This window comes from Sorghum bicolor, chromosome 9, assembly GCF_000003195.3.
Source record: "Sorghum bicolor cultivar BTx623 chromosome 9, Sorghum_bicolor_NCBIv3, whole genome shotgun sequence".
In the NCBI taxonomy this organism is placed as follows: domain Eukaryota; kingdom Viridiplantae; phylum Streptophyta; class Magnoliopsida; order Poales; family Poaceae; genus Sorghum; species Sorghum bicolor.
Window position 1 is genome coordinate 18,605,816 of NC_012878.2, and position 72,089 is coordinate 18,677,904.

Consider the following 72,089-nt stretch of genomic DNA (forward strand, 5'->3'; position numbering starts at 1 on the left):
GATGTATAATCGACCAGTCCCCGAGCATACTGTGCTCGGTGGTCGATACAGTCCCCAAGACTTCAAATTGGTGGGCTGGTCGACCAGTCCCCGAGCACACTATGCTCGGTGGTCGGTACAGTCCCCAAGACTTCAAATTGGTGGGCTGGTCGACCAGTCCCCGAGCACACTGTGCTCGGTGGTCGGTACAGTCCCCAGGTATGTTACGCATAATCCACCACCAATTATATTTGTCTCTTGGAAAAAGTATCCTGTCACATTAATATGTGATGTGACAAGACACCCTGACGTATTGTCAGACGGTTGCATCAAAAGGTGCACCGGTAACTGTGCAGCCGCTCTTTGCGTGGTTCAAGAAAAGGAAACCCTCAATTATACAGAAAAACCACCGTATTAACTACCGGTAATTATTGAAAACCGAAACGCCGCATCCGCCGCCGGGCCCGCCCACTTCCCAAGAATGCGGAAGTGGAAGAGGTGGAACCGTTGCCTATAAAGACTCAACACCACGCCCGTAATTTTTACCCTGCCTTTGCCTTCAAGCCTTCTGTTCTTGCCATTCCTGCCCTCTGCAACCTCCATCCTTGTTCGTTCAGCTTGCAATCGCTTCTGCAGCGTCAATGGCGAAGAGTGACTCGAAGAAAAGGAGTGAACTGATGGCGAAGGAGTAGAAGAAGTCCCGGAGCAGCACGAGGTCCCTCAACGACCTCGTCGGAATGGGGCTACTTCACAACCAAGAGCTCGGTGGCTCGAGGGCGCCTGAAGGGGAAAGCTACCCCGACCCCTGTGTCGGTGAGATCGTAGTCTTTGAAGATTTTTTCAAGAGGGACTTTGGGATTCCTGTCCACCCTTTTCTCCAGGGCCTTCTTCTTTACTATGAGATCGGGATCTGCAATCTGCACCCGAACTCAATTCTTCTTATCACCACCATTATCCATCTGTGCGAGGCCTATGTTGGAATAGAGCCGCACTTCGACCTTTTCCGCTACCTTTTTTGCCTGAGGAAGAAGGGAGTAGTTGGAGGCTCCAAGATTGGAGGTGGAGTATACCTCAATCTGCGTGATGGGTGTTGATATTTGGGAACGCAAAAAGAAATTGATCCGCAAGCGCACGGATATCGGAGAGCACTTCACCCGGGAGGTTATGCAGAGTATCGTATTTATTTTTTTACCACTAGGAGAAAGAGTGCATCTGACTAACCCGGTCTATTACTACTAACCCTTTAGGCAACAAAGAATGTTTCTCGATGTGAGTGATAAATAGAGAATACTGCAACCGTAGTCTCCTTCTAACCTTGGTGAGGATGATCTACTGTTCTATTGGGGAGGCTAACGGAATCTAGACACCACAAAGGATGTTCAACCCGCACCTATAAAACCTATCCTTCCTGCTAACGAGATATGGTCTGCAAAGGTAACTCGGAATTGTCACGTTCCTCACTACTACCACGGTCTAGCTAGTCAGGGAATATCTATGAGTACCCCAGACTAAACACCACGTTTACGCTAGCAATGATTACTCTAAACTCTACGCGAAGAGATCAAAGTAAACTCATAAACCAAAAGAACAATAAAACAAGAACTTAATAGAATTTAGAAGTCGAAATACTGAAGAATCCTAGGAGCAAGCCTCGGGTTAGGAGAACTTGATCCCGCAGGTACAGGCTCGGAGTAGACACCGACAGGCCGGGCTTCCTCCAATCTACACCTCCACTCTATCTCTCTCAATCTAGTAGAAACTAGAAGATCTATTTCTACTTACATTGGTTGCTAAGCCTAAAAAAGAAATTTTATTTAGAGAAGAGGTTTTCCTTCGAGGGCACCACTCAACTCTATGATAACTTCTTGTCTCCTCCAGGGGCCAGGGGGGTCTCCTTATATAGTCCTCCTCCTCTATGCATTTTTGGGTCGGTACGCGATGTGGTACTATGTTATCCTTGATCCTTTAGGTCGGTGGAATATCGTGTGCGAAGAGAGTCCTGATTGGCATCCAGAGGGGGGCGGGCGCCCTGGGCCTGGCCCCTTTCGGCCTCTACTTTCTTCCCGTGGCTTCTAGAGTCTTCTAGATGGTAGAAAATTACGTGGTGCGTTGATATCTCTATGTAATCCTGACATGTGGGCCTTTCTTCCTTATTTCCTGATAACCCCCTGCAGAAACAGATAAACAACAAAACTCGTGGAATTCTATCAGTTCAAACCCTAATTCTTGGTGTTGGTTTCATATTGGTCCTTTCTCTTGTTTATTTGATAATTAAAATTGATACTTAAGAACCGTCAACAAATACCCCCATACTTAGGCTTTTACTCGTCCTCGAGAAAAGGATGGTTAAGAACAATATTTGGGGTAAAACATTTTAAAACATTCTTTTAATAACTGCAGGGTGTTAAAATTCCACTGTGTACTATAGTCAGGGAAGTATATAGTTTAGAGTAAAGATCCTTTCTTCTCAATCCTGTCACTTGGAGTTTTTGTATATTTTTGTTTATCCTGTTAGCATACCTTTTTATCCTCATAGGTTCTCTCAGATCACTCATTATCTTTTATATATCTCACTGAGGTTGTTTTAATTTGCAAAAATTCTCAAACATACTTTCTTTGTATTTATTGCCTGATCAAAACGGGATCCGAGGAGGGGAATGTCATACTCTTAGATCAAAGACTTTGGAAATTAAAATCTTTGTCAACTCTTGCTGGCATATTGCATATTAGAGGGACCATGGGCTATCATTTTCTTTTTCTCTCTTTTTTTAAGTGGATACCGAGGTACCACTAATTCTACTGCCGGACACTTGTCCATTTTTTTCTGCGAGGTTGTCGAGCACTTGCTCCTTTTTATTTCCTCGAAATATCTTTATTTTTGCATAGCCCATGCCTCTAATGCAATAATACTTCGAAAGAGTGAATCTTTCTGTATAAATGTCTTGATCTTAGGAGCATGATAAATCTCTCAACAGGGGTCTAACTCATTTTGAACAAACTTAATACAGAGTAGATAGCTTTTATAATCATAATTAATATTTTCAGTTTTATCAGGCATATAAAACACTGAGGATGGTAGCTAGAATTAATTTTGAAATAAATTCTCCAAGCAACAATGATATGAAGAATAAGAAACTCATACTCTACCATCTCACATTCCATACTGTCTTAAGTAACACAGGTTTTTTTTTTAAAAAATGATTTTATAATAGTTACAAGTTTCAGGAAATATCACAGAATGAGATTAATCATGATTAGAAATATTTAAATCTTTTTAATTTATCATGTCGGAAACAGTATTCTGCATAATCCAAGATATGTGTATGTGTAAAGTAAAGTGTGCAGAGTGTGTACCTGAATCGTGGAGTGGTGTAGTCGAAGTGTGTTTGGCGTGTCGAGGGATCTCCCCCATACTTGTTTTCTGCTTTCTTGCACAAAAATAAAGTAGAGACACACAAGACATAATAATAGTAATACTCTTTATTAACCTTGAGGCATTTATTACAAAAGACTAGTAGTAAACTGATAGCAAACTGATGATAATAGTAAACCTAAACCGAATTTAAAGATAGATAACTAAGATGCATTTGCCTCAAGGTCTAATCTAGATAACTTAGCGGCGCTCTAATTCCTTAATCTTCTTGTTGGCACTGGCAAGATCATGCCTAAGGCCTAGTATAACAGTATTGTGGTTAGAGACTGCCTAGCGAGGGAATTAATCGAGGAATGGAGGTCTATGATAACTCTGTCTAGCTTGGCGGGCACCGGGACTGGCGCTCCTACGACCGGCCTCTCCTTTCTCGGAGGCCGCAGCGCGACCGCGAGTCAGTGGCCCCGTTGCCTGGGGCCTAGCATGGCCACCCCCCTGGGCGCGGGGGGAGGGCGCGGCGCGACCTGGCCAGTCGAGGGCGCAGGAGGCATGTCGGCCCGAGGGCGGTGGGATCCGCTCGGGCCCTCCTTCGGAGTCTCTGTCCGGGGGACGTCGACGTCACCTCGAGGTGGGCCCTCGAGGATCCGGTCAAGACGTGACGCCATCCCCTCAGAGTCATCGCTGTCCTCGTCGTCCTCGTCATCGTCGCTGGGGGATTCTTCCTCAGGCTCCCCCCTCTGCCTGGATTTGGCTCGACGCGCCTGCAATGCTTGGCGGTCAAGGTTCTTCTTCTTCTCCCCTTTCTTTGCGGAGTCCTTGGCGGACTTCAGCTTTTCGGCGGACTGGCGCCGCCTGTCACGATCGACCTCGTCCTCCTTCACAGGGGGCCTCGAGGACTGGACATCAATACGTCCCTGCCAGAATAAAGGAAGGTTTAAAAAGGATCGAGGAAAATCCAGAATCGGAGCTATGTGCGAGAAAAGAACATACCAGGTCGACCGAACCTTCGTCAGGCCTCATAGGGAAGCCGTTGACGTGCTTCGACTTAAAGTCACCGGCGATGGCTGCCCTAACCCGGGGAGCGATCTCATCGTCCGCCAGAGCCACGTTGGACATCCGGCAAGCCTCGAGATCCCGGGACGAGACGCCCGGCCCCATCTTGTCCATCCTCAATGGCCGAGACATCAAAGGGAGGACCCTTCGACGATGGACGGCCGAGAGGATGAGAGCGGCGGACAGGCCCTCCAGGCGCAGCTTCTTCATGGCGTTGAGGAGGGGGTCGAGCCGCGACTGGTGCTCTTGGACGACGCCGTACGTCCAGTTGTCCGGGCGCTCTGTAATCAGACGGCCCGTGTAAGCGGGGAAGAGACCGTCATCGTTCCTCAAGTAGAACCACTCGGAGTCCCACCCAGCGTGGTTCGACGACAGACCCACCGGGATATACTCGCGCGGCCTCTCCGTCTTCTTCGTCTTCAGCACCAGGTTGAGGCACCCGGCCCGCACGTGCTTCCTCACGCCGGTGGTTCCGGTGGGGGCGTTGAAAAGCTCGCTCCTGTAGAGGTGGAGCCACAGATCCCAGTGGGGCATCATCCCCAGATAGCCCTCACACACCGCGGCAAAGACCGCCGCGACGGTGATGGCGTTCGGGGAGAAATGCTGAAGCTCCACCCCATAGTGGAAGCAGAGGGCCCGCATGAAGTGGCTCGGGGGAGCGCCCAGGCCGTGGCGGTGGAACTTGGCGAACGACACCACGTAGCCCTCGGGCGGCTGGGGCTCCCTGTGACTCGCCGGCAGCGCGATCCACTCTGGCGACGACAGCGAGGTGCGGCGGCGCCAGAGTCCCTCACTCTCAAGCTCTAGCAACCGGCGCTCCGTCATCAACGACGGGCGCCAGTCGTCGACGGCGACGAGTGTCACAGGCATCTTGGTTCGAAGGACGATGGATCCGCTGCCGCTCGAGGGGGTGCACGCGCGCGTAAGGCAGCGAGAGGGCAAAGGCAACGAGAGGATGAAGACGAGAAGGCGGAAGGAAGAAGAAATAACGGCGGCGGCGCCACGGCGTATTTATATGCAGCAGTCCGCCAACGGACAGATCCGAGAAATGAGGTAACTCCCCCCCATAAATGTGCCACCTAACCGTCTCTTTCCCCTCACAGGCGGGGCGCTCCGAATTCCACGCTGACGCAGCGTCGTAACTTCACCCACCTGAAAAGGCGCGCCCAACGGGCAAAAAGGCGAACCGCCACGACCACTTCCTTCCCTTGTAAGCCAAGGGGCGTACCCGCGAGAGTCTCGAGAGGTCGATGGCTGGCCCGCCGAAAGGGTTCGACAGCTGATCTCGAGCACCAGAGTCAGGGATCCCCAGCGAGCGGTCGAAGATCGAGGCCCGCCTCGAAGACTCGCTGGCGATATCCAAGGTAGGGTCGAGACAGTCGAGAGGAATCCCCCCGACAGGAGGCATCGAGCCGCCGGACTCTATCGAATGAGACTGGTATCCCCGACCACGTCGATCCCGCTTTATGAGAATGCCTCCGGGCTACAGCTGACCCCCTCGAAAGGGGCACAGGTTCTCACTTGGACTACCCACTAGGAACTCAATCTGGGGGGAAGACGCTCGCTCTATCGAGAGTACGTCGAAACCTCCACGCAAAACGAGCCAATCAGAACCTACCACCACTGGTGTCGATAGCGTTTCTGCAAAACTAGGCAATATAACCCTCGAAGGAGTTAAAAACTCCTTCAAGGGCTTGGGAGCTACCCCCGCGGGGTCGCTCGCGTGCCCCCACGGAAGATCGACCCGACAATACAGCCTCCATTCGAGCGCCAGCGCTCGAACGGAGACTCGGGGGCTACTGTCGAGGGTATCAATAAGGGGTACCCTCACCGATGCACGTAACAAGACTATCCGTACGCAGGACGAGGCCCTCAACTCGACGCTCTGGCCGTATATATATGCAGCCATCGACGTCGGCAGCCTCGAAGACGGAAATAGCGTCGAGCGAATCGATCAGGAGACGAGCGCTAGCTACCGTCGAATACGGAAGCGGGCTCGAGCGATTCAGGAAGCGTCGAGCACAAGGACACTGTCCGCCGCCTGACACGCGCACGAGAGCCAGGGCATTTAATGCACCTGCCGTTTTCCCACCTAACAGACTGATCACGGGAAGCGTGATAGGAAACAGGCACCTGTCCCAACGTTCTTTTTGCAGCCTTCCCCACCAAACGACCCAGGGCGTGTCAGGACACAGGAAACAAGGATGAAACGTCTAATCGGGACCCCCTCGAGACATCCAAGGTCAGCGCTCCGGATATCAGCACATTACACGGCGTCCGACCTTCAATCGAACAGGGTTCCTTCCTGGGGACGAGTTGGGCGTCGACTGACAACACCACAACCACCCCGCCGGATCCGCCGCCATACCGTACAAGCGTGCGACCGTTGAACCAACGCAAGACGGCGCGCACAGCAGAATGCAGGGGCACGCGTAATCATCACCAGGCTATCAAGACGGGACGGCTCGAGGCCATGCCGGTACGGAAGCCTCGAGTAGGTCAGCGCTCCATGCTGCTATCGACCCCTACTCTGACTCCTATACATGTACCCTAGGTCTCTCCTTGGAGCTATAAAAGGAAGGACTCGGGAATAGATAGAGGACAACGACACCCATACACAGTAGAACTCCCATAATTCATACCACGCTTGTATTCACCCCTGTACAAGCACTTAGGTGCGAGATAATACAGACTTCCCTCCCCCGCTGGACGTAGGGCCTTCTCTTGCCCGAACCAGGATAAATCTTTGTGTCTTCTTGCATCACCATCTAGGAAAGGGAGCACGCATACAAATTTACTCGTTGGTGTGACCCCCCCGTGGGGAAAACACCGACACTAATCGTCCTGAAGATTCATTTATGACCTTTGTTGTGGTGGTTAAGACAAGATTTTTAAATAGTTTAAGTGCAAAAGATTCAGACATGATGTTGATCCCCACAACAGGATTATAAAGAGCATTAAATCGATCAGAATTATAAGCACAGCGTATAGTTATAGAGGGTGTGTCCAAACGGATCACATCGGAGGAAAGCTCTGATTCCTCCAACCATTCGCTACTCATGACTGAGATAAGCTCTCTCAATTGATATTCACTTGGCAAATAAATGCTAAACTGGCCATTTTGGGGTTTGTCAATAGAATGGTAGTTTGAAATGTTTCCAAAATCAGCAAAAAGATCAGATTCTATATCCAGCATGAAGTCTAGTGGTGGAATTTCTTCCTCTTCTGCCTCAGAACATGGGATAGCTAAAATAGATGAAATATTTGGCAGAGTGTATACTTCGGCTTCGTAGGTTTCATCATGAAGGGTATTATCCATCTCAACTTCTAGGATTCTATCTAGGATCACTCTAGCTTCATCAGTAGGGATACGAAAGAAAGAACCTCTAGACATTGTGTGTAGCATTTGTTTGTGATTTTTCTGAAGACCTCGAAAAAAGTGAAATAAAAGAACAGGGTCTTTAAGATCAAGGTTTGGACCAGATTCTAAAAGATTAGGAAAACGTTTCCAGGATTTTCCCAAAGTTTCATTATCTTTTTGTTTAAAAGATAGGACTTCGAGACTAAGGTCGGCTATACGGTCGAGGGAATAGAAATCTAGACAAAAGTTGGCTCGTAAAACTCCCCATTCACCTCATTGTTGACTTACCTTCTGACTGTACCATTGTCTAGCTTCTCCTCTTAAAGAAAAAGGGAAAAGCTTCCAACGTAAAGTTTTATCAGAAATGCCTTCAATGCGAAGACAATCACATGTTTGCTCAAAATCTCTAATATGAAGGTAAGGGTTTTCGTCTTCCTTTCCCGAAAAAGATAGGTTTTGAATCATGGCAATCAACCTAGAACTTAACTTATACTGGGATGTTTGGATAGGCTGTGATGATTCCCATGGTAAAAGGTCAGTTACTGAAGGGATTGCAGATTCATGGATCGATTTAGAATTTTGGTTTTCCATAAGGTAAGAGTAAAGAAAATAAATAAATAATATAAAAGATAAGAAAATATAAAAGTATAGATACAAGCTAGTAGTAAGACTCAAGGTTATCTCAGCAAACCGTCTTTCTCCCCGGCAACGGCGCCAGAAATGCTTGTTGATATTTGGGAACGCAATAAGGAATTGATCCGCAAGCGCACAGATATCGGTGAGCACTTCACCCGGGAGGTTATCCAGAGTATCGCATTTATTTTGTTACCACTAGGAGAAAGAGTGCATCTGACTAACCCGGTCTATTACTACTAACCCTTTAGGCAACAAAGAATGTTTCTTGATGTGAGTGATAAATAGAGAAGACTGCAACCGTAGTCTCCTTCTAACCTTGGTGAGGATGATCTACTATTCTATTGGAGAGGCTAACGGAATCTAGACACCACAGAGGATGTTCAACCCGCACCTATAAACCCTATCCTTCCTGCTAACGAGATATGGTCTGCAAAGGTAACTCGGAATTGTCACGTTCCTCACTACTACCACGGTCTAGCTAGTCAGGGAATATCTATGAGTACCCTAGCCTAAACACCATGTTTACGCTAGCAATAATTACTCTAAACTCTACACGAAGAGATTAAAGTAAACTCATAAACCAAAAGAACAATAAAACAAGAACTTACTAGAATTTAGAAGTCGAAATACTGAAGAATCATAGGAGCAAGCCTCGGGTTAGGAGAACTTGATCCCGCAGGTACAGGCTCGGAGTAGACACCGATAGGCCGGGCTTCCTCCAATATACACCTCCACTCTATCTCTCTCAATCTAGTAGAAACTAGAAGATCTATTTCTACTTACATTGGTTGCTAAGCCTAAAAAAGAAATTTTATTTAGAGAAGAGGTTTTCCTTCGAGGGCACCCCTCAACTCTATGATAACTTCTTGTCTCCTCCAGGGGCCAGGGGGGTCTCCTTATATAGTCCTCCTCCTCTATGCATTTTTTGGGTCGGTAGGCGATGTGGTACTATGTTATCCTTGATCCTTTAGGTCGGTGGAACATCGTGTGCGAAGAGAGTCCTGATTGGCATCCAGAGGGGGGCGGGCGCCCTGGGCCTGGCCCCTTTCGGCCTCTGCTTTCTTTCCGTGGCTTCTGGAGTCTTCTAGATGGTAGAAAATTGCGAGGTGCGTTGATATCTCTATGTAATCCTGACATGTGGGCCTTTCTTCCTTATTTCCTAATAACCCCCTGCAGAAATAGATAAACAACAAAACTCGTGGAATTCTATCAGATCAAACCCTAATTCTAGGTGTTGGTTGCATATTGGTCCTTTCTCTTGTTTATTTGCTAATTAAAATTGATACTTAAGAACCATCAACAATGGGATGAAGAACTGGTACCGCAACTGCCCGTGGAACACTTCTCTCACCGAATGGTACAAGAAGTGGTTCTATATCAGGGAAGAACTGGGCAGCTCCACGTTCTGCGATGTGGGCTACATCCCTGAGAAGAGGGTCAGCTGGACAGACCGCCCGACATTCACTGGTCAAGTGGCAGACCTGATGAAACTGATCGACTGTTCCCGCTTAGATGGGCTAGGAGTGGTCGGCAACTTTATCGTGCGTCGAGTGATGCCCTACCAGAGGAGGGTACACTCGGCATACGAGTACGCGAGAAGCAAGGACCCGACCAGAATGAGCCTCGACGGGCTGGAGAAGGCGTAGGTGCAGCAGCTGATGAACGAGTTGTTCAACTTTACAGACGACAACTTCGTTCGAAGCAGTGATCGGATGCACGCCTTCAAGCTGGGGCGACCAGCTCCTAAGGTAAATAAATAATGTTACTGACTAGTATTACTTTTTGAGTACTTGTTCTCCCAGTTATTGACTTGTCTTTGGTTCCACTGCAGATTGGAGACGTTGACCGGTGCGCGGTGTATGTGTCACTCGCACCTGGTATGGAAAGTCCTGCGGGGATGGACCCACCAGAAGACGACGCTGCTCGGTGTCCTCAATACACCAGCAGCGAGGAGGAGCAGAACCATCCCGCCCCGACCACCGAGGACAGAGTGGCGGAAAAAGACCGCTGGTGGTGGATCCGTCCCCTGCAGAGGCGCTGCCGACGGAGAGCAGCCAAGCGCCGAAGCATCGTCGGCTCATCAGGATCACCGATGACGACGACGAGGAAGAGGAGGCCGCGCCCTCTTAGGTCCAAAGGTCACGCAGTTGTCCGAACGTCGCGCCGATCACTGGCGATCGGGCGACTAGTGACCCCCCTGCCCCTCTCACCGAGCCGACGCATCTTGGGGCGACAGAGGCGGCAGCGGCAGCCGGTAGGACCAGGAGGACGGTCTTTACGGCGACGCATAGGTGCTCTGATCTGTAAGTAGAAAAAAATCTCTTCTTGACGCTTCCTGTATCATCATTTTTGTTTTTGCGTTTGTTACCGCAGCGTTTGACATAGGTAAAATGCCATATTTCTGTTAGTGCGGCGTCCGACGTCGATCTCGACAACGTCCCTGGCCAGAGGACAGCCGAGCCGGCGGCTGTCGTCGGGGACGCAGCGCTGCGGGCCGCCCAGGAGCAACCCGAGGAGCAGCCCGCAGTGACGACCGCGGCTGAGAGTGCCGAGGAGCATCCGGCTCCAGCGAGGCCCCGAGCGAGCACCCCTGCAGGGGATGATGAGTCTGCGAGGACGCCTCCCCCGAGCAGTGTCACGAAGGAGCAGGATAGAGCTCCGACTACCCCACCTTCTGAAGGGAGGAGGGGCCCGACTCCACCCCGAGTGGAGGCTTCTTCGCCAAAGGGCTCCCCTGGCCAAGTTCTGGGTCCGGTAACACCTGTGACCGCGGCTGGATGTAATGCGGAGGGCGAAGAGACCCGGGCGGCCTCCGACGATGAGGTAGAGGAAATCCAAGGCCGTCCCCAAGATGGTCGCCAACATGTTTACGTGTGGCGCCAACGTGGGGACCATTTCATTGGTCACGAAGAGCTCGCGGAGACGGAGGAGGCCGCGAGGGTGGAGCGCGCAGCCAAGCGTCTTGTTGACGAGGTTAAGGTAAGTGGTCTTGTGCTCCACTTGAGATGTTTATGCACTGTTGCTTACTTTAAAGCGTGATTCCTGTAGGGCGCAATGAAAATGGCGAAGTACCGGAAAAGGTGCTTTGACCAGATTGAGGGAATCGTGGCCGAGAACAAGGCCCTGTCCGTGGAGGTGGACCGGCTTCGGTCGGAGGCCGAGGAGAAGACGGCCGAGATGGGTGCTCAGGAAGAGCGTCTGCTCGATCTCAATCGGCGGTTGGCCGACAAGGATCGGGAAAGGAGAGGTCGAGCAGCTGTATGTAGCCACGTAGTCATTTTTGTTGACCAGAAATTGCTCTTGTAGACTTGGAGGAGGAGGTTGCACGCCTCCGACAAGAGAAGGAGAAGCTCGACCAGGAGCTTGCCGGGGCGCTGGAGACCCGACGCCGAGCTGGCGAGGAGCTAAGCAACAAGAGTCAGGAGTTGACTGGTAAGAACCGTATGCCCTTCTTCTTTGTTTGCTCAACATTCCTTGTCTTGTGCACGCACTAACTTCCTGCTTGGTTCTCAGTGCTCAAAGTAAACACCAAGAAGCACCTCGACGAGCTGATCAAGGACCGAGACTCCTGGAAGGCCAACTGCATCAACCTTTGGAAAGGAGTGGCCCCGGTGCTTGATTTGATCAGCCCCGAGCTCCCTGAAGACTAGCCCCGCGCACCGAAGCTGACTCCGATCGAGAAGGCGCAACGGGCGTGAGACTGGCTCCAGCAGTTTGTCAAAGACGCCGGGGAATTCGCTGGTGCGCACGTCCTCAGCATGGTGCGCGTGCACTATCCTCTGGTCGACCTGTCCCAGCTAGAGAGGAGGTACCCCAAGGAGGTTGGCCCTCAGGAGGCAGACATCCTTCGTGTTGGTCTCCTTGATCTGTCGTCGACAGTGATCAGCGACATCAACCTCTGCGGGACGGCAACTCCCCCCGACCAGCCCGGGTCAGATAGGTCGGCCAGGGAGTTGTCGAGAGCGTCGAATGCCGGAGATGGGCGGTTGACGCCTGCGGTCTCGACCAGACAGGCGCCGGTTGCCCCGACCCCTTCGACTGGACGGCAAGAACGTGTGGGTGATCAGCCCGAGCAGTAGGCCTGTAGAGTAGTCTGTAGGAATAGACTAGGAACCGCCCAGAGGGGTGTGTATTGTAAACTTTGTATGTAAAGTTTGTAATAAAGATTGATTTGTTATGACCATGGTTTTGAGCGCTGCAATGTTGTCTGAGTGATGTACCACTGTGTTTGGTTAATAATCTTTAAGGATCTTGGTCCTAGAAGGAGATTGTTGTGCTTGTCGAAAGCTCTGCGTGTAAAAAATATATAGCGAAAAAGAGAAAATTTTATTATTGCTAATCAAAAGAAATTTACAAGCAAAAAGTAATGGAACTTATGGATAGAAACGGTGCAGTTTGTCTATGTGCCAAGAATTAGGCAGGCGTGTCCCGTCTGGGTACGCCAGTCTGTAAGATGTAGGGCATGTGACTTCGGCGACCACAAAGGGTCCTGCCCAAGGCGTTGATAACTTGAGCCTTCCTTCGTGGCTTGTTTTCCACTTGAGTACTAGATCACCGACCACGAAAGAACGGTCTTTGACGTTCCTGTTGTGGTACCGCCTGATGGTCTCGAGATACTTTGCTGTTCGAAGGCATGAGATTAGGCGCCTTTCCTCCATACAGTTGATTTCGAGCCCCCTGGTGATGTCAGCCGACGACTGGTCAAAATTTTCGACTCTTGGAGATCCAAAGGTTACGTCGGACGGAAGCACTGCCTCGGTGCCGTAGACCATGAATTAGGGTGATACACCCGTGTTGCGACTAGCCTATGTTCGGAGACCCCAGACCACAGCCGGTAACTCTTTCATCCATCGTCCAGGTGCTCTGTCATTCTCGGTGTACAACCTTTTCTTTAAAGCATCGATAATCATTCCGTTCGCGTGCTCTACTTGACCATTGGCCCGTGGGTGAGCTACTGACACATACTTTATGACTATGCCCCTGTCATCACAGAAGTCCCAGAATGTAGTGCCAGTGAACTGAGTGCCCAGGTCAGTGATTATACTGTTGGGGATTCCGAATCTGTGTATGATTTGATTAAGGAATTCCACAGCCTTCTCGGAGGTTGCTTTGACCAGTGGCATGTATTCGATCCACTTCGAGAATTTGTCAATTAGTACGAAGACAAACTTGAAGTTGCCGGGAGCTGGCTTGAATGGACCGATCATGTCGAGACCCCAGCAGGCAAAAGGCCACGACGACAGAATAGTTTGAATTTCGTGAGCAGGCACGTGGGTCCTCTTGGCGAAGAACTGGCATCCTTCACAATGTCGGACCAGTTTCTCGGCGTCGGTGACCGCAGTTGGCCAGTAAAAACCTGCTCGAAAGGCCTTCCCCACCAGTGTCCTGGAGGCCGCGTGGTTGCGGCAGGACCCGGCGTGTATGTCATCTAAGAGCTTGATGCCGTCATCTTGGGATGTGCATTTGAGCAATACTTCAGAACTTGCGTTCTTTCGCATAAGTTTGCCATCCACCAGTATGTAATTTTTGGACCGTCGAATGAGGCGCTCGTTCTCTATTTTGTCTTGAAATCTCGATCCATCGGATATATACTTGATGAAGGGGGTGCACCAATCACGGCTGCTGGTCGCCGGAGTGGTGTCGTATATGAGCATTGCCTCGTTGGGTTGCTTGTCGACCGGGTCTGTGCCCACACTTGGCGCGTGGATGTCCTGAACAAAAACACCCTGCGGAATGTAGGCCCGAGATGATCCTAACTTTGACAACGCATCCGCTGCCTGGTTCCTGTCCCGGACCACGTGGATGTATTTTATGCCGTAGAAATTGGATTCCCATTTGCGGATTTCTCTGCAGTAGAGGTCCATCTTCTCGTGGGTTGTGTCCCATTCTTTGTTGAGCTGGTTGATGACTAAGGCAGAGTTGCCGTGGACGTAGAGGCGTTTGACTCCCAGTTCGACGGCTAGTCGTATGCCATGTAGGCATGCTTCGTATTCGGCGACGTTGTTCGACGCCGGAAAGAGGATTCTAAGGACGTAGCGTAGTTTGTCCTTGTTAGGCGACACGAAGAGTATCCCGGCGCTAGCGCCATTGATGTTTAAGGACCCGTCAAAGAACATCGACCAGTGGTCGGTGGTGTCGGAAACGGAGGGCTCGTTGAGGTCCGTCCATTCTGCAATGAAATCGACCAGGGCCTGAGACTTGACGGTAGTGCGACTCTGGAAATCCAGGAAGAATGAGCATAATTCCATTGCCCATTTTACAATTCTGTCGTTGGCATCCTTGTTGCGGAAAATGTCCTCTAGAGAGAAACTAGTGGTTACCAGGACCCGATGACCGTCGAAGTAATGCTTTAGCTTCCTTGACGTTATTAAGATAGCGTAGAGGAGCTTCTGTATCTGAGGATACCTGGTCTTGGACTCATTTAAAACTTCGCTTATGAAATAAATGGGTCTCTGGACCTTGTACGCGTGGCCTGGCTCGTCCCACTCGACCACCATTGCTGTGGAGACGACGCTGTCAGTTGCCGCTATGTAAAAGAGTAGGTCCTCGTTAGGTTGGGGTGCTGTGAGAACGGGTGGTGAAGTGAGGAAGGTTTTGAGCTGGGTGAACGCAGCGTCAGCTTCCTCTGTCCAGGAGAATTTTTCTGATGCCTTTAAAAGTTTGAAGAAGGGGAGGCCTTTTTCCCCCAGTCTAGAGATAAAATGGCTGAGTACTGCCTTGAATGTCATTGACATTCTTTGGTGGTCGCATGTCGAGTACTGCCTTGACTTTTGAGCGGTTCGGTCGTATGCCGTCGCGGCTGACGACGTTGCCGAGCAGTAAACTGGAGGGGACCCCAAAGATACATTTTTTGGGGTTAAGCTTCCACTTGTATTTATTTAGTGCATTGAAAGTTCGGTCTAGGTTGTCGATTAGAGTGCTCGCGTCCCTTGTTTTGACGACGACGTCATCTACATAAGCCTCGACGAGGTCATCACGAATCTCGTCGTGGAGGCATTGCGGGATAGCCCGTTGATAAGTGGCTCCAGCGTTTTTGAGTCCAAAGGACATGGTCGTGTAGCAATACGCATCGAAAGGAGTGATAAAAGATGTTTTGATCTGGTCATCTTCCTTTAGCGAGATCTGGTGATAACCAGAGTAGCAGTCTAGAAAGGAGAGGAGTTTGCATTCGGCCGTTGAGTCGACCACCTCATCGATGCGAGGGAGACCAAAAGGATCTTTAGACAGTGCTTATTGAGATCGGTGTAATCAACGCACATTCTCCATTCATTATTCTTTTTGCGTACAAGAACCGGATTGGCGAGCCAATGGGGATGATACACTTCTTTAATGAATCCAGGTGCTAGAAGCCGCGTTATTTCTATCCTAATAGCCTCCTTTTTGTCACGAGCGAACCGTCATAGTTTCTGCTTGATAGGTCTTGCGGCCTTCGAGACGTTTAAGGAGTGCTCGATCAGGTTTCGTGGGACGCCGGGCATGTCCGTGGGTTTCCACGCGAAAACACTTACGTTGTCCCTGAGAAACCTGACGAGCACGTCTTCCTATTTGGGATCCAGATTAGCCCCGATAAGGGCCATCTTCCCGGGGCTGCCGTCGACCAGCTGTACTTCCTTGTGCTCTTTGGATTTTGAATTTTTCCTTGGAGTCTCCTGCTCGGGTAGTCGAAGTTGGTCGGGTGGAAGCTGCGTGGCTTGGGCTACGGTTTCTGCCATGCGGATTGAGAGGTCAATTTCCTCGGTGATCTTGAAACTTTCCTCCTCACAAGTGTATGCGGTGTAAACATTGCCTCTGATAGTTAGGATGCCTTTCTCTGTTGGCATTTTAAGGACCAGGTATGAGTAGTGCGGAACGGCCATGAACTTTGTCAGCGACGGTCGGCCCAAGATTGCATGGTAAGTTCCGTCAAAGTCGGCGACCACGAAGTTGACGAACTCTGTTCGAAAGTGGTCGGGCGTTTCGAACTGGACAGACAGCATTATCTGTTTGAGGGGTACTGAACTTTGTCCTGGCAGGACTCCCCAGAATTGTGCGTCATATGATTTTAGTTGTGCCGGTGTTATCTTGAGAGCAGGCATGCTGTTGCGAAAGATGATGTCAATGGAGCTTCCCCCGTCGACGAGCACGCGCTCGAATCTGATGCTGTTGATGCAAGTCTAGGATTAGAGGGAAACGTCCTAGCTTCGGGATGGCGGCCCAATGACCCTTCCTGCTGAAGGAGATCTCCCTATACGACTAGGGAGGAAATTTCAGATCGGCGATCAAACCATCTGTGTTGTCCACGTTGAGGCAGGCTCTCTTTAGGAGCTTTCTTTCTCGCTTAGACTCGATGGAAACTTTGCCTCCAAAGATAGAGTGGACCACGTCAGTGGGATTGACATACTGGTGTCGTGGGTCCCTGTCCTGGTCCTCGTCTTTGTCTTCATGGTCGCGCCCGTCCTGTTTCCCGTTTTTCATAGCGGAATCGTCTTGAGCAACCCACCGCGTGTAGATGCTTTTGACGACACGACATTCTTCCATCTTGTGATTAGACTTGGGGTGGAGTTGGCACGGTCCCTTCAACGTCTTGTTGTAATCTTCCTGGTAGTCCCGTCGCCCGTTGGGGCGCTTGACCGTACTCACCTCGTGGTCGTGGTCGCGAGGGCGCTTGCCCCTGAAGTCATCACAATTGTCACGCCGCCTATCCCAACCATCTCTATGGTCACGGTTGTCAGGGCGACGATGGTTCCTATTATCAAAACGACCACGACTGTCGTCGCGTCGAGGAGGCTGGTCGGGACCTCTCTCATCCTCTCGGATGAGCTTTTCTACGTCATCGGCGTCGGCGTAGTTTTTTGCCGTGGCAAGGAGCTCAGCCATTGTGGTCGGCCTTTTGCGCAGTAGCTTGTTCGTTAGTGCTTCGTGGAAGCGTAGGCCTTTGTTGAAGGCAGATATTGCCTCGTCGTGAGAAATTTTCGGGATTTTAAGGCGCATATCCGAGAATTGTCGGATGTAATCGCGCAAAGGCTTGTTTTTCCTGTCCCTTATTCTCTCGAGGTCGTATTTGTTCCCAGGCTGCTCGCAGGTAGCGATGAAATTATCGATAAATGCTTGGCGCAGTTCTTCCCAGGAGTCGAAAGAGTCGTCGGGCAGGCCCAGGAGCCACTGATGACCAGCCTGGTCGAGGACGACTGGGAAGTAGTTGGCCATGACGTGCTCATCTTCTGCTGCTGAACGGACTGCAATCTCATAGAGAGTGATCCAGTTCTCTGGGTTTTCCTTGCCGTCGTATTTTTTGAGCTTCTCGAGTTTGAAGTTGCGGGGCCATATGACTTGGCGAAGGTGTGAGGAAAATTGTCTCGGGCCGGGGGGACCATGCGCGGCATCGTACTCAATGCGCCGTAGGTTTTTGTGCACCGCTCTTTCCGTGGCGCGCCTGTTGATGCGGTCTCGGGCATCCTTGGAAGGGATGTTGCATCATAGATCCCTGCCCTAGTTTACTTCCTGACCACGCCCATGATTCTGCTCACGGTAGCCACTGGCGTCCCAACCACCGTTGCCACGCCGTGAATCCTTCTGACGATTATTGGGGGAGCGGCTACGGTGGTGCTCGCTGGGTTGTGGTGAGGTCCGGCTGCGATGAGTCGGAGGAGACCTCTATGTAGGAGATAGCTTGGACCCTTTTGAGTAAGGTGGCTGTCTGTCCCATCGTGGCGATCAGATGTGCGCGTACGCTGGATCGGACACCCTGGCACTCGGGAGTATCAGGGAGTCGGTCTAGGTTTGCCATAGCAACAACCACGTTAGCACTTGGCATTTTGTAGACTTGCTGATCTCCGACCATGTCGAAAGCGTCACTGAGGTTATGCGGCGGGAGTTGTCGTTCCTCGTCCGCGCGTTGCCGAGCACGGTCGGCATTGCGCTGTTCGCGCAGCTGCCTCTGCTCGTCTGTCTCTCCATTGACAACCGGTTCGTCGTTGCTGACATTGAAGACAAGATCTCCCGCTGGGGCGGAAAGACCGGGAAGCGAAAGAAACCCGGAGGGTACGGTGGTAAATCTAGGTTGTAATCTTCGTCCTCGGAGTTTATAACCTCGGTGGGGATGGATCCAGTGCTGGAGTTTGTGCTGGAAGCCTGGTCGTTTGGTAGTTCTCGGATCGTCACCATGTTGACGTAGTGACGAGCTGGTCGACTGCTCCGTTTTGGCAACCAACCCGCCCTGTTGATAAGGGATTGGATGTGCCGTGAGTAGTAAACGACTGAGTTGTTCAGCTCGTAAGGAGGACTCTGGTCTGGGTCTGCCTTGAGTTCAATGTACCACCCTGTGGGGATGGAAGTTATTGTCAGAGACGTCCCCAGCCGTTCATGTGTGACGACACGAGTTAGCCGGCAGGAGTCGAAAGAGTCCGTCGGCGCGACTTGATCAGATTGGCGCGAGATCCCATCTACTAGTCGCGAAGCTTCGAGGAGCCTGAGATCGGCACGATCAAGGGCTCAGAAAAGGTCCGAGTCGTCGACCTTCTTTCCCTTCTAACGAGGGAGCGGTGGTCGGGTGCTCGGTGTCAGCGTGATCGGAGTCGATGCCGCTGTCGTCCCAGATCGGTTCTGGGTTTCTTCCGAAGTCATGGTCGTGAGGCCGCCGCCGTGAGTCGTCCACGTGATCTGGCCGACGGTGAACGTGAGGCCTTCAGGCACGGCCGCAGAATCTAGAACGATAACCATCTTGGTCGCCGGGAGAGCTGTACGCACACCCCTACCTGGCGCGCCACTGTCGACGAAAGCTAGTCGACAGTCTACCTTGGGGTATACCCACGGTAGTAGTTTATCGGTAGACGGTGCGCAAGCTACGAACTTGATGATGACGCAAGACACAGACAAGGTTTTTATCCAGGTTCGGCCGCCGTGTGGGCGTAATACCTACGTCCTGCGTCTGATTGTATTGGATTGTGTTGAGATGAAATTGCCTAGGGGGGTCCCTTGCCTCTCCTTATATAGTCCAGAGGGCAGGGTTACAGATCTGGAAACTAATCCTAGTCGGTTACAATTGCCATATCTAACCGACTAGAATCCGGCTTGATCTCCATGTCTTGTTTCCTTGCGCGAAACTCCGAGTAGTTAGATCAAGCCTTCGGACTGTCTTCGTGAGGGGCCAAGCCTCCTGGCCCAAGTCTAGCCGTAAGGGTATAGGGGTTTACACACCCACAGTGCCCATAGAGGACCCCGAATCATCCACATTTTTTACTCATACAGGATCAACATAGAGTTACCACAACATTACAACATTTATTACAAAAATAACTTACATCAGAGTGCGGAAGATTTATAACTTAATTTACAAAATATGATGAAGTACAAACTTAACTAAACTTCAAAAAGGTGTGTAGAGTAGCAGAAGCAACTTAGGTGAAGCTTCTAAGGTAGAAGAGGTGGACAAATCATGTCACGCCCACTGACATGACCTCCATTAGCAGCATAAGTCAGCACCTGCAACAGGGGTTATAGAACCCTGAGTACGGGAGTACTCAACAAGACATACCCGATAGAAAAAAGAGGAGAACTTAGGAATGCAGGCTTAGGGTAGACAAGGGGTGGCTGAGCAAGGAGCCAAATTGTTATGCTAAAAATCTTACTAATAGTGCATCCTTACTTTCAAGTTTTAACCACGAATTCCTCTCCTCAAGAGGCCGAGGAGTTCGAGGATAGTCTATCTAGTTGCTTTTCATAGACAAGTCTGTAAGTTCCTAGTCCTGAATCAAGGTATTATCCATCCAACGGCCATAGCTTCATGTCACTCTGAGCCCAGGAATTGGGATCCGAACCTCATGATACATTTCCCCCTTTTCATTTTACAGCTTAGTTGCATATTTAACTACGATGAGGGTCGAAGGAATTGAGTCTCCCAATCGGGGAGCAACGACGATTCGAATCGCTTAGCAATCCAGCTGGAGTTCTTAACCACCTGACATATGAAGAACCAAATCTTGCATATGTCGAACCAAATCTAGCTCTCCCCAAATTTCACCGGGTTCGCGGCACCCGAGAGCACAGTACCCCACCATCCAGTCCATTTGCTAGGAGGGTACACGCTACTCTCGCCATCGCTCCACGCCCAGTGCGCGAGTAGCCGTTCGCGTCGAGGTATCACAAGACCGGGCTTACCGAGGGCAAGTAGCTAGTACTATAAATTCTCAACCCAACAGGCCATCAACGGAACGGTCCTTAATTGACACAGTTGGAGACACTACTTTAAGACTCCATTCTTAAAGCAAGTCCACCGACCGGTCTCAAGTTGAAACATTATTGACAATAAGAGTATTCCACAACAACCCTTCAAACTTTCTTGTTTGAAAACCTATCTAGTAGGAGGGCTAAGCATCGCTACGCAATTTTAAAATAAAACAGGTGTCAAGGATAGGATAACGAATATCAAGGTAGTAAATGCAACAAGTAGATTAACCCAATTCTCAACTACGTAATGCAGCATTTTCAATCCATAAGTGATAAAAGATTTAAAACATTCAAGGAGGGGTTAATGCATCCGGGGCTTGCCTTGGTTGTAGAGTTGAGTGGGTTCCTCGGAGACTTCCCAAGTCTCGGATCCTACTTCCTCGAACGGAACACCGACCTCAGGGCTCGGTTCAACGGTCACTCCTTCGGTCACGTGCACTATACGCAAAATGATGTATGCTCATGATATGCTTATGACAAACAGAATCGAGTACAACTTTCCTTCTCGGTGAAAGTGTAGGTTAAAAAGCGATTAAAGTTGTTTATCATTTTAGGGTTTTTACCCATGAGGTTGCGTCAGTAAGCTAAGACTTCCCTTAATTTACAATTATTCTTAATTAACTAATTATTTATCCTTTTTGTCTTAATTAATTATTAATTAGGTATATATGACAGTAATTGAGTATTAACACTAAACAATAATTGAATTCCAAAGGTCATTAAGGTTAATGACCTAAGGTCATCACACAATTCAAAAGGCACTCAAATCCTAATTTGAGAAATTAACCTAATTATTACTTAATTATTTTGGAATTATTACTAAATTACTAATTAAGGGTATAATAATATTTTACCCCAACATTATCCAAATGCCACCAAATTTTGTGTGAAGCCAGGGAATAATATTAAGAGGCACCCCACAAATTTTGGTGATTTTTGGACATATCAATAAATTATTAAAATTCATGGAAGTTTTATTTAATAAATAAAAGGAAGAATTTTTATACATGTTCACAGTATCAGAAAATGAACTTTAGCATTTTTCCTATGTTCTACTCCAAGCACAGAACTTATACAAAAATTTTCACCATTTTTGAATCGGCACATAATTTCCTATATAAAATTCAAACATAATTCAAATTTGCACACATAACTAGGACAGCAGCATATATGCAACTTCATTCAACCATAATTAGAGATCCAAGCATCCAATAAAGGTGATATTAGACTTTCTGGAAAGCTTAGATAATTTTCTACAACTTTGTTATTATCTTCGAGAACTGATTTAATAGATAAGATGGCCAAATAGCATGAAGAAACAATCCTGTCCAGATATTGGACAGAATCAGACATTAAGCTTTAAACATCTATAACCAGAGTTATAGATCACCAAAAGTCAAGATCCATAACATTTTGGAAAGCTTATGAAAATTGCTACAATTTATCTTTCATCATCAAAGCATGATTCACAAGTTTAGTAGGTCGAAATTGCACAACTACAGAAACTGATCCAGGATTTGACAGAGAGGAACCATTTCTGAAACTTAAATTTAAACAGGAATAACTCAGAAACTACAGGGCCAAATGCAACCAAACTTTAACACTAGCTAGATACTTGAATTATATACAACTTTGTTATAGACAAGTTTCATATCCAACATCATTTACCTAGAGAAATTCATAATGTTCCAGAAACTATCTAGAAATCACTAATAATTGAATTATAGAGAAAAAAATATTTCATTTATGTTCCAAACTTAAACGTGGGCAAAACCCAGCTCACCAACAGTTGAAATACATCAAAGAGATACTAGAAAATATCATGGTCATCCTTAAATAAATTCTTTTTATGTCTTTATTAATTTATTTAGATAAATTGGCACAACAATAACCATATATCAAAAGTACACAGTAAATTCTGAGAAAACTACAGCAGCTCATATATGCTCTCCAAAGTCTACTTTATAAAGTTCATGCCATTTGGATAAGTATAACAATTTCCATAAAAAAGATAAATTGCCATCACATGGAAGCATGTAAGAGCAAGACAAATAAGAAACTCAACATTTTCTACAAACACATAGCTAAATTATGTATCTATATGATATAACAACCTCATATAAAGGTAGAGGAACCATATTTTACATTTATTCATTTTTAGTTTAGTTGTAAACTATTTAATAAGCACTAAACAAGATAAATTAATAACTTAATCATATGTCATTCAATGAATATTAAATTGTTACTGCAGCACACAAATAAGGTCATGAGCACACCATATAAATTCCAGGCTAAAAGGAGCTATATAACATGAGATATGAATTTCTCCTTTTTAAGCATAACTAAAAGACATAAATCATAACTAATTATTTTATTACAAAACATGGCCAGTTTCATATTTTTAATAAAAACTAGATATCTCATGGAGCACAACAAAATTTGTTTCACCAAAATTGGAGTTACCAAATTCCAGATATGAATTTTCAAAGATTCAACAAAACATCTACAAACAAGTCCTTATGGCACTATTCACCTGAGTCATGGTCTGTGCAGAAAACCCCCTAGAAAACCTTCAATTGTTGCCCAAGGTCCTTGATCGCGACTGACGAACAGAGGACGTTGGAGAAGGCTCGGTTTTGGTTGGTTGATGCTCGTCGGCGGCGAGGGAAAGGTGCTAAGGAATCTCCATGCCTAACCGCACCCTTGGAAGTCGAAACATGGCCGGAGATGATTCCTGGTTCCCTAGCCACATGCACAGGCGGCCATGGCGGTTTGCCGGTCCGCAGCAGGGCGGCACGACGGAGTTCTAGCCCGTGTTGTACGAAACGAGAGGCTCATAGGTATCAGCGAATGGAGGTGGAGCTATAACACCAAACGGATAGAGTGGAGCTGCGCTGGAGAGCTCTGGCCACGGTGGGGTGACGTACGGCGACCATGACTTGCGGCGGCAGGACAGCAGGGGAAGAAATAGGAAGCAAGGAGGGCCCTGTCGTCCGCTTCGGATGAGGATGGCGTGGAATAGGCAAGGGCAAACAGGCGCACAGCTGCGTGGTGGGCATGCCGGACGCCAACACGTCCACCGCGGGGCTGGAGTGCGATGCTGCCCGGTGGCCATAGGTGGAGCTACTGTAGCTCGTCCTAATCCCTTCCCCTCATTTTCCAAATTATTTCCAAAATTTGAATAGCACTGAAATTTCTGCCAAAACAACATTTGTTAAGAATTTTGAACTCTACAAATCATATTTAATGTTCCAAAGCAAATTTTGAATAAAGAGGGACGAATTTGAGCCAAATATTTTGAAATTCAAAAAATTCAATTTGGGGGCAAAACTGGTTTGAATTGGGGCAGAATAGAAATTCTAAAATTACTTTTGATTTTTCTCAACAACTTGAAAAACTCTCAAAATAAAAGTTGTTCATTTTGATGATACCTACAACTTTCGTTTTGATTACTTTTCAAGATTCCAAATAGGTTTTGAATTAGGGATTAAAATTGGAAAAGGGGACAATTTCTAGAAATTTGTATTTTCAAAATTACTTAATTTTGTATTGAAACTTCAAAAACTCAAAACACCAAAGTTGTACATATTGACAAGCTCTGCAACTTTGCTTTTGAACTCATCCCAAAATTTAGCTTAGTTTTTAAGTGACACAAAAAGGGGCAAAACTAGTGTTCTAAAATCAGGGTTTCCCCCCGCCCCTCTTCTCGGAATCCTCCAACACAAGGAATTTCACAACCACGCTAGCATCACTTCATAATATAAGCACACTTTAGTTCCCTAAGCACAAGCAACCAAAATAAACTTATTTTAAGTTGATGCATCAGGATGTGCTCAACAAATATGCTATGCAATGCTTATGATGACATGATCTAGTTTTAGTATCCGTAACATCCAGGATGTTACATAAATACGTGGTTCATGTACAAACAAAGACACATGAGCAAGCAGCTTGGTGTCACGTGCTGCCACACCACGTGCATGCACATGAATTAGGAGATGGAAATTAGGAAGGAGGGGGCCTGATGACTAGAGATTAAATAGGGATTTAGGAGAAAACAACCTCCAATCACAACAAAAGAACCAAACATTCATGCATCTAACTATACATGGTGCATAAAATATTTGTAAATTCAGTTTGAAGAAGATGGGAGAGAGTTGGGGTTTGTGTTTTAGGAATTAATAAATCACGAGTAAGATTGCATGTTGAATTCGAGTGTGGCACGAATTCATCCAATGTTTTAATTTTTCCCGAAGACATTTTATTTGGAAACACCTCTCGTCACATAGGTGATCAATCTTCATGACAAATGGTTCGTTTTAAATAGTTTTGAAATCCTGATTTTTAATTGAGCGTGAAGGAAAAACATTTAAACAATGTTTGACCTAACAATTTACATGCAACACATATTCAAAAATTTTTTTTAACAAATCGGGATTTTTCTATTACAAAAATTTGCAGAATGTTACAGCTTTGCTCTCCTGTGGCATCACTTGACATGCCATCCTTGAGTCTTTCTAATTGTCCATCAAAGAGATTGAATTTGAAAAGCTTCCTAAGAAATCTCTTTTGAAGATTCAAACTATATGCACTAAAAGATATTTTATGAAGCGGAAAGTTTAAACTCCTCCTAAAATCATTAGAAAGAATTTATAAAGGTAGAATTACTTCTTCCCTTAGATAATTTTAGAGTACTACTAGTTTAGGATGGATAGCCGAATCATGGGATTGGAATGTTTGCAAAGTGGCTATGAAAACTTCCTCTTCTAGTTTGGGGGACGATTCCTTCTCTACTTCTAGGTTTTCATCATGAAGGCTAGTGCAAGGAGTGTGTCCACTAAGGACAAACCTCACTGCACTAATAGATAAAGAAAGGAAAACTCCACCAAAGGTGGTATTATCAAGACCCGTATAAAGATGTTGAAGAAGAACAGGGTCTTGTAAGGCTAGGTCTAAACCTAAATTTATATGAATATATTAAAAGATTCCCTAAGTGTAGCCAAAAGATCATTACCTTGTTGATCAGAAGATAGGACTCTAGCTCTAGAAAAGGGTTGCCTTTGACCTATTGCAACTAAACATGAGCGTAGCTCATAGCTAGATGTGAGAATCACGGGCTCTAGTGGCTCTAAGCTTATGCTGATGGGTGCAGGATATTGATAGATAGGCATGGAATTTAGGTTATCCATAAGGATAGAAAAGAAAAAGAAAAAGAAAAGATAAGGTAAAAGAAAAGGATAAAAGTATAATACAAGGTTAAGCATGATTTAAAGTTATCTCAGCAGACCATCTTTCTCCTCTGCAACGGTGCCAGAAATGCGTGTTGATATTAGATAAGCACAACAAGAAAAAATCTACAAGCGCACGGATATCAGTGAGTACTTCACCCGGGAGGTATTCCAGAATATCGTTATTTATATTTTTAATACTGGGAGAAGGCGTGAATCTGACTAACCTAAATCTATACATAACCCCTGGGCTTGCAATTCAAGATAGTGAGATATGAGCGATATAGAGAGAATTCCTTCGTTAGTGTTCCTCTAACCTATGGTAAGCTGTGTAGATATTGTTCTAAGGGGGTACCTGGAGAAAAGAGACACCTTAGAAAGTGCTTAACCCTGCATGTTATTTCCTACCTTACCTTCTGACAAGACATGGATTAGAGAGACATGAGGAGATTGTCACTTCCCCCCAATGCTACCACAAATCCGGACAGATAGGGAGTATCTACACGAGTATTCCTAGCCCAAGCGCCATGCTTACGCTATGAATGATTACTCTATTCCCTAGCGCTAGCGAATAAAGTAAAGCCATAAACCAAGAACAATAAGAACAATAAACTTACTAGTATTAGAAGTTGAATTGCCCAATAATTCTAGAACTAAGCCTCTAGTTAGGAGACTTGATCCCGTAGATACAAGGAAGAAGACACCGACAAGCCGGGCTTCCTCCACTTCTATCTGCACCCTATACTCTCTTAATCTCTCTTGTTGCTAAAACCCTAAAGAGACAGATCCATTTGAGGGACCCTTGTGTGGCTAATTCTCTCTAAAAAGATGAATTAGGGTTTTAGAATTGTCACTCAGCCAGGGGGTCAGGCTTGTATTTATAGCCCCCTAGGAGGTACCACAGCCCTTGGTTCAAACCGACCATGATGGATGGCCAACTTTACTCCTCAAAGGTGGTGGAGGCAGGATCCATGAGGTTGGTGTTCTGATTGGCTGAGCTAGTGGGGCGGGCGCCCCTGCCCTATGGGCGGCCACCCGACACCCGGACCCGATTTGCTTCTTTTTTGATCTAGGGCCCCCTCGAACTTACTAGATTACTCGTGAGTTGCAGTTTGTTGTATTCTCTCTATGTAAACATGATATGTGGACCATCTTTGGTTGGTTTTACAGATAATCACCAAAACTCGTGGAATTTTGTTAGTGATAAGCCTATATCTACTAGGTGTTTGCATATAGGTCCATTTTCATGTTTAGTTGATGATTAAAATTAGGATTTATCTATCATAACATTGCGCTTAGAGTAATAAGATTAGTGTAGGCGTGGTGTCTAGACTACATCTTATCAGTGTGGGCTGCTTGTCGCACTGCAATACAACTAGAGCGAGAGTGAGAGTCCTCTCTAGCCGGAAAGTTCCTTGTTAGTGTTTTAGGCAAGTTAACTACGTTGAAAGCCGTTCTAAGTAAGGTGGCCACCTTGATAGAGGAGGTGGAAAACCTCTTTAACTCGAACTATCATTTTAAACACTGCCCTAGTAAGGGAGGAGGTGGTAAACCTCACTTTACATAGAGTATTGTGACTAGGTATTAGTTATAGTCAGACCTCTCTATACCCAACCTTTACTCTTTGATCACATCCTAGTGATCTTGAACCTAGTTAGTTCACTTCATGGTCCTCATGGAAATCATGATACCTGGAATACTCTCGGTGAAGGCTACATTGACTACCGTATGCTTATGGTATAACTGTTTGCCACTCTTGGTGTCAACAAATGTTTTGAGCTATTGTCAATATTACTCCTAGATATGCTAGAGTTTTGGAGAATTTAATTTGAAAATCTTAAATTGCTATATGATGAGTTCCTTTATGACGAGAGTTCAAAATTCCTACCACAACCAAATACTCATGCTTACTAGATTAGGAAAGCCTCCCTCTTATAATTCATCCTATAAGCATTGAGGGTAGTGAAGTTATGTCGACCCTAAGGAACTAGTCATGTAGTTAAAGTCAATACTATGTGCACTCCATCCATTAATCTTAGCTACTTCTGTCTTCAGAAGTATGCAACCACTTACATCGACTATACATTCTCCCTGTGCTACTTTGGTTCCAAGAAGTACCAACCACATATACGCACTACACTCTGTGGTGTTTCTATCCTATAGACACGTACCTATGCTGCTCCTACCTTGAGAGTACGCAATCATCCATCCATACATATTCTTAATCGACTCAAAAAATAATCTACTCCTAGATTGGGCGAGGACACCCAAAAATATTCATTGCCATAATGTCTTTTTTTACTTATCCAATAAAGCTCCAATTATTTCAATTGATACTCCCTATTGCTATGAGTGCATTAAAAGGATTGGTTATTATAAAAAAAGAGAGAAAAAACAAAAAGACAATAAAGAGGACAAAAACAACAAAAATTAAGAAACGGTAGCCAAGTCCTTATTTTTCAGCTTAGGGAAGTATGTTATCCCCAAGGAGCAATTGTAGAACTAGATTTTCACCATCATTACCCCTCATTACCACCACTCATTCCCTTCATTGCACTCGTATGCACATATGACTTGATTCTATCATTAGTTTCTCTAGATCCATTGTTTAACTATGCAATATATGCAAGTAGGTCTGAATTGTCTCCCCCACCTATACGCTCCACATAAGCCTATTAGAAGTAGGGTGAGAGAGAGAAGGAAATTATGCCTTAGTACTACAAATACAATATATTCTAAGAGAAGTGAGAAGGCAAACCTTACGCTCACCTAGGAGAGGATCCAAAAATACCACATATGAGAGAGTTCAAAGGGTCATACAAGGAATCTCTGAGTTTTATTTGAAAATCTTGCAAAAACTCCAGAATAATAGTTGATCAAAGGGTGAGAAACATAGCACTCAACATAACCGTTCCATCTATAATCTGCTCAAGACCTAAGAGAAGGCTATAAGCCCCATCGTGAAAGGTAATATGGGTGAGTCTTGAGACAGAATATGTAACACTCCTAGTGTTAGCTTGCATGTTAACCATGAGCATTGCATCAACATAAGCATCATCATACTCACTCATGAGCATCATACCATGATCACATGTCATTTGGTGTAAACAATATGTGATTGAATTACTTATATGGCTTGTTTTGTGTGATAGTCATGTATGACCAATGTATACAACTGCACAATGTCTTCCAAAATACTTTATTGATGTTTAGGATATCATTTTGAACAAAGTTTATGTTGGAGGTCTCACCCAAAAATGCCCCTAAGTCATGGTTAACCCTAGGTTGACCTAGTTGACCCCCTAAACCTCTTTTCAAAGATCCTTTATGAAACTAGTGTTAGAAACTTTACATGTAAGTGACATATAAAACAAAGTTGTAGTAAATTTTGTAAGCTACAAAGGTTGTTTTGATACCTTTTCATGAAAATGCATGGAACCTGACCAAAAGTGGGCCACAAGCCAGAAATCAGTGCTGTTTCCAACACTTAGTCGAATTTGGCTAAGTTTGGATCCTGCAGTTTCGAGGTAGGGTACTTGGGAGCCTTGTAGTTTGAAATCTAGGCCAAACCAGATTTTTATCCTTTAAGCAATCTTGTAGAACTCGTGTAGCTCTATCCATTGGAACAAATCCGAGCCAAAACCACCGAGTGGATCACGAGTAAATCGTCGGCGAAGATCGGGTTTCAGTCACTGTCAACGGCGACTGAATCGCCCGATTCAGTTTGGACAGAGCGTTACCCGCCACCGCGTGTCCGGCCACCTGTCGGCCGTACATCGACGACGACCCCGCCTGTCAGCTTGGACGACGTCCACAAGTCGCCACACATCGCCTGGACACCTCAGACGCGCCATTCACCCCTCCAGCGCTCCACATTTCGTCCGCCTTCGTTCTCGGCGAGCTCCGCCGCACTTCAGCGAGCCCTCCCGGCCGCACCACCGCGTCCCGAGCCGAGCTGTCTTGCCCAGAGCTCCGCTATGACGTCCTCTACCATGACGTCCACTTCTTTTCCTTAGCTGAGCACCGGTGAGGTCACATTGCCAACACCGTCGCGAACTCCACCTCGTCGGAGTTCGCAGAGAACACCGGCAACGTGGTCAGACCTCTCTGGTCCACCTCTGGCCGTGTTTTTTCTTCCTACTAGACATCTGCTCATCAATGATGTTCCACTTTCATCACAGAAAACCCCAACATCGTCACTAAACTTCATCTGTGATGAATTTGTGACGAAAAGTCGTTTGTCATGGAATGAGCGTCATAGATTGACTACCATGACAAAATGCATAATTTCGTCATAGATGTGCATTCAATCTATGACGAAAGACGTACCGTCATAGAAGTGAATCCATTCTATGACAAAATATTTTCGTCATGGGTGTACGTTGCTTTCGTCATAACATGTTGTCTCGTTAGCCTAACAGACGACATTTGCCACGCTGGCAGTTGACATGTCTGCTAACGTGGCAGGCCACGTGGCATGACACGTGTCGTGCTGACGTGGAGCCCGACAGGTGTCACGCTGACGTGGCACCTGACACGAGTCATGCTGACGTGGCAAACGACACGTGTCGTGCTGATATGGCTACTTGCTGATGTGGCGTGTGACACGTGTCGGCTTTGTTGGCTGCCACGTGGCATCCTGTGATTTGTTCTCATTTTCGTCACAGATCATATTATGCGATCGTCACAGAACAAAAAATAAAATCATCACAGAAGTGAACTTTTTATCACAGGAATGAAAAATGCATTTTTTTAATAACATTGAAATGACTAAAAGATTCCACAAAGTGGCAACATAAGTTATTGCATAACTCACTTAACATCATTACTTGACTCACAACTAACTTGACATCAGTAGCAAGATAACTAGGGACATCAGTACTTAACATCAGTACTTGACTCACAACTCAACCAAATTCACAGTAACACTACTAAACTAGGGCCATAGGCAACCACTAGCAACAGTAACACTACTAAACTAGGGCCACAGGCAACCACCAGCAACAGCACTGCCATTTCTGTTCAGTGAATATCACAACAATTTGCCACTAAGATCACAGCAAAACCATCTGCAGGTACTTGTACAGAAAGCTTCAGATCTTATTGTTGCTGCTACCCAAGTTGAGAAAGTAGTGCCTGTACAGAATAGAAGTATAATCAATAGTGATAGGACACATAGATTGGAACAGACATTGATTTGAAATGAACAAATTACAACATGTCTTTTTTTATAACACGGTTTGCATCAAATCTGAGTCACACAGACAGTTGAGCGTAGCTTAAAGCTTCTGCTCCTGGAACTGTGTGAGGTTGCTTTCTCCTACTGTTCGAAGGTTAGCATCTGGAGATTGAGCATCTAGCAGAACCTGAGTGATATCCATGGCTGTATCCTGCATAAAAAATTAACAAATTTCAGTCAGCAAGGAATCATAGAAAATCAACAAGCAACATAATACATCAGGAGTGCAGATGACTAAAGGTCAGTCACACAGACAGTTCCGAGCAAGAGTTTGCATTCAAAATATAGTAACTCCAAATAAAAGAGTTATTGTAATGGTGTATTAATTTTATTAAAATACTACCTCTGAAGGAATACCACAATATATCATTTAACAGTTATAAAAGCGAGGTACCACAAATGACATACTACAATTTATGAAGAAATACCCCCACCGACATTTACCACAACACGAGGTACCACAGTGGCATATCTAATTTACGACAATGGCATCCTCAAGTTACCACAATGGAATTTAGCATAGCTTTTCTGTCCAAAATCGGTAAACTCGAGAGATAGTGACCTATTGTTGTGTCACTAGCCGGAAGCCCTTTGCTCACCATTTTGCTGCTGAGATTGACGTGGTAACCATATCGCCCGTGCCTAGAGGGGCTGCTCTAATGAACTGAAATTGCGACTATGAGTAAGTGAGAGCACACCAAGAGAATAAATTATACTGGTTTTAATCTGCACTATGCAAGAAATAAATTATACTGCCAAATCAATAAGCTGAAATCTCTTGCTGCCTGATTCCAATGCCAAAGAAATGGTGAGTAGAAAGGTGGAATCAGTAAGCTGATATCTGACATATTTACATTTACATGATAAAGTCATCGAAACAAGAAATCATTCTGCAGAAAAGTACATCTCTGATAGCTTCATCACGACAATGTCACACCCAGTATTCCAAATAACAATCCGGCACAGAGGGCATATTTAACTGATTTTTGGCATCATGAGTTAGAGCAAAACTCTAGGAGAGTATGCCCTCTGTCAGGTCATTTGTAGCATCCGGGGTGTGACGTTGTCAACGTGGGGCTGGATTAAGTGAAAAAAGTGTGCCAAACACTATAAGAGTTCCTGTACCGGCAAAATAAAACATACTGATTCAGGTAACCTATTAACTAACTTATCTGGTAAAATTACCATAAAAAATCCATGGTCTTCCTAAACTTGTGAGTCTGATTCAGGCAAAAAAATATCATAAACTCCTCTCTGATTTACGACAAACAAAGTTATAATAATTAAGTAGCATGCACAGGAGCATGTATTGTGCTGGATCTAAAATACGGTATCATTTAGAATATTGGTTCTGGCACTATTAACAAAATTGCTAAAACCATGCACACTGATAGAACTAGCTTTTAGAATCTGGTAAGGATGATTTTCAGAAAACGTGATACAAAACTAGGGAAGTACTAGTAACTAAATCCAAACATATTTATGATACAAAGAATCCTAATCCAAAGGGCCATCGGCTAAAGATTGAGTGGAGAGGCTGCATGTCCATTCACACCATCCGCCAAGAATAGCAGTGAACTGCATAACCAGGCGGCCATGGATGGGGACTACAGTAATCAGGCGGCCATGAAAGAGCAGGACTAACACTAGAACTGCTGGATGCTGCATGTCTACATCTACTTACGGCAGGGAGAAATCAAGACAAACAAGGAAAAAAATAAAAGAGGGGACTTCGGAGAGGGAAGGGGCTGAATAAAAGTGGATCGAAAGGAGAAGAAGAAACTCATCTCTGTACGTAAGGGTGAATGGCTCGTACTCGCCAACAAATTTCAGTGCGTCGGAGAGGGTGCGCCTGCGCTGCCGCCGGTCGGTGAGGAGGCGCTTGCATGGCCGCCTGATGCAGATCCACGCCGTGGTCAGGGGAGCCACCGCCGCTACCCTCTGATTTGGGGGGATGAGAGAGAGGAGAGAGAGAGAGGGAGAGAAAAAGAGGAAATGACATGAGGCTAAGAAAAAATCTGAAATCTGTTGTTTGACACTTTTTGATAGGGATTCACATTTATGCCTTTAATGCCATTATTAGCTCGTCATTTTTGTATCTCACAATCTGCATGTGCAAGAGCCATGAACCTTTTACAGTAACCTTGTGGTAGCCTAGATAGCTTGCTGTAATTTTATTAGAATTTTTTTAGAGCACTTGTACTATATGCTCATTAATTCACCTTGATAATCAAATAAATAGAAAAGGGGACAATAAAAATGAGTTTAAACCTTGCCATGATGTTTTATGGTGTTTCTTAGACATGTTCTAGCTACTGGTGCCTTTGGTTTGAACCATTGTTACATTCTTAATATGTGTTAAAATATTATTTTGCTAATTTTGCCTTGTCTAGAGCATATTCTATGTAGCTGATAGAAATTACTTACGAACTGCTTAAAGATGAAGTTTGCTGGAAAACTTGTCTATAACAAACTTGTAGCTAACTTACTTGTCTACCTTGTGTTCAAATTTCATAGCATTTGGCGGAGTAGTTTAAAATTTGTGGTTGTTACAAGTAACAACTGTGAAGTGCTTGCTCTCTGGATTTTTGCAGAGCAGCCAGGAGACTTTGTCTGTTTTAGTCTATTTTGGTTGGGAATCTTTCTGGGATGTCTGAAGGTGAATTGTAGACGATTTGCTAAGATTTCTAGAAAGTGCTTACTTGCTTCGTTTGGCCAACTGATGGCTAAGTTATAGCTAAAACATGTGACTAGTTAATCTGTCCATGACACCAGTTGTGGTGTATGAGTAGATAAGGTTGATTAACTTGTCTAGTTAGCCTCTCCACCAGAGAAGAAGTATACACTTACTTGTTATTTCATGATCCTCTTAATCTTAGAAGCTTATGCTCATGTTTGCACCTTGCTTTATGTTCCTTCGGCTCCTCGTCATGACATCATGCATCATATGAGCGTTCCCTATGTTTATCGCCTTGTCATGCATACATAGGTGTACCCAAGGGCATGACGGTCCTGGAACTCGCACCACCCGAGCCGGAGGAGCAGCAGAGGGAGCCACCTCAAGGAGATGGAACTGAGGAGGAGGAGGATCTACCGGAGTGCCCCGACCACCGTCCTTCCACCTACGTCGAAGGCAAGCCCCGGAGCATTATATGACTCCTACTATTTTTGTTATCATGTCCAGCTGTCAATTGACTATGGTTATGTATTGTTGCATTAAGTGTTAGGCATTGATATGAAAACCTTGCTGCATAAAGACTACTTTGTCCACCTTATACCTCACCTAAGTAGGTCCAGGACCAAATTGATGCTTAGCCATGCTTAGCTCGGTGGAAGCCGGGTGATTTCTTGTCACCTGCGAGAGGTACTTGATCATGGTTGGCTATATTTGCTATCGTGGATATAACCACGTGCTAATAATGAACTGAGACCGGCCGGGATGACACTAGTGAAGCAACAAGGCATGGAGGTCTTGGGTGTGAATCTATACCCGTCTGTGTTGTTTAAGGACCGATACGTTGTACGTCCTCTTGTCATGTTGAATGCATGCCTAACACTTAGTTGGCCGGATAAATCGTTCCGACCGCGAAGCCTACGAGAGCATCTCCGGCCGGATACCCCGATCGGTTAAAGTGTGCACCCTGGTTGGTAGCAAGGATGTGTGGGGAGTCAATGGCGTAAGACCGAGGAGTCAGGTTAGAGTCCTGACCCTGGCAGATTGGCGGTCCCTGGGGGTGCGGCGCCGTACGGACCCGCAAATTGGTCCGAAGTTGTGCTAAAGGTGATCCGAGCTGCCCTCGCGAGGTATGCTTGGGTGAGTGCTAGGAATACCCCTCCAGCTGGATAGGAATCGATTCGAATTGCCGTCTCTCCCAGATAGTGAGAACTTGACTCGAGCAGCGGCAGCGTAGAATTCAGTAAATATACTTAATGGTTATGATGAGAATGATGATGGCTATGTGATAATCCGGATATGGTTATTATTGTGATGCTTAAATACTCAAGTGTATGCTTAGAACAGGTGCTAATCTAGTGGATAGCTGTTTTAAGTAATGAACTTGCTGCTGAAAATGCTATAAAAAGGTTGCTCAAAAACTAAAGATTTTATGCAAAATGTGAGTCAAACCAGCCCACAAATATTAGCCTTACATACTCCTTGGTGTCACTTTATTTCTGGTTTATGACGGGTAAGTCTAGCTGAGTACATTCTCGTACTGAGGGTTTTATTTACCCTTGTTGCAGATTATGTCGTGTATCACGGCTACTGTGCTAACTGTCACCATCTGGCTATGGATGATGAGTAGATCTCGGGCAAGATCACCTCTTGTATCTTTGGTTGTGCTTTTGTTGGGATGATCATGGAACTAGCATGTAATTAAACTAAGTGTGTGTGTTGTTTCAAAACTACTTTGCTTCCGCTACTGAACCGTGTTGTAATAACTTTTTTGAACTCCGATGTGTTTGTAAAACTATGTTTTGTGATAAATGTTTGTAATCTGTGATGGATATGCTTGATCATGTACGGTCTTGGTTGTATGTTGGTTGAATCGAGATCTTTTGAGGTTTCGTCGGACTACCGGGTTTATATGGGTTCAAGTCCATTGGCTTGACTACTCTTGTGGTCGCTAATTCACTTAAATACTTATAAATTGGACGGTTCTGTTACATCTGGCATCGGAGCAAGATTAAGCATTTAACCATCATAGATGTATTTAAAAATAAATGAATTTGTTTTCCCAAACTAAATAGCAATTTAGACTATACATAGGGCTGTTTTAAAATGATTGAACAAATATACCATGCCAGTGGTCATACCCTTTATGCCCGCTTAAGGACTTCTAGGTGGCTAAGTATTACTAACAGGGGGTTTTTCCTTTCGTCGTCCATATGGTGTGTAATAATATGGATGCCACTTACTTAAGTGGTAATGAATGGATCATGTACCTCTACGCCACGGTAAGCAATGTTTTCCTTTCGTTGTCCATACGGTGTGAAATTGTATGGATGCCACTTGCTTGAGTAGTAACGTATGGATCTATATGCCTCTATGCTATTGTAAGTGTGAGCTGTGAGAGCATGACTGTCCAACCGTCGGTCTAGGAGAGTGTTAGCTGTGGTTACTGGAATATTTACATGTTGCACACATGTATATATGAAAGTACTTAATTGTGGGTAGGTGGTGCAACCGTGTATACATATTTAATGTATATACGGGTGTACTTCACATGGGTAGTATGCTGTGATATATGTTTAGAGATATATATCGGAGCATTTAGCTTGAATTTAGAAGATTAGACTTTTATTTCTATACATATACTATTGTGGGGTTGGGCTGAAATGAATTTTCTGCAGGTACACTAACAGCGAAACGTGTAGCCCGTGTAGTTACGTATAAAGAGAGCACGTATGTATGCCACCGAGTATACCGCTAGAAATTTCTTTTCTAGGGATGGTAAGGATGTATGGAACGTGCATGCATCATGAATCATTCATACATCCTGTTATGTACCACTTAAATTCTTCTAATTCTGAAATTTGTACCTACTTATCTTCTCTTGTAAGTAATATTCCCTTACTCAAATTGTGGTCTTTCCCTACAGATGACAGCCCCACATGCGAGTGAAATTTTCCTAGACATGTTTGGCACTCCTACTTTGTTGTGGAGGGTGCTAAGTTTAGTGGGATATGAGGAACCACCCCAGTATACTTGGACAGAGGCCGAGCATGCAGGATCTTTGCCTTCGGTAGACGTCCAAATTACAGTTCCTCCTTGTCCTAATAACCCACAGTGGCTAGGCTGGATAGTGGAGTCCAATGGTCAAAACTCATTGGGAGGGTGCCCAAGTAGCAGCCCTAGAAGTGTTGTTGGAAATATGTCAAGACTTTGTTGATGAGCTAGTTAATGGCCCAGCTGGATCTTTTCCTAGAGTGAGTGTAACCGACACCTTTGTATCCCAAATAGAAACTGATCCCCTGAAGATTAGAGAAACTATACTAGGATATAGCTCTAGCCCCGCCATGAGTGCCATGCTAGCGGTACTCAAGCTGTACTATGTATGCCAAGATACCTATGTAGAAACCATGCTAGCGCTTCAGCAAGCTCAAGTTGGGCAGCGCAAACTGCGCAAGCGTGTGCGCAAGCACCGCAAAGCCTTTAGTGATGCACAAGCTGAAATTCAAAACTATCATACTGCTTTGCAAGCCCGCCGCAACCAAGTTGAAAATGCAGTAAAAGAGCGCAATGAGGCACAAGCCCGCATGATGCAAATGACTAGAGAGCGAGATGATGCTATGCGCTTGGCTAAAAATAGAGAAGCTTCTAGAGTTAGAGCTTTGTTCCAAGCTGAGGTTAGAGAGTGAGAGCTTATTCATAAGATTGCTGAGCTACAGTTAGATGTCCATCGCCTAAACAATGTTATAAATCCTTTTCCCCACCCTGTCCCCGTTAATCACGAAGATGACCCTGGTGAGGAAGATGAGGATGATGGCATAGTCTCTAATGAAGAATCTGAGGAAGATCTGTAGTTTAACAATGGTTTCCGTATTAATGTACCAGCTCCTGTCCCTTTATGTATTGGACATGTAATCTGAATTTTCAGTTGAGACTCCATGTATTTGGCCATGATGCCCTTCTTGTAAGAATTAATCTGTGACAAGGACCCTATGTAAACATATGCACTCTTATGTGATGCTCCATGTTTATGTTAAGCTTAAATAATTTCCAGCGATGTCTTTAATGCCTGTTGTTGGTGCAAAAGTAAATATGCAAACACAAAGGGCTAATAACCGATTTGATGTTAAGGCGTGCTAGCCGATTTGACCTTACAATCGACAAAGGTGATAACTTGAATGCTTTGGTCCCGACAACAGCGATACGCCCGGATGCCACGGCCAAGAGGTATTCACGCGGAACTTGAGAACTCGCCGAGTTTGACTCGATGAATTCCTAAGAACTCGTAAGTAAAAGGAAAAATATGTAGGTTGACGAAATCGTCAAAAAAATATATGCTAGAATAGATGTAAAAACTTGTGTTTGATTGATTGTGTTATTCTTACATTGCCACGGCGTCTACATTTATACCATGTCCATAAAAGTTACAACTGGACACGACTAGAATTCTAATTCCAAATTGAACGGAACCCGTATATAAAACAGACTCTAATAGCTAAAGAAAACATTAATTTATTCATCCTAGTCGGTTGGCGCAACGTCGTCCTCTTTTCGGAAACTCTCACACCTCCCTTCTACTTTCATCGACAAATCACCTTCCATCGGCATCAGCAATCACCAACATCAGCCATCGGCATAAATCAATCACCATCCCTAGACTTAGCCACATCTTGCTGTTTCGCCATCGGCATCAATCTCCATCGACAACTCCTTTGATAACCAGTCACCACTCTTTCGCCTGCCGATCTATATCTCATTAACTCCCGGATACGCGCCCAAAGATACGTGTCCAAAAACGGTGTCAACACATGCCCCCCAATTTTGGAGTATAAAATCATTAATGCTCCAAAATTCTCTCCAATAATAACGCCCTTTTCGTAATTATTTCCTCCTGACAGTCATTAATTGCCAAATCCAAACAACCTCAGCCTGGATATCTAGCACATACCTCGAATTCCTTAACCTTTCAAACCGAATCACCTAAACACCCATTCATTGGCAACTTTTCCGTTAGAATAGACTGCCGATGAGCCGACTAGGAGATCTTGTACAGTAAAATATCTCCAAAATCATGACCGCTCGCTGTCAAATCACCTGCACAATCCCTTGATTACCATGCGAACAGTTACCATATCCACCTGAACACCCTCAGATTTCACGGATGCGGCAATGAGATAAGTCAGAATTACCCCTGCTCACTTTACCCTATAAATACTTCCTTCCTTGGTACTCTTCCTCCACCTTGTCATTCTTCATCCTCCAAACCCATCTTTCCGGCGGCGGCATCGTTAGAGAACCTAAGAACTCAAGCGAGGATCTTCCCCAACAGTTCTTCGAGTCTTCGATACTTTCCCCCTTCGGGAAGAAATGGCCGTCACCTTCGTCGTTCCTGAGGTCAACCTAGTACCATCTTTCTTCTTTTCCCAATACTTTCCATCTTTTGCATAGTTATTTACTTAGTATTTTCTTTTTCTTCTTTCTTTTCTCTGTTTTTCCTATCTTCGAACCCTTAGGAACTGGCTGAGAAAATTGTTATTCCTACCGAGCAACCCCACTTTCAATATCTCGGTCCACTAGGAAATCCAGATCCTACCGATTTGATAAATGCAGAAACAAATAGGATCCCCTTCAAAACCGAGAACTTTTCGTTAGATTTGTGGAAAGATACCTTTTGATCCTGGCCCAATTGTACTAAGGGATGGAAGGACTGGTTCTTGAGAGTTAGTAATTAGAATGAAGTCCCATGGGGTGAGCGTAAACTAGATCAATGCATTAGGCTATCCATTGCCAACATGCATAGGAATGAACACTATTGATAGTCGCTTCATACTTCTGGTCGGATACTCTCAATGCTTTTCTGTTTGGTCATGGCCCCGCTTTCCCTACTCTTGCCGATGTGCTCATGCTTACTGGTTTGGATATTGCATCTGCCGATGATATCCATCTCTATGATCGTAAACCCGAACACAAAGCAGAGACCCACAATATCGGCGGTTGGTCGGGATACATTCAGAAGTACCAGAAGACAGGATCATTTGGGTAGAGGGAACATGCCATTTTCCTGAACATGTGGCTAGATAAGTTCATCTTCTGTGGCCGATTGGCAGAACCAACCTCGGTCTACTTATTGGCAGCAGAAAGGGTAGCCGATGGCGGCCGATTTCCTCTTGGCCGATACTTGCTTGGTTCTGCCTATCACCTCCTCCACCAAGTGACTGAGAAGCTCATGTTAGGTCAACCCATCGGCAACCTAGGAGGTCCTTGGTGGTTTATCAACATGTGGCTTAATGTTCACATGCACAAACACCTCCAATTCGACCTCTTTGCACAACGATTCCCCAGAGACATCACCGAAGACTATGAACTGGCTGACAAAGAATAGGCAACTCGCCCACCCCTGAACTATGGTGAGGCTGCTATAGTCCTACCCGACACTGGTGGCAATGAAGACCAAGTCAGCCGATTCTTCCAGACTTTGTATGATGGTCTTCCCAAAGATCAGCGGGCATGGATGCCTTATGAAGATCCGGAAACCAGATTCCAGCTTACCTTCCACCCTTTTGATGATGCTCTCAACAAAGATACCGATTTGATGCTGGCAATCATCACTCCAAGGGCCATTCCAGTGATTACTTTCGGCTATGGGAAGAACACCAGCCCCTCTTATGAATTTTACAATCCATCAGCACTAGCTCGTCAACTGGCTTTTCACCAACTGCCGATCAGACTCTGTTACGCTGATGTGGTGAAGCCAAGGCAGATTATAACCAGTGGACTTGAGTGGATAAGGATAGCCCAGCTTCAGCCAAATGCCGATACAATAGATATCGATTTATCGGCTTGGATCCCAGCCCTCTTCATCACTCAGATGTACAAACTGTGGTGGGAAGAATGGAAGGAACACTTGTTCAGTACATCGGCTCTGACATACCGCGGTATGATCGACACCAACTATAAGGTTCCCGATAAAACTATAAGTCTTCGACGGATATCTTGGCTCCTTTATCATTTCTGATTCTATCGGCAACTTACTTGTTTTTATGTTAACAGTCGACAACCCAGCATCGACAATCAGCAGGAGCGGAAGACCGATCGAACTCCTTCCATCAGGTCCAATCTCGTTGATCGGTCACAACGCACCAAATCTAGCAGCTTTGATGCATCGGAATGTGCGATTTAAGAAGACAACAACCGAGTGGTCATGGACGTCCCCATCAGTTGGTGCTGCCACTCTACCGTAGGCTTTCAAGGTAGACTCTTAATTTCCTTTGCTTATACCGATTTCATCCCATACTCATATAATCTTTGCAGGGCACATCGACCGCTATGGGGACCTCATCGGTAACTTTTATCGTTCAACAAAATTTCATCAATATTCTTCTATATTTTTACTCATGAAATCTTTAGTTATCGTAACAGCAAACTGGCAAATTGGCGAAGATCAAAAGTTCCCAAACAAGTGTCGATGCCCCCCAGCCCAGCCAAGCCAAGAGAAAAGGCCCCAAAAGCACCAAATCGCAGCCAAAACGCCAGAGAACAGCACCATCTCCTTCTCCTCGTCCAGCGTCGCCGATCCATGTGGAGTCCCCTCCTTGACCAGCACCTCAGCCACAAGAAACCCCAGCCGATGTGCCTGAGCAGACTGCCGATCGAGCTGATCTGAGCATATCATCTGTTGTTCCTCCAGAACAAACAAGCACTGCACTCCCTCAAGGTAATGTACTGATCATAACGTTATTACCGATGACTTTTATTTTTGCAAATCATAATCACCGTTGTAATTTCTCACTTAATATTATCCCATCGGCAACTTCAGCCGATCAGCCCATAGTGCCGACTGCATTTCCAAGCCAGGGGCGCGAAATTGCTTTGAAGCAAGTAAGTTATCTGATCCACACCCTTTATATTATTAACATTTGGTCATCAAATAACTTACCTACATTTCCTTTTAGGAACAAGATTCTCCAGACAGACTATTCTCCTTCGCCATCGATATTTCCGATGATGAGGGTGAAGAAGCAAGCTCCTCTCAAGCAGTAGGGATCTCATCGGCAGAAATCAAAACTAAGTTGGAAGACCTGTTAGCTTTGCTGCATCAAGATACTACCCAGCTGGTCCATGACTCCGATCCAGCTAAAGCTTTGTTTAAGACCCTTCGTGGTCAGATCCCAGCCGATGCAGAAGAAATCCTATTCCAAGTTGCGCACTTAGAGAGCCGCCAGCTCAATACCAGAGAGCTACCCAGCGTCTTGCCAATAGAGCCGCTTACGCCCTACTCACAGAGGAAGTAATGCAAGTAAAGCGCATTGCCGATGAAAAACATAAGAACATCAGCATTCTGCAATCCTCAGGGGATCAACTGAAGCAGAAGATTTCTATCCTATCGGCAAGAAGGGAAGTCCTATTAGCTGAGCTTAAACAAGCAGAAGAGGCCCTGACCCAAGCTCAGCAAGAAGAAAGCTAGCTGCTTGAGATGCTCAAGATCCTCCAACAAGAACGAAACATTCTAGCCCGCAAAGCACTATAGATGAAGAAGAAACTGAAGCCAGTAGAGGGTTCTGCCGATGAGGATACCCGGGAGATAGAAGAGGCCAACCAGATTCGACTGTGCGCCATATCAACTATCCAAGGTTTGCTGAACCTGTGAGCTCTTCATCAACAACACTTGCCCCTAGAAACCTTTATCATTTTGGTCTAGCTAATAGGACTGTTATCGGCGCTTTAAAACATCATGCATGATCTCAGATATATTTCATCCAGCCGATAGGAGTGTTATCGGCATTTGAACTTTTATGCATCGACCCAAATGCTTGGGTTAGACTTTTTTAGATATTTTCCATTTAATGCTCTGGGAAATTCAACTCCTTCGAGAATTTCTAAAATATAAGCAATACCAGGAGCAGACCGATTTATCCGATAAGGACCTTTCCAATTAGGAGACCATTTTCCAAATTTTGAACTCTTAGTCCCAATCGGTAGAATTAATTTCCATACCAAATCTCCGTCGACAAACCCCTTAGCTTTTACTCTTTTATCATACCATTTAGCAACTCTTTTTTTATTTGCTTCTATACTTATCAAAGCTCTCAACCAATGCTCTGCCAAATCATCTAACTCATCTTTCATCAAGGTAGCATAATCATCGGCAGTCAATTGATCTTGGAAAGACACTCGCCTAGAGCCAGTCTTAATTTCCCATGGTAGCACCACATCGTGCCCATACAATAACTGATAGGGCGACACTTTGGTCGATCCATGGCATGCCATCCAATATGACCACAAAGCTTCATTTAACAATGTGTGCCATCTTCTAGGATTTTCTTCAATTTTCCGCTTGATAAGCTTAATAATCCCTTTGTTAGAAGCTTCGGCTTGCCCATTTGCTTGAGCATAATAAGGAGAAGAATTCAACACTTTAATCCCCATACCGATTGCAAACTCATCAAACTCTTCCGCTGTGAACATAGAACCTTGATCGGTAGTGATTGATCGAGGAATACCAAATCGGTAAACAATATGCTCTTTTACAAAGTCAATCATATTAACCGATGTCACTTTCTTCAAATGAATAGCCTCAACCCATTTAGTGAAATAATCGGTGGCAACCAAGATGAATTTATGCCCTTTGCTTGACGGTGGATAAATCTGGCCGATTATATCAATAGCCCATCCTCGGAACGGCCAAGGTTTAATTATAGGATTCATGGCCGATGCGGGCGCTCTTTGAATATTACCAAACTTCTCACATCCTTGACACCCATTAAAGTATTTAAAGTAATCTTCAAGTATAGTCGACCAATAATATCCATTCCTCCTAATCATCCATTTCATCTTAAAAGCCGATTGATGTGCTTCACACACTTCTTCATGGATCTCACCCATCAAGCTCCTAGCCTCATCGTTACCCAAACACTTGAGCAAAACTCCATCTATCGTTCGATAATATAACTCCTCTTCAAGGAGTACATATTTGGCAGCTTGAAATCTAACATGTCTTTCAACCTTCTTGGTTGGATCTTTTAAATAATCAATAATTTTCTTTCTCCAATCATCGGCACTGATTGCCGATAATACACCCAAGATGGGTTGACATCCCGAAGCATGCTGAGCCAATCAGTTAGCTTCTTCATTATGCAAACTAGAAATATGCTCTAATCGGAAATCTTTGAATTCCCTTAACAATTACACGCACCTTTCATAGTAGGTTATCAAAACCTCACTTCGGCATTCATAAATCCTCACTACAAGAAATGTGCCATCTTTTGACATTTGATATATGTCATAATTCATGCGAAAAATGTCACAGATCACCATTTATGACACAAAGTTGACGAAAACTGAAATGTTAAAAGATGTGCGTCTTTAATAACAACTTGTGACGTTTATGTGTTCATGTCATAATATTATGACATTGGTTTTGGATGTCACAAGCATTTATGACTTCTACTTTTATGTCATAGGTTCTTAGGCCTTGTCACATAGGATGACTCATTGACTTGGCTCGATCCATATCATCACGTACACCACCCACACATCAAACAATCCACATTGACATATGCAGGTCCAACATTATATTGCATTCATGGCCAAATCAACATGTTTCCAAGTCATTCATCAAAATATTTATTACATTCATCACGAACACCAAACTATAGTTCAACAAGTGACCTTAGTCACAAAGTCATCTCATATAAAATAAACAAATAAAATCTCACATCCCAATCTCACAAGTGACCTTAGTCACCAAACTAATAGTTCAATAGGTGCTGGAAGCTAGGTCTTCTTGGTGTTAGGAGCATGAGTGAATACCTTAGGTTGCTGGAATTTCTCTATATCCTGTAGAAAATACATCAGAAACAAATATCACTTGTTGAAACAAATGAAAAATTCAAAAGGAACTTTACATATGTAAGCCAGAACAAATCAAACAACAGTTATAATAATCTATGCATATATGATCTCACTACACCAAACATCTTGCATTGTTTTCAGAACAGTAAAAACATCATGAATTGTTTCCGGAACAAATCATCTTACCAAGGCACATCTCCAATCAACTTTAACATCCCGAAGTTAAAAATCAGGAAACGTTTTCAAAACTGGAACAACACTTATTTCAGAACAGTAAAAAATTAAAGCTATGTAGATAGATATCCCTCCAAGAAGTGACACATTCTTGACTCACAATTGGAGCTTTAGAGCAAGATAACAGATTACATAGTTGGAGCAGATAATTGATAAAAGATAGCTTCAACTTGCAGGAAGAAGTATTAGAGTATTAACAAAGGTGAAGGATAGTATAGGAAATAGAGACATTGATCTGAACCTTCACAACGACACTGAACCTGAAATTAGGGAGAGCAGAGATACCTGTAGAAAATAGCAATCACACACACTACTAGTATAGTGCCCGTGCTAACGCCACGGTGTCATTTCAGGGATGCATATGAAAACTTAGATTGTATATATACATATTAACGAAAAAAGTTAGTCTTGGCACTGTATATATACATATTAATCCAAATTTATATATGCACATTATAATCATATGAACAACCCTATGCTTCCTCCAATTCTGAATCTAATAGTGAGGATCACTGAGTGCCTTGACACTGTTGATGAAACTTAATGACAACCTTTCAAGACTACACCAGGTTGCTCAGCAGCAGAACAGCCTCCACTTTCAGTAAAAGTATAAACAATGCATCTGTGGTGCTGACCATAGCGAGCATTCCGACATTTGGCAAAAGCTAGGGTGACAAATCATGTTGACATCTTAAAAGAATGCAGCATGCCGTAGTTCCTAAAATATTTCCAAAAACAGTGAACAAAACTAAATAGTGAAAATTAAGATCCAATGCACCACGTACTTGTCCATAATGGATGAGTAATTTGCACCTCGACAGGACTGCTACCTGAAATGTCATCAATTTTCTCTTCATGGTTGCTCTCCTAAAACCTATTTTTTTGCCAAATGAAGCCATTTAAATAATTGTAGTGCATGCAAAATAGCATAAAGGTTTCAATTTTTCCAATGTTGGATAGCAAACAAACACTAACCGGATCATGCGTCTTTATAAGCCTCCATACAGGGCAGCCTAACACAAAGAAGGACCAAATATACATTAGTATCCACACATTCTCTCTTAGCCAAATTCCATCTTTATAAGCCTCCATAGTTCATATTTCTGTCAGACGACTATATATACAAAAATTCTAGATCATCTCTCATCTATCATCATCGAGTTCACTGAAAATACAAGGGAAAAATTCCATACAAACAGGTTTGGGTTGCTTATCTGAAACTTTCCAAGTCTTGACAGCTTGGGATTAACACCTTGTTTTTGAACTTCTGAATGAGATGCCCAAGTCTCTCCTCAAAAGCAGTTGTGTCGTTATTTTCCGAATGAAATATAACATGAACAGAACTGGAATTGCTTGTGCAGAAGCACAAATGAAAAAGCTTGGTAATAATCCCTAGCTACAGATGAAAAAAGTTAGGCATTGTAGTAAACTCTAGCTGCAGACCAGATAATTGGCAAAAAAAATTAATAAATAGAAGAACACATAAATTTATTGTAACATTCAGACAAAGACACAAATGGCATATAGCAATTCAGAATGTAACATGTAGCCATGTTCTCAGTAAAGATAATTAAATGAACAGATCATGAGGATGCTGTAGCAGACACAAGCTGAATCCTAACAGGAAATTTAAAGGTATTCACTGTCTCACTATCTAATAGGAAATACAAACTACCATATTTGTGCTGCTCCATCTGTGAAGCCATTATGGTTTTTCCACACTAATGTTAATCATGTTTCCTCGCTGCTTTGCACAAAATCAATAGTTGTACTACTGGAGCTAAAAAAACAAACACCAGTTATATAACAACACAATAAACGATTGTAAATAGAGAGGATTTTGGTTCCACTGGATCTACCCCTCCTCCCTTCTCCACTGGATCAGCAGCATGGAGATTGAAATCTAAGCCAAAATCGCTGTCAAATTTGAGGCCAGCATCCTGCGTACAAGGTAGTAGAAAATCACAAAACTGCAGAAATTAGAACTGGAAAATCATGAGCACCCAGATACTAGCAGCAACAAAATAGTGCTGTCGAGCGTAGTGCTGCCGACAGTAGGGAGTGAATGGGGCCTGCGATTTGTAGGTCTTAATCTCATAAATCCCATCCGGCTCGACCTTATCTTACCCCGTGGAAACAATTTCAATCTCCTCGATCCTGAGCAAGACAGATCCCATAAATCCCCATCCTACTCTACTTCAACAAAATATGCAGCTAGGGTTAGGGCCATCACAGGCGTTGCTAGGCTTACACATGAGCACACAGAGCACCATGACCGAGGGGACTTGAGATGGTTGGGCTATATGGCACGCACCTGGATCTCGCCGCCGCCGTCACCCTTCTGTCGGAGTCTTGCCGTGACCGCCACCCGGGCTGGGATCCTGCCACCATCGGCTCCCGCACTCGATTCCAGCCGCCCGCGCCTGGATCCGGCCGCCCGCGCTTGGATCCCACAGCCGGCGCCACCCCATCCCGAAGCGCGCGGCCCTACCTCAGGGAGCCGCGGGGAGGAGCAGGGGTCTGCGCAGGTGAGGAGGATGCCCGGCACCGACTAGGAAAGCCCGACTCCGAGTCCACATCTCGTTCGGTCGTGTTCTGATTCTCAATCCACTCTACAAAACTGTTGCATGCCGCACAGCCGGGCGTCCGTCGTGTCGTCGCAGAAGGAGTCGCCGCTAGCGCTTCTGGAGGAGGCATGAGAGGAGAGCGCACGATGGGGATAAGGGGCGACTTTGTGATGGATGTGGGCGTTTCTATTTTTGTTTCTTCTTTCTGTTGGTGTGCGTCTAAATATTTTTCTTTTTTAACAAAGATGGGTGCTAGGTTGATTTTCTATTTAAATTTTTCGTGTTTTGCTATTTATTTATTTATAATTTTTTTTATCAAACAGGCAAACGAACATGCATGCATCTATTTATTCTTTTACTTGTTGGGAAACATCACGTTCATAATATTTTGGAAGCTTTCCACAATTTATGAATAATTTCTACACATAAATTAATTATATAAAGAAAAGGAAATTTTTAGAACCCTATTTGAATTCAAGTTTTAAGGCAACATAGGGTAATATGATCAGTAATCGATATATTTTCCAATCAATAGCTCACTTTGTCGTGATGCTAGGCCAACAAAGTGTCCTGAATACATAGAGAGAAATAAGAAAATGCTTGAGACCCACTTGACTCGGTGGCGGTGAGAATAATTGGGCCCTCATGCCACCTCGAAAAAAATGATTACAATCTATCTTTGTCTTAGATTTATGACAATGACAATTTGACCATTATAACATGGCAAAGATTGTCACGATATGGAGTTTGAATACATTGACGACATTTTTTGTGACATAAAATCATTTATGTCACTAAGTTGAGATGGCTTTCAAAAGAACGTCATAAACTCATCGATTTAGTGACATTTTGATCAAATGTCATGCCATAATCGTCATAAGATGACAGATTTCTTGTAGTGCCTAGCCAACTGATTTATAACAAGCATAGAATCGCTGAAGATCTCAACAGCATCAGCATGTACTTATTTTAATAATTCCAACCCTTTGACCAGAGCTTGATACTCAGCTTGATTATTCGTCGACGTGGCAACAATCGGCAAAGAAAACTTATACTTCTTTCCTTTAGGAGAAATTAGCACTATGCCGATTCCTGCCCCCCGGTCACACGTGGATCTATCAAAGAAGAGTGTCCAAGGAACGATTTCCAAAGCGTCCACCATACCGCAATGCTGAGTTACAAAATCGGCCATAATCTGTCGTTTATCCGCCTTAGCCGATTCATAGCGTAGATCAAATTCCGACAATGCCAAACTCCATTTGCCGATTCTACCATTCATAATCGGCATTGATAACATGTATTGGACTACATCATCTTTGCATATAACAGTGCATTCGGCCAATAACAAATAGTGACTTAATTTGATACATGAAAAAGATAAGCTTAAGCATAGTTTATCAATTGCCGAATACCTTGTCTCAGCATCCACCAGTCTTCTACTTAGATAATAAATCACACGCTCCTTCCCTTCAAATTCTTGAATTAGAGCCGAACCAATGACCATCCCATCGGTAGACAAATATAATCTGAAAGGCTTTCCTTGTTGAGGTAGAATCAGAACTGGAGGATTTGTTAAATAACTCTTGATTTCATCCAATGCCAATTGTTGCTCTTTCCCCCATAGAAACTCTTGATCAGCTTTTAATTTAAGCAAAAGACTAAAAGCTCGAATCTTAGGAGACAAATTAGATATAAATTGTCTGATGAAATTTATCTTGCCGATCAATGATTGAAGTTCAGTCTTACTGGTGGGGGTAGCTATTTTGTTGATGGCATTAATAGATCTTCTACTAATTTCAATCCCTCTCTGATGCACCATGAAACCAAGAAATTGTCCTGCCGATACACCAAATGCACATTTCTTAGGATTCATCTTTAAACCATGCTTCCTTGTGCACTCCAGCACTTTTCGCTGATCGGCAAGATGTTTTGTGAAATCACCAGACTTAACCACCATATCATCAATATAGATTTCCACTATCTTGCCGATGAACTCATGAAAGATAAAATTCATAGCCCTCTGATAAGTAGCACCAGCATTTTTCAAGCCAAAGGTCATGACTATCCATTCAAACAATCCAACAGGACTAGGACATCTAAACGCAGTCTTGGGAATATCCTCCTCGGCCATGAATATTTGATTGTACCCTACATTACCATCCATAAAGCTGATGATCCGATGTCCGGCTGTAGCATCAACCAATAAATCGGCAACTGGCATTGGATATCCATCCATTGGTGTAGCTTTATTAAGATTCCTGATGTCAATGCGGACACGGAGTTTCCCATTCTTTTTATAGATAGGAACAACATTGGAAATCCATTCGGCATACCGACATTGTCGAATAAATTTAGCTTCAATAAGTTTAGTTATTTTGGCCTTAATATCTTGAAGAATATTGGGATTGCATTGCTGTCGAGGGTATCAATAAGGGGTACCCTCACCGATGCGCGTAACAAGACAATCCGTACGCAGGATGAGGCCCTCGACTCGAAGCTCTGGCCATGCGTATACGCAGCCTTCGACGTCCACAACCTCGAAGACGGAAATAGCGTCGAGCGAATCGATCAGGGGTCGATCGCTGGCTGCCGTCGAATACGGAAACGGGCTCACACGAACCGGGAGGCGTCGAGCGCAAGGACGCCGCCCGCCGCCTGACGCGCGCATGCGAGCCGGGGCATTAAATGCGCCTGACGCTTCCCCACCTAACACACAGGTCACGGGAGGCGTGATAGGGAACAGGCATCCGTCCCATCGTTCTTTTTGCAGCCTTCCCCACCAAACGATCCAGGGCGTGTCAGGACGCGGGAAAAAAGGATGGGACGTCTAATTGTGACCCCCTCGAGACATCCCAGGTCAGCGCTCCGGACATCGGCACATTACACGGCGTCCGACCCTCGACCGAACAGGGTTCCATCCTGGGGACGAGTTGGGCGTCGACCGATAGTACCACAACCACCCCGCCGGATCTTCCGCCATACCGTACAAGCGTGCGACCGTTGAACCAACAGAAGACGGCGCGCAGAGCAGAACGCAGGTGCACGCGTAATCATCACCAGGCTATCAAGACGGGACGGCTCGAGGCCATGCCGGTACGGAAGCCTCGAGTAGGTCAGCGCTCCATGCTGCTATCGACTCCTATTCTGACGCCTATACATGTACCCTGGGTATCTCCTTGGAGCTATAAAAGGAGGGACTCAGGAATAGAACAAAGGGCGACACCATACGCAGTAGAGCTCACACACCCCATACCGCGATTGTATCCACCCCTGTACAAGCACTTAGGTGCAAGATAATACAGACTTCCCTCCCCCGCTGGACGTAGGGCCTTCTCTTGCCCGAACCAGGATAAACCTTTGTGTCTTCTTACATCACCATCTGGGAAAGGGAGCACGCATACAAATTTACTCGTTGGTGTGACCCCCCGTGGGGTAAACACCGACAGTTGGCGTGCCAGGTAGGGGTCCTGCATGTTTTTCATTGGTTTCCCACTCCTTTCCAGATGGAAGCTCTTGCCTCGCCGATTCCGCGCTCCACGGTGATTTGGTTTGGGAGTCTCGAGTTCATGTCTACGGGCTCCGGCTACGACATGATCTTGCTCTCAGTCAAAGGACCGGGAGGAGCCCGCGTTGCACCAGCTTGGTTGAGGGCCCCGAGACGCCCTCGCCACCATGCCTCCCCGCCCAAGAAGAGGCGCGGACAGCATCACCGCCGCCTCTCTGCCTCATCACGACCGGCAACTCGTGCGAGGCAGGAGGTGGGCCGCGAGCCGGCAACACCATGTGCCGGAACCGCGGGCACGACGGCTCAACATCGCACGACGATGGGAGGGGACACGTCTCGCGCGCCCTCCCCCACCGCTACTAAGCTACTTCCATGCAGGTTGTTCACTCCAAGAAGGGCACTGCCATTCAGATTGGACAACGCCGCGGCGTCGCTCGCTAGAGCAATATGCCCAAATGCTCAGACGTACGTGGAGAGACCAATGGTCCTCCCACGTGACTCTGAGACACTACGGCGGACGTCCGAACTGCCGGATTTCTCCCAGGTGCGAGGCCTCTGCCGCCTAGGCCCTGGGCGATACACGATCACCTCACTCAGGCAACGGCTGCTAGAGGAGGGACGTGGATGCTTCTATGCTGCCGAGCCGGACTCCGACTCCAAGACTGATAGCTACGACCCTACGAGGGAGTGCTATCATGTCGACGGGGCAGTAGAAACTACCGACGAGACGCAGGATGCTGCAGCAGGCGGTCGAGCCCCTGCAGCACGGGAAGACCCCAGGACGCCTGGGAACGACGGACAGGTCGACCCCCCACCACAGGAAGACATAGCTGCGCAGCTTGCACAGCTACGAGAGCTCAAGATGAAGCTCGACGAAGACTGTGAGCAACTCGTCCTGCTTGAGCAAGTCCTTGAGCAAGACCTGCCGTACCCGCCGGGCGGAAGTGTCCGCAGACGCGCTCGAGAGGTACATCGACAAATCATCGGAGACGCAGAGCCAGAGCAGCCCGTTAGCCGTTTCCCTCGAGCGGGCCAGAATGTAGTGGCGGCAACGATGCTGCTGCGCAACATGCCAGAACCATCGAACTCCCAGGCTCGGCGTATTCGAGACGAGGTATAGACTCTGCTCCAGGTGGCGGCAGTTCAACAAGCCGAAAGCTCAGCTTCTCGACGACGAGGAGCTGCCACTGAAAAGCGCAACGAGCCGCCTGAAAATGAAAAGGAGGTGTCAGTCCATCAACAGCCTCCTCCTTGAGGCAGAAAGGCTGCTCTCGTTCTCCCCGTCGACAATCAGCGTCGACACGACGCGCGGCATGACATCGAAGAGAATCGACGCCGCCGGCACGGAGACGCGGAAGAGCGCGGTTACAGCGCACATCGTGGTGGGAGGTACGACAGCGAAGAAGACCGGGTGGCCCCCGAGCCACCGGGCCCACGAGTGTTCAGCAGGGCGATCCGCAGCACGCCCCTGCCCAGTCCATTCCGACCCCTGACCAGCATCGCAAAGTACAATTGTGAGACCAAACCAGAATTGTGGCTGGCCGATTTTAGGCTGGCCTGTCAGCTAGGTGGCGCTCGAGGTGATGATCGAGCTATCATCAGACAGCTACCCCTCTTCCTCTCCGACACCGCCCGTCGATGGCTCGAGGAACTTCCAGCAAATCAGATTCACGACTGGGTTGATTTGGTTAAAGTTTTCGAGGGTAATTTCAAAGGGACCTACATACGGCTCGGGAACTCGTGGGACCTCAGCAAATGCAAGCAGAAGTCAGGAGAAACTCTTCGAGAGTATGCTCAACGCTTCTCGAAGCAGCGCACTGAGCTGCCACACATCCCTAACCATGACGTTATCCTGGCTTTTGTCTCTGGTACCACCAGTCGAGACTTAGTGCGGGAACTGGGCCGAAATCGCCCTCAGACCGTCGATGAGATGATGGACGCAGTGGCAAACTACGCAGCATTGGAGGAGGCAGTCGGCGCCTTCTTCAGCTATGAAGGAGGGAAAGGCAAGCGGCCTGTCGATGAAGATGGAACCCCCAGTCGAGGGCTCAAGAAGAACAAGAAAAAGCAGAAAGTGCGGCAGTACAAGCAGGAGAACTTCGACGACGATCTCGTCGCTGCCATGGAGCGGAAGAAGCCTCGAGGCCCCCCAGATGGGGGTATTTTCGACAAGATGCTCGAAGAGCCATGCTCTTACCATAAGGGAGGCGCCAACCACAAGCTCAAGGACTGTCGTATGCTGAAAAGGCATTTCGATGGTCTAGGGTTCAAAAGGGATGAGCGTGACGACTCGAAGAAGGAGAAAGGCGGCGACAAAGAGGGCAACAAAGACAACGACAGCTTCCCCGCCGTCCACGACTGCTACATGATCTATGGTGGGCCTTCGACATAGTTGACCACGAGGCAGCGTAAAAGGGAACGTCGTGAGGTCTTCGCGGCAAGAATGGTGGTACCCCAGTACCTCAGCTGGTCAAGCACCCCCATCACCTTCGACCGAGAGGACCACCCCGACAAGGTAGTCGCCCCAGGCGTCTACCCGCTCGTCATCGACCCTATCATCATCAACACCCGGCTCTCCAAGGTACTAATGGACGGAGGCAGCAGCCTCAACATCATCTACCTCGAGACCCTCGACCTCCTTGGCATCGATAGGGGACGGCTCCAGCCAAGTGCTGGCGGTTTCCATGGCATCGTGCCAAGAAAAAAGGCGCTGCCAGTAGGTCAAATTGACCTACCGGTCTGCTTCGGCACGGCGGCCAACTTCAGGAAGGAGACCCTCACCTTTGAGGTGGTCGGGTTCCGTGGCACGTACCATGCCATCATCGGGCGCCCGGGCTACGCCAAGTTCATGGCCATACCCAACTACACCTACTTGAAGCTGAAGATGCCCGGACCAAAAGGCGTCATCACCGTCAGCTCCTCCTTCGAGCACGCTTACGAGTGCGACGTCAAGTGCGTCGAGTATGGGGACGAGGTCGAGAACTCTACCGAGCTCGTCGCAAAGCTCGAGGCCCTAGCCGCTGAAGCTCCGGAGCCCAAGCGCCACGCGGGCAACTTCGAGCCAACAGAGGGAACCAAGAAGATCCCACTCGACCCCGACAACACCGACGGCAAGGTGCTGACGATCAGCACCGACCTCGACCCCAAATAGGAAGTTGTGCTCGTCGACTTTCTCCGTGCGAACGCCGACATGTTTGCATGGAGTCCCTCAGACATGCCAGGCATACCGAGGGAAGTCGCCGAGCACTCCTTGGAGATTCGAGCCGGTTCCAAGCCAGTGAAGCAGCGGTTGCGCCGATTCGACGAGGAGAAGCGCAAGATCATTGGCGAGGAAATCCACAAGCTTTTGACGGCCGGATTCATCAAGGAGGTTCATCATCTCGACTGGTTAGCAAACCCTGTACTAGTTAAGAAAAAGAATGGGAAAATGAGGATGTGTGTCGATTAAACATAGGGTCAACGGTCGAGGCCTATGTCGACGACATTGTCGTCAAATCGAAATGGCGAGGGGACCTGATCCAGGACCTCGAGATCGCTTTTAGCTGCTTACGCACCAACCAGATCAAGCTCAATCCCGAGAAATGCGTCTTCGGCGTGCCTCGAGGCATGCTCTTGGGTTACATTGTTTCCCAGCGCGGCATCGAGGCCAACCCCGAGAAAGTCTCGGCCATCACAAGAATGGGGCCGATCCGAGACATCAAGGGTGTACAAAGAGTCACGGGATGCCTGGCGGCTCTGAGCCATTTCATCTCGAGACTAGGAGAAAAGGCGTTACCACTGTACCGACTTCTGAAGAAGGTCGAGCGTTTTTCTTGGACCCCCGAGGCCGAGGAAGCTCTCGAAGAGCTGAAGAAAACGCTGACATCAGCACCAGTCCTGGTCCCACCTCAACATGCGGAACCACTGCTCCTTTACGTTGCGTCGACGACACAGGTCGTCAGTGCAGCGGTGGTGGTCGAGAGGCAGGAGGAGGGGCATGCCCTGCCAGTCCAGAGGCCAGTCTATTTCGTCAGCGAGGTGCTTTCGGAGACCAAGGTACGTTACCCCCAAATCCAAAAGCTGATCTATGCCGTAATCCTCACCCGCCGCAAGCTGCAGCACTACTTTCTCGGCCACCCCATCACGGTGGTCTCGTCTTTCCCCTTGGGCGAGATAGTCCAGAACAAGGAGGCCACGAGAAGAATAGCTAAATGGTTGGTCGAGCTCATGGGTGAGACTCTCACTTACGCGCCTCGCAAGGCCATCAAATCACAAGCCCTGGTGGATTTCATCGCGGAATGGACAGACTCCCAGCTCCCCCAACCCAGGTCCAGTCGGAGCTATGGACGATGTATTTCGATAGGTCACTCATGAAGACGGGGGCCGGGGCCGGCCTGCTGTTCATCTCGCCCTTGGGCGTCCATATGAGGTACGTCATTAGGATTCATTTTGCCGCATCCAACAATGTCGCGGAATACGAGGCCCTCGTCAACGGTCTCAAGATCGCCATCGAGCTAGGAGTCCGACGCCACGACGTCCGAGGTGACTCCCAACTCGTCATCGACCAGGTGATTAAGACTTCAAGCTGCCACGACCCGAAAATGGAGGCGTACTGCAAAGAAGTTCGTCGACTCGAGGACAAGTTCCATGGCCTCGAGCTCGTCCATGTCGCCCGACGCTACAACGAAGCGGCCGACGAACTCGCCAAAATCGCGTCAACCCGAGGCACGGTGCCACCTGACGCATTCTCAAGAGATCTTCACGAGCCATCCGTCGACTTTGGCTCGGGGGCTGGCGTCGATGCCGCTCGCGCCCAGCCAACCGACACCGTCGATGCACTGCTGATGGCAGCAGAGGTGATGGAGGTAGAGCAGCGACCCGGTCGACCGTTCGACTGGCGCACACCGTTCCTCGACCGCCTAATCCGCTGCGAGCTGCCAGAAGATCGATCTGAGGCCCGCCGTATCGCTCAACGGGCCAAGTCATATGTGATTTATGGCGAAGGCAATGAGCTATACCGACGAAGCCCGACAGGGGTCTTGCAGCGTTGCATCACCGTAGAAGAAGGCCGAAAACTCCTCGAGGACATACACTCGGGGGCTTGCGGCCACCATGCTGCTCCACGGACCCTCATGGGGAACGCCTTTCGACAGGGTTTCTACTGGCCAACGGCCGTGGCAGAAGCCATCGAGCTTGTACGCTCATGTCATGGGTGCCAGTTCTACACCAAACAGACGCATCTGCCCGCCCACGCTCTTCAGATGATCCCCATCACCTGGCCATTTGCGGTATGGGGGCTCGATTTAGTAGGACCTCTACAAAAGGCAAAAGCGGGTTACACCCACTTGCTCGTGGCCATCGACAAATTCTCCAAATGGATCGAGGCTCGACCCATCACCAACATCCGCTCCGAACAAGCCGTCCTCTTCGCATACACCGATTCGGAATCCCTAACGTGATCATCACCGACAACGGCACCCAGTTCATCAGCAAAAGTTCTTGGACTTCTACGATCAGCATCACATCCGTGTGAACTGGTCCGCGGTGGCTCACCCTCGAACTAACGGTCAGGTCGAGCGTGCCAACGGCATGATCTTGCAAGGGCTCAAACCAAGGATCTACAATCGCCTGAAGAAATTCGGCAAGAAGTGGGTCGAGGAACTTTCCTCGGTCTTATGGAGTTTGAGGACGACGCCAAGCCGGGCCACCAAATACACCCCGTTCTTCATGGTCTATGGCTCTGAGGCCGTGCTCCCAACGGACCTCGAGTATGGATCTCCTCGACTCAAGGCATACAACGAGCAGTCGAATAAGGAAGCTCAAGAGAATGCTGTCGACCAGCTTGAGGAGGCTCGAGACATGGCCCTCCTCAACTCTGCTAGATACCAGCAGAAGCTTGGACACTACCACGACAAACACATACGAAAGAGGGACTTAAACGTGGGTGACCTTGTCCTACGACGAGGGCAGAGCAATCAAGGACGCCACAAGCTGACCCCGCCATGGGAAGGCCCGTACATGGTGGCCGAGGTCTTGAAGCCAGGAACGTACAAGTTAGCGGACGAGAAGGGGGCGGTCTTCACCAACGCATGGAACATCGAACAGCTACGTTGATTCTACCCCTAGAAGTTCAAAACTTACGTTCTTACGTACATTTTGTACCAAGACTCTGTAAACGAATGCATCAATAAATGAAGTCTTTCCCTCGAGCAACTTCTTTTTGTACCAAGGATTTACAAGTCATAATCTCGACGTTAGAAGGGGGCGCCAACTATGACCCATCATAGTCAACACCCCCTCGGGGGCTACCAAGGGGACGACCCCCCCCCCAAGCGTCGAAAAAGCCAAGAATTTTCCTCTTCTTACTTAGTAAACCTTGCACGATTCGAGTAGCTAAGGCGCCTCGAGCCCCTCAAAGGCTGAGGGACAACGAGCCAGAGAACTCCTACGCCCCCGGGCTACGGAAACTCTACTCACTTCCTTACCCTTGAGGTGATCAAGGTTGTTTTTGACGAAAGATCGAACAAGGAATACAAACGTAGGCGCAAAGAGAAATAAAAGAACCTCGAGCGGAAAGACAAATAAACATTTAGCAATTACAAAAGATACTGTATCATCTAAAAAGCATATTGACGAAGTATTATACAAGGGGCCCCAGGCACCCCGCGCAGGCTCGCAGGCCTCAGTCCATGGCACGATCCTCACCACCCCCGCCTGCGCCCAAGCCAGTCTCAGGAGGAAGCACCTCAGGCTCAAAAAGCTTAGCCAGCCTTTCCCTAGGAGCCTCCGCGTCGTCGATCAAGGCGTGGAGCCTCTCTTCGTTCTCCGCATCGGTCTTGGAGATGTCGGTGACGAAGCCGTGGGACACCACCTCCATGTCATAGGAGAAGCCCGAGCAGACAACTGTCATCGCCCGCTTCACCCCGATGTGGAGGGCGTCCCGCACTGGGTCTCTGAGCGTCGCGCCTAAGTAGCATAGCTGGTCGACCAGTGTGTCGCCTCGAGCTCCCTCCCTCGACTCATCCATAGGCTCGACCTCCCAAGAGGTCAAGAGGTCGCCTATCGCCGTCCGCACACGACGGTTCAAAGCAACCTCCGCCTCGAGCTGGGCCTTAGCATTACGGGCCTCGACTTGGGCGGCTAGGAGTTCGTCCTTAAGCCCTACAAAAGCCAATACAAGAAACTTTAGGAAAAACCAAGCACACCTCGAAAAAGAAATCCGACAAAGGAAACGTACCGCGGACGCTCTCCTCCAGGGCCGTGTTTTCGCCGACTAATCTGGTGTTGGCCCTCTCGATCTCTCTGTTGGAACGGGCCAGCTCGGTGTTGGCGGCGCGGAGATCCTCGATCACCTTGCCAGCCTGAGCAATGGCCCCACTCTTCTCCAACAGTTCTCCCTTCACACGTTCGACGTCGTCAGAGAGCCTGCGGGATTGAGCCCGCTCCGCCGCGAGATCTTCGAGGGCCTTCCTCTTGGCTTCCTCCGCGGCGCTCCTGGCGATCTCGTCGTTCACGTGCTCCACCTTCATCTTCTGGAAGGACTCTCGGAGGGAGTCCAGGTCGGTCTTGAGAAGGCCCTTCTCCTTGTCCAGGTCCGCAATAACGCTCTTGTAGGATAGGGCCTCCTCCCGGGCTCTGGATGCAGCCTCCTCGACCGTCAGAGCCCGCTCCCGCAGCAGTGTCGTCTCCTCCTCCGCCTTCTTCGAGGCCTCTTGAGCCTCTACCAAGGCAGCCTCCCTCGCCTTCTTCTCCTCCTCGAGCGCTATGAGGTCTTTATAAGCCTTGAGGAGTTTCTCCTGCGACTCGAGGAGTTGATCCTTGAGGACGGGGAGCTGCTCCCAGCCGCCTCGCGTGGCGTGGATGAAGCTCGACTTGATGCGGGAGGTCTCTTTCATATCCTGCGACTCGAGGAGTTGATCCTTGAGGACGGGGAGCTGCTCCCAGCCGCCTCGCGTGGCGTGGATGAAGCTCGACTTGATGCGGGAGGTCTCTTTCATATCCTGCGAGCCAGCGGACGAACAGTTAGAGCACAAAACCAAAAGGCTCCATGGAGATCAAAGACCGAAAGACACTTACAAAATAAGCAGGCCCGAGCCCGTTGTTGATGATGTCCGACAGGAGCCCCACCACATGCTTCATCCAAAGGCGGAGCTCCTCGACATGTTCCCACTTCTCGGCCTCCTTCTTGTCGTCAAGGAAGATGTTGGGCTCAGATGGATCGGTGGAAGCCCAGATACGAATCCGATCGGGGCACCAGTTCTCCATCTCTCGATCAGCCCGCGCCTTGACACCGCGGATAAGGTTCTCGACGGTCTCGAGGGAGCCCCCGTGGTGCAAGAACAGGTCGACGAGGCATGGGAACCGCCCGTCGTCGTCCACCGTCTTCCAGGTACCGTCCTTGCTCCCTGACGACCCGATCTCATCCTCCTCGGAGGGAAAGCGGTCCTCCCATGCTCGACGCTCCCGGAGGAACCTTGGGGCGATCCCGTCCATGCCGTAGATCGTCCTCTTGATCTCGGACTCGGGGTCGGTGGGGGTGCGCATCATACAGGCGAGCGCCACCACTCCATCCGCTCGCCCCGACTCTGCCCGGATCGCGGCAGGCGCCCCCGGGAGGAGCCACACCGGGGTGGGAGGGCCGTACACCGGCAAATCTTCCTCCTGATCGCCGGGCTCTTGCGGCGCCGGTGGTACCGGTTGGGCCAGACCTTGAGGCAGGGGCTCGAGCGGCCTTTCCTCTTGCCCCCCCGGCTCCTGCTGCTGCTGTTGTTCCCCCTGCTGCTGCTGTTGTTGCAGCCCCTCGGGCATTTGCTGCTCCTGCTGCTGGTGCTGTTCCTCCTGCTGATGTTGCTGCTGCTGCTGCTCCTGTGGCGGCCGCGTCGCCTCGCGCTCCCGCTCCTCCCCCTCCTTCTCTTTCTCCTTCTGCTCCTCGAGGGCTCGAAGGCCAGCGGGCCAGGGAGTCCGTCCCGAGATGAGAGAAGTCGACGCCTCCTCCTCCATAGGTTGGGCGTCCCCAGACGTCTCGTTACCACCAGACGTGTCGCTGATGGTGATGGGGTCCGCCTCGACCCCCAATCGGGGAGGCTCGGGGGCTCCTTCCTGCCCCTGAGTTCGGGGCGCCTCGTCGCGCGTCGACGGCATCGGAGTAGGCTCGGGACGAGACGGAGCACTCCCAGCGTCGACTGAAGGTTGAGAGTCGGAGGGGCCTGTGAAGTAAAGAAAAAAGGTCAGTCACTGTAATAACCGATACAAGAACGTCACAAGACCCAGGAACAAACTACAAACCTGGCTCCTTGGAGGCTGCTCCTGCCTTGAGCCTCTTCGCCATTGAAGGCTGGGTCCGCTCGAGCGTCCGCTTCAGCCTAAAAAGAAGGAAACGAGCATGAAAAGACCAGAGTACGGGGAAACACGAGGGAATGGGTAAACAATAGTCACAACTTCAAAAGGCTTACCCTACGGGAAGAACAGCTCGTCTACCGGTACCCCGACCGGTGGGCCTCGGGCCACCCCGTGTCAAGGCTCTGGGCCCCTCGAGTGCAGGCACTGGCCCTGGCACAGCAATTCCCGCTTGGCGGGCACCGGGACTGGCGCTCCTGTGGCCGGCCTCTCCATTCTCGGAGGCCGCGGCGCGACCGCGAGTCAGTGGCCCCGTCGCTTGGGGCCTAGCATGGCCATCCCCCCTGGGCGCGGGGGGAGGGCGCGGCGCGACCTGGCCAGTCGAAGGTGCAGGAGGCGTGTCGGCCCGAGGGCAGTGGGATCCGCTCGGGTCCTCCTTCGGAGTCTCCGTCTGGGGGACGTCGACGTCACCTCGAGGTGGGCCCTCGAGGATCCGGTCAAGACGTGACGCCATCCCCTCGGAGTCGCCGCTGTCCTCGTCGTCATCATCGTCGTCACTGGGGGATTCTTCCTCAGGCTCCCCCCTCTGCCTAGATTTGGCTCGACGCGCCTCCAATGCTTGGCGGTCGAGGTTCTTCTTCTTCTCCCCTTTCTTTGCGGAGTCCTTGGCGGACTTCAGCTTTTCGGCGGGCTTTAAGGTGTTGCCTCTCATCATCGGCGGGCTTTTCAAAGATGGCTGTCATCGGGTCGAGAGCTATCTGATCGTGGAAATCTATCTCCTCATCATCACTGAAAGGTGCAAGGAATTCCATCGGCAACATAAATACCGTATTAATATCTACCGAAGGGCCTTTACCCTTCGGGTCTGACTGCTGCCGATCTCCAGACTTAGCAGAATTCTCCCCCTACTCAGTTCTTCTTGTCGCTCTCGCTGCAGCCTTCTTTTTCTGCGTCCTTGTCAACCCTTCTGGACACCACGGGGAAAGTTGTTGTTGACTTACCGATTGGCGACTATTTACCCTTGATTCCACCCGATATGCATTAGCATCTTTACAAAATATAAACTCATCGGGAACTCGCGCATCCGCCATCTCCTCAAGCTCCTCTTGGTTTCTTGGAAAATAGCCAACATGTTCACTAAGCCTGTCGTGCACACTGAGCCTGCCCCTCAGTCAATCATGAACTGATGTCCTTCCTCTAATCGGCCCGCCAAAACGCCGATTATCATTTTGATATCGTTGACTCGACCTATCATGCTGATAACCATTGCACTTAGGGCAGTCTTTAACAGTTGGTAGTTTGAAGTTTTGCTCCCAACAGTGGATGAAGAACGGGCAATTCCAATGATCTTTATGCCGATTCCACTCTTGTCGGCGTCTTTCTTCTGCCCGACGGCGATCTTCCTGTTGGCGATGATACCAATCTTCACGTTGCTGCCAGGTTTCCCGATGTCTCCTATGAGTGATCACAATACCAGACCGAGGAGGCCTTCCTGAGCTGGTACCTTCTTGGATCAAGCCCTTGCCTTTGGCGTCATCAGCAGTAATCTGGTGCTATGGTTCTACCGATGCGCTTCTCTCAGCTGCTTCTGATGTCAAGACTTTGGTCTTTCCCTTAGCATCCAACATATTTGTGGGGAAAGGATGCTGGTCAATTTTCATCGGCTTTTCAGCTTTGGAGCTATCGAACTTAATTCTCCCAGACTCTATAGCCGATTGCAGCTGTTGTCTGAACACTTTGCATTCATTTGTACTATGAGATGTTGCATTATGCCACTTGCAATACTTGATCTTCTTTAACTCTTCTGCCGACGGAATCACATGGTTGGGTGATAATTTAATCTTCCCCTCCTGAAGCAGAAAGTCAAATATCCTATCAGCTTCGATGAAGTCGAATGCAAACTTTTCTGGCTCTTTATGTCCAAAAGGGCAAGACATCGGCTTCTTATTCTTTACCCACTTTGCCAAGCCGATGACTGGTTCTTCATCAGAATCTGAGCTTGTTGCCTCATCGACAAATGACACCTTTTTGTTCCAGGCTTTCCTAGGCTCAAAAGCCTTGATATCCTGATTAGAAATCCTCTACACCAAATGACTCAAACTTTCAAACTCTTGAGACGCATACTTGTCTTTGATATGTGGCAACAATCCTTGGAAAGCCAAATCGGCTGGCTGCCGATCATCTAGAACTAAACTATAGCATTTATTCTTAACATCTCACAACCGTTGCACAAAACTTTCAACCGATTCATCGTTGCGTTGCCTCAGCATGACTGATCTTCTTCTCATGAACTCCAGAAAAGAAATATTTGTGAAACTGCTTCTCTAGATCGGCCCAAGTAATTACAGAGTTTGGAGGTAATGAAATAAACCAAGTGAAGGCCGATCCAGATAAAGATGATGAGAATAGACGAACCCTCAACTCATCTCTGTTAGCAGCTTTCCCACACGGGATGATGAACCGGTTAACTTGCTCCATGGTTGACGTGTCATCCTATCCAGAGAATTTTGTGAAATCTGGCACCTTGTACCGATTTGCGAGCGGAATCAAGTCATATGCAGGAGGATACGGTGTCCGATAAGAATAAGTGTTGACTTTAGGTTTTATCCCAAATTGATCTCTCATCACCTCACCTATCTTATCTGCCCAATAGGCATCGACATCTTGCCGATGAGCGGGTTGTTGATCTGGCACCTACTGATAAGCTTCCACGTATCTCTGCAGTGCACGGTCTCTAGGGAACATGGCATTAGCCACCACCTGTTGACCACCAACTTGCTGAGCAAGAATCATGGGCTGATTGATCAATCCTTGATTCTGAAAACCAGGTTGCACTAGTCCCTGTTGAAATCCCATAGCCTGATGTTTCTGCTGAGGAATTTGTGGAAAGACAAACTGCCCTATCCATCCATTGTTAACATTCATCGGCGTAGGCCCTGCCGATGGCTGGTAATTGGGCATCATCATTGAATTGACATACCATGGTTGTGTCATAAACCTTTGATGCGTCGGCATTGGATCTGCCGATGCGTTAGGCATCTGGAATGTTGGCATCTGAGAATTCCTAGTAAAAGGTCTTGCAGTGGTAGTTGTAGAATACTGGGGATTCTGAGTCATCGACGATACTGGGGGTGCCGATGGCATAGGAGCCTTGCCTGTCGTGTCAGCCACTTGAGAAGTCCCAGAACTATTTGCCATAAATTCTGGGGGCATACCATATCCCCGCCAATTGGGAGGAACTTGGCAACTTTTAAACACAGACCCTGACATTGTCGATGCCAATAGATCTGTAGCAAGTTCTATTTGTCCCTCTGATGTTGCTGGATTGGTTCTCATCGGTGTAGATTGGCCATTAGTCATCCCTAATGTGCTTGGAGGAGAGGTAACTTCTGTACCCGCAATGGCTGGAGCAGCCGATGGAGCCGTAATCGATGATGATCCTGGCTGATGGTAGGCTGGGCCCACATAAGATGGTGGTATCTGTCCTTCTTTGAAAGTTCTAGCCACAACATTGAAAACTGTATTGGATAGCACACTGGATTGATTGATTAAAGCACGATTAATGGCATTGTCAACCATCTCTTGTAATTTACTAGGATTGGCTTCAAAAGTGATTTGCCGAGGCATCAGCAATGCTTCCTGCTGGATCACTTCGCCACTCCTATTGACACTGAAGGACTTCAAACATAGCTGCTTGTACTCCTCCATAGCTTTTGCGATTGCTTGCTTCTGCACATCTCTATGGTTGGCCTCAGTTAAGGGGATGATGTTCTCCAAGTCAAAATCAGTGTTATACATGTTGATCTTGACGATAAATCTAAATCAGTCCCACTGGGCATGCCAAAAGATGTGTTGGTGCAAAAGTAAATCTGCAAACACAAAGGGCTAATACCCGATTTGATGTTAAGGCGTGCTAGCCGATTTGACCTTATAATCGATAAAGGTGATAACTTGAATACTTTGGTCTCGACAACAGCGATACGCCCGGATGCCACGGCCAAGAGGTATTCACGCAGAACTCGAGAACTCACCGAGTAAGACTCGATGAATTCCTAAGAAATCATAAGTAAAAGGAAAAATATGCAGGTTGACGAAGTCATCGAAAAAGTAGATGCTAGAATAGATGTAAAAACTTGTGTTTGATTGATTGTGTTATTCTTACATTGCCACCGGGTCTACATTTATACCCTGTCGACAAAAGTTACAACCAGACACGACTAGAATTCAAATTCCAAATTGAACGGAACCCGTATATAAAACAGACTCTAATAGCTAAAGAAAACATTAATTTATTCATCCTAGTCGATTGGCGCACCGTCGTCCTCTTTTCGGCAAGTCTCACACCTCCCTTCTAATTTCATCGGCAAATCACCTTCCATCAGCATCGACAATCACCAGCATCAGCCATCGGCATAAATCAATCACCATCCCTAGACTTAGCCACATCCTGCTGTTTCGCCATCAGCATCAATCCCCATCGACAACTGCTTTGATAACCAGTCACCACTCTTTCGCCTGCCGATCTATATCTCATTAACTCCCGGATACGCACCCAAAGATACGTGTCCAAAAACGGTGTCAACACCTGTGAAATCATATGGTTGTGAATGATCGCAAGTGTAACCAATATCGTGGATGATGCTCACATGTTGTAATGAATTATTGTGCCCTGTATTATGTGGATTTATTTCAGTAAATTCCGTATGGCATCAATTGAAATTCATTGGCAATTATTCTTGTCATCCTAAATGATCACTTGGTATACCTTGTGTAGATGGAGCGTAATACTCGTTCCGGCCACAATGAGGTGCCGCCACCACCACCTCCTCCCCCACCTACACCTGCTGAGCTCCAAGCAACACTTGTTGAGGGCTAGCGGATGCTAAATGAAGCTATGCAAACCATGGCACAACACAACTGGTGTGGTTGCCATGCCCGCCAAGGCAGAGAAGCGAATCAGTATAGCAATTTCAAGGATTTTGAGGACACCAAGCCGCCGGTTTTCAAGGAGGCCTCTGAACCTCTAGAATCCAATGAATGGCTCAACACTCTCGAGCAGAAGTTCCGCTTGTTGAGGGTGACTGAGGAACTAAAGATGGAATATGCAGCACACTAGTTGGAAGGCAAAGCAGGTGTTTGGTGGAGCCATTATAGGGCCAGCTTGCCTGCCAATGCTGTTGTAACCTGGGACCAGTTCAAAACTGCTTTCAGGGACACATATATTCCGTAGGGCTTAATGACCATGAAGCATACCGAGTTCATGAACTTAACTCAGGGCACCAAAAGTTTAACTGAGTATCTTCATGCTTTCAATAATTTGTCTCGCTATGCTAATGAGTTTGTTGATACCGATGCTAGGAAGCTTGCTAGTTTCAAGAGAGGACTTGGGCCCAAGTTGTCTAAGAAAATGGCTAGTAACAAGAGTGCCATCTTTAATGAGTTTGTGAGTGATGCTTTGACTCAAGAGAACTCCAATGCTATTTATGCTGCATCCAAGAACCGCAAGAGGGCCTATGAAGCAGGTGCTTCACTGTCCAAGGCTCCGGTGACAAGTAAGCCGGCCTATCGCCCACCCAATGTTGTGACAAGGTACAGGCCGCCGCAGAAAAAGTCCAATGTGAAGACGGGGGTTCGCAAGTCCTTCACAGTTGCTCTTCCCAGAGGTGCCACAGGTCAAGGGAGCTCCAAAACTCCCCCTGATAACCGTCCCTGCTTCAATTGCAAATAGGTTGGTCATTGGGCAATGGACTGCCCTTATCCTAAGAGGACTTCTGCAGCTGGGGTTAATAACCGTACTGGCCGAGTGCACTGTACCACCAATGAAGAAATTCCCGCAGGTGAAGTGGTTACTGCTGGTATGTTTCTTGTCAACCAACATCCTGCAGTTGTCTTGTTTGATTCCAGAGCTTCACATTCATTTATGAGACAAGCATTCGCATCTAAGCATGGGCAACATGTAGTTGATCTTAACTAGGGCAAATTTTGCATTAGTGCTGCTGGTAATCAAATCACTACAAATCAGTTAGTGAGGGATGTACACCTTGCCATTGAAGGGCGTAATTATTCAGCAAATCTGGTAATCTTGTCGGTCTTGGGGATAGATGTTATTCTGGGAATGAATTGGATGAGTAAGCATGGGGTGTTGATAGATACCTCAACAAGGGTAGTCATGTTGAGGGAGCCTGATAGTAAAGAAGCTTTCTTAGTCCAGCTTCCCAAAAATGACGACATCCATCACGCTACCAATGCTATCAGACCACTCACTGTGGCCGAGATTCCTGTAGTGTGTGAGTTTCCAGTTGTCTTTCCAGAGGATCTGCCCGGGTTGCCTCCGGACAGAGACGTAGAGTTTAAAATTGATCTAATTCCGGGTACCGCACCTATCACTAGAAGGCCATATCGAATGCCACCCAATGAATTAGCAGAGTTGAAGAAGCAATTGCAATAACTCCAAGAGAAAGGTCTCATCCGGCCTAGTTCTTCTCCATGGGGTTGTCCGGCTCTCTTTGTCAAGTAGAAGTACAAGTCTCTGCGTATGTGTGTAGACTATCATCCGCTAAATGCCATGTTTATCAAGAACAAGTATCCCCTGCCTCGTATTGATATTCTATTTGACCAGTTAGCCAAGGCTAAGGTATTCTCAAAGATTGATCTGAGATCCGGGTATCACCAAATCAAGATCCGACCTGAAGACGTTCCTAAAACGGCTTTCTCTACCAGGTATGGGTTGTATGAGTGTCTAGTCATGTCCTTTGGTCTGACTAATGCCCCTGCTCATCTTATGTACCTGATGAATTCGGTATTCATGCCTGAACTGGATAAGTTTGTGGTGGTGTTCATTGATGACATATTGGTGTACTCTAAAAATGCCCAAGACCATGAGAAGCACCTTCGTATTGTACTCACTAGATTGCGAGAACACCAGCTCTATGCCAAGTTCAGCAAGTGTGAGTTTTGGCTGAAGAAAGTGCCTTTTCTAGGCCATATTTTATCCGAAGATGATATTTCTGTTGACCCGTCAAAGGTTCCGGAGGTTCTAGACTGGAAGGCCCCAACTTCAGTGCATGAGGTTCGGAGTTTGTGGCTGCAAAAGGATGTGAAGTTTGTGTGGTCTCAGAAGTGTGAGGTCGCTTTCACTGCTTTACGCCATTTGCAGACCACTGCTCCTGTTTTGGCACAACCTGACATTGAAAAGCCATTTGATGTCTTTTGTGATGCATCTGACACCGGGTTAGGTTGTGTACTCATGCAAGAAGGCCAAGTCATTGCCTATGCCTCTCGGCAGCTGAGGAAGCATGAAGTCAACTACCCAACTCATAATCTAGAGTTAGCAGCCGTTTTGCATGAATTGAAACTTTGGATTCATTATCTATTGGGTAATTTGTGTCACATTTATACTGACCACAAGAGCCTCAAATATATCTTCACTCAGCCCGAGCTAAACATGAGACAACGAAGATGGTTAGAGTTGATCAAGGATTATAACCTTGAAGTGCACTATCATTCAGGCAAGGCCAATGTTGTAGCAGATTCCCTTAGCCGAAAGGAACATGTTGAACTTCTCCTGGAAGAAGGTTTCAATTTATTGCATCCTGTGGTCCTGCACAACATTGTAGTCAGTTGTTCTTTAGAGAGTCAAATTATAGAACTCCATAAGACTGACCCTGGTATCTTCCACATCAAGAGAAAAATGCAAGAGCAAGATACCAAGCATTTTAGGGTAGATGAGAAGGGTGTACTATGGTTTGAAGATCGACTTGTAGTACCCAAAGACCGTGACCTATGCAACAAAATCTTAGTTGAAGCTCACTCCTCTAAGTTGTCCATTCATCCTAGTAGTAGCAAAATGTATCAAGACTTGAAACCTCGTTTCTGGTGGACTAAGATGAAGAAAGAGATAGCAGCTTATGTTGCTAGGTGTTATAACTGCTGCAGGGTAAAGGCAATTCACCTTAAGCCTGCAGGATTGTTGCAACCTTTGTCCATTCCGGGTTGGAAGTGGGAAGAAATCAGCATGGATTTCATTGTTGGGCTTCCCCCTACACAAAAAGGTTACAATTCCATATGGGTGTTTGTTGATCACTTGACTAAGTCAGCTCATTTCATTCCAGTACAATCTACAGACCGACCATCCGACTATGCTGAGTTGTACTTCTCTCAGATCGTTAAATTGCACAGAGTGCGTCGCACTATTATTTCTGATAGAGGTCCTCAGTTCACTGCCCGCTTCTGGGAACATTTACATTCACTCCTTGGTACAAAGTTGGTTCGTAGTTCAGCCTACCATCGTCAAACCTCCGGTCAAACTGAGCGTGTGAATCAAATCTTAGAGGATATGTTGAGGGCATGTGTCATCTCTTCCAAGGGTGCATGGGAGAAGTGGCTACCCAAAGCTGAATTCTCTTATGATAATAGCTATCAAGAGAGTATTCAAATTGCTCCTTTTGAAGCTTTGTATGGCCGCAAGTGTAGAACTCCTCTAAACTAGGTTGAACCTGGTGAAAGGAGATATTACGGAATTGACTTTGTCAAGGAAGCCGAAAAGCAAGTTCTTGTTATCCAGAAACACATGGAAGCCACCTAAGGTAGGCAGAAAAGCTACGCTGACCGAAGAAGAAGACCACTCGAGTTTGAAGTAGGTGACTTTGTGTACCTGAAGGTATCGCCTATGAAAGGGGTGAACCACTTCGGTGTGAAGAGGAAGCTTGCCCCTAGGTATGTGGGTCCCTACCAAATCGTTGAGAAGAGTGGCAAAGTGGCTTACAGGGTACAGCTACCTCCCGAGGTGAGAGCTATTTTCCCTATATTCCATATGTCCCAACTCAAGAAATGCCTTCGCGTGCCCAAAGGAAGAGTTGAAACAGTGGGTCTTAAGTTACAGTCAGATCTATCCTATGATGAAAAACCTGTACAAGTTCTAGATGTCAAGGAAAGGGTTACTCGGGGGAGGGTGATTAAGCTTTATAGGGTGCTATGGAACCATCAAAGTGAAAGAGATGCCACTTGGGAAAGGGAAGACTATTTACAAGTGACTTACCCCTCCTTATATTAAAAATAGTATGTCTTTCAAATCTCGGGACGAGATTTTTGTAAGGGGGAGGGCTGTAACACTCCTAGTGTTAGCTTGCATGTTAACCACGAGCATTGCATCAACATAAGCATCATCATACTCACTCATGAGCATCATACCATGATCACATGTCATTTGGTGTATACACTATGTGATTGAATTACTTATATGGCTTGTTTTGTGTGATAGTCATGTATGACCAATGTATACAACAGCACAATGCCTTTCAAAATACATTATTCATGTTTAGGATATCATTTTGAACAAAGTTTATGTTGGAGGTCTCACCCAAAAATGCCCCTAAGTCATGGTTAACCCTAGGTTGACCTAGTTGACCCCCTAAACCTCTTTTCAAAGATCCTTTATGAAACCAGTGTTAGACAGTTTGCATGTAAGTGACATCTAAAACAAAGTTGTAGTAAATTTTGTAGGCTACAAAAGATGTTTTGATACCTTTTCATGAAAATGCTTGGAACCTAACCAAAAGTGGCCCACAAGCCAGAAATCAGTGCTGTTTCCAACACTTAGTCGAATTTGGCTAAGTGTGGATCCAGCAATTTCGAGGTAGGGTACTTGGGAGCCTTGTAGTTTGAAATCTAGGCCGAACCAGACTTTGATCCTTTAAGCAATCTTGTAGAACTTGTGTAGCTCTATCCATTGGAACAAATCCGAGCCAATAGCACTGAGTGGATCACGAGTAAATCGTCGGCGAAGATCGGGTTTCAGTCACTGTCAACGGTGACTGAATCGTCCGATTCAGTTTGGACAGAGCGTTACCCGCCGCCACGTGTCCGGCCACCTGTCGGTCGTACGTCAACGGCGACCCCATCTGTCAGCTTGGACGACATCCACAAGTCGCCACGCATCACCTGGACGCCTCAGACGCGCCATTCACCCCTCCAGCGCTCCACAATTCATCTGCCTTCGTTCTCGGCGAGCTCCGCCGCACTTCGGCGAGCCCTCCCGACCGCACCACCACGTCCTGAGCCGAGCTGCCTCGCCTAGAGCTCCGCCACAACATCCTCTACCACGACGTTCACTTCTTTTCCTTACCTGAGCACTGGTGAGGTCACATTACCAACTCCGTCGCGAACTCCACCTCGTCGGAGTTCGCAGAGATCACCGGCAACGTGGCTAGACCTCTCTGGTCCACCTCTGGCCATGATTTTTCTTCCCACTGCTTCCCCTTGCTTCACTCTTGCTCGTTCGCAACCTCTACTGGGTCGTCATGGCCTCAGTTCGTCGGCATAACGCCGCGCAGCGCCGCCGCTCCGCTATTCTCGACTGCGAGCACCCTAGAGTCCAGTAGAGCGTGAGCCAAGTAGGTCAACGAGTTTGCCTTGATGTGAGGAACACGTAGATGCCCTCGGTTTCCCTAGAGACCTCGCCGTCGATGAGATCTCCGGCAGCCGAGCTTGACAAGTGGGACCCCTCTGTCAGCCACTATTCCTCTCTCTCCCTATTTCGGTTTTTGACAGATTCAATGCTATTCTTGGAAAATTCATAACTTGAGTTTGGCAGATCCAAATGGAGTGATTCCAATTTTGTCAGATCCTTGAGTTAGTCTAGTTTAATAAAAATATATGAAGCATGCCATGTTTTTGCAGAAATAAATAGATATGATTTAATCCTTGATAAAAAGAGGATAATTATATCTTGAGATCTATGAGTCCTATGGCCATGCAAATTTAGGAGAGTGTTATTTATGATATCAATAAGCTCTGATAGATATCTCATGATTTTTCGATGCCTGTTGGTAAAGTTATAAATATCCTTTGTTTAAATAGGAGTTTCTTGTGGTATTGTTAACAAATAAAGTATGACTCCTTTTAGGATGGAACTTGCTGAGTGATGTAATCATGTGTAAACAAAGCTATGAAAAATCTGAAATCTGTTGTTTGACACTTTTTGATAGGGTTTCACATTTATGCCTTTAAAGCCATTATTAGCTTGTCATTTTTGTATCTCACAATCTGCACGTGCAAGAGCCATGAAAATTTCACAGTGACCTTGTGGTAGCCTAGATAGCTTGCAGTAATGTTATTAGAATTTTTTAAAGCACTTGTACTATATGCTCATTAATTCACCTTGATAATTAAATAAATAGAAAAGGGGACAATAAAAATGAGTTTAAACCTTTCCATGATGTTTTATGGTGTTTCATAGACATGTTCTAGCTACTGGTTCCTTTGGTTTGAACCATTGTTACATTCTTAATATGTGTTAAAATATTATTTTGCTAATTTTGCCTTGTCTAGAGTATATTCTGTGTAGCTGATAGAAATTACTTAAGAACTGCTTGAAGATGAAGTTGTCTGGAAAACTTGTCTATAACAAACTTGTAGCTAACTTACTTATCTACCCTGTGTCCAAATTTCATAGCATTTGGATGACTAGTTTAAAAGTTGTGGTTGTTACAAGTAACAGCTGTGAAGTGCTTGCTCTCTGGATTTTTCCAGAGCAGCCAGGATACTTTGTCTGTTTTAGTCTATTTCGGTTGGGAATCTTTCTGGCATGTCTGAAGGTAAATTTTATACAATTTGTTAAGCTTTCCAGAAAGTGCTTACTTGCTTCGTTTGGCCAAATGATGACTATGTTATAGCTAAAATTTGTGACTAGTTAATCTGTCCATGACACCAGTTGTGGTGTATGAGTATCTATGGTTGATTAGCTTGTCTAGTTAGCCTCTTGTTGACACCATTTTTGGGCACGTGTCTAGGATGGCAGGATAGGGTGGCAGTACGATGCGGGTTGCTGATGAGGATGGTTGCCGATGAGGGAGAGGTTGAATGTGACTAAGTCCACA

The 72,089-nt window shown here is 46.8% G+C and overlaps 2 long non-coding RNA genes across 3 annotated transcripts; both read right to left on the reverse strand.

Annotated features, from left to right (window-relative positions):
* On the reverse strand, positions 30,564–33,046 carry LOC110430544. 2 transcript variants are annotated; one of them, XR_002447892.1, is made up of 2 exons: positions 31,670–33,046; positions 30,564–31,221 (listed from the first exon to the last, which is right to left on the reverse strand). It is a non-coding gene; the product is annotated as an uncharacterized LOC110430544 (long non-coding RNA). The 2 variants fall into 2 exon arrangements; XR_002447891.1 differs by having other exon boundaries at positions 31,633–33,046.
* LOC110430587 lies at positions 44,354–47,363 on the reverse strand. The gene is made up of 3 exons (XR_002447949.1): positions 47,141–47,363; positions 45,802–46,766; positions 44,354–45,700 (listed from the first exon to the last, which is right to left on the reverse strand). It is a non-coding gene; the product is annotated as an uncharacterized LOC110430587 (long non-coding RNA).